At 43.9% G+C, this 72,089-nt stretch overlaps 3 protein-coding genes across 3 annotated transcripts; all 3 read right to left on the bottom strand.

The window, feature by feature from the left end:
- Positions 1–5,340: 5,340 nt before the first annotated feature.
- dr1 (down-regulator of transcription 1) lies at positions 5,341–8,554 on the bottom strand. Its single transcript, XM_084308814.1, has 3 exons — positions 7,761–8,554; positions 7,256–7,419; positions 5,341–6,674 (listed from the first exon to the last, which is right to left on the bottom strand). Exons 1-3 carry the CDS (start codon positions 7,978–7,980, stop codon positions 6,528–6,530), a joined length of 531 nt encoding a protein of 176 aa, XP_084164940.1. The 5' UTR covers positions 7,981–8,554; the 3' UTR covers positions 5,341–6,527.
- A 2,073-nt stretch (positions 8,555–10,627) lies between these two features.
- scinla (scinderin like a) lies at positions 10,628–45,106 on the bottom strand. Its single transcript, XM_084309031.1, has 17 exons — positions 44,948–45,106; positions 41,650–41,841; positions 40,594–40,748; positions 37,373–37,534; positions 28,056–28,205; positions 27,774–27,863; positions 26,916–27,048; positions 24,538–24,626; positions 22,255–22,470; positions 20,946–21,079; positions 20,539–20,629; positions 19,930–20,100; positions 17,795–17,969; positions 14,188–14,300; positions 12,488–12,565; positions 12,305–12,365; positions 10,628–11,850 (listed from the first exon to the last, which is right to left on the bottom strand). Exons 2-17 carry the CDS (start codon positions 41,828–41,830, stop codon positions 11,690–11,692), a joined length of 2,160 nt encoding a protein of 719 aa, XP_084165157.1. The 5' UTR covers positions 41,831–41,841; positions 44,948–45,106; the 3' UTR covers positions 10,628–11,689.
- Positions 45,107–60,510: 15,404 nt separating this feature from the next.
- Positions 60,511–69,046, bottom strand: LOC311223610 (uncharacterized protein; the record flags this gene model as incomplete). The annotated part of the gene is made up of 3 exons (XM_084308385.1): positions 60,511–60,640; positions 68,007–68,220; positions 68,866–69,046. The coding sequence occupies 3 exons, from the start codon at positions 69,044–69,046 to the stop codon at positions 60,511–60,513; spliced, it is 525 nt and encodes a 174-aa protein (XP_084164511.1).
- Between the last annotated feature and the right edge of the window lie 3,043 nt (positions 69,047–72,089).

Consider the following 72,089-nt stretch of genomic DNA (forward strand, 5'->3'; position numbering starts at 1 on the left):
TCACCTCATTAGCAGGGCAATCGCGCTGTGGGTGGAACTGAGAACTGCCACATTTATGACACTGGACACTTCTCCCCCTTGAGTAATGGGCACTGTGTGATTTGGCTGGGTAGCTGTTAGCCTGTTGGGGGCTGTTCTTAGCATAATTCTGGCTACTGCTCTTAAACACCCTGCCCACCGATTTAATGTCACTTGCCTCTGTCCTGGCATCCCCTCGCAGAGAGGATTGCTGTCGTTTCACCTCTTCACTCTGCCTCGCCATGTTTATTGCCCTCTCCAGGGTCAAGTCCGGGTCCAGCTGCATGCGTTCTGACAGCCGCCTATCCATCAGACCGACGACAAGCCTGTCACGTATAAGTCCATCATGTAACACTCCGTATGTACAATACTCCGCCAGCGCATACAATGCCGTCACAAAGGAGTCGACCGTTTCACATTCTCCCTGTTTGCGCATATTAATTTTGGCGCGTTCGTAGATCACATTTTTCTTGACCACGAAGAAACCCTGTAATCCATCCCGCACTCCTTGGTATGTACGTCGTAGAGCAACAGTCAGATTTCATCCGTGTAAAATATCGTCCGCCTCATCGCCCATACAATATATTAGCGTGTTGACTTGATTCTCTTCAGAGCTAGCATTTAGGTTACTTGCCAGACGGAATCTTTCGAACCTGCGTATCCACTTGGCCCACTCTTGCGGCTTTGAAAAGTCGAAGGACTCGGGAGGCTGGATGCTAAACGTAGCACTTGAAACCGCTGCCGCTCCTAGGGCTACAGGTGCTCCAGCGTTATCGGCCACGTTCATCTTTTTTTTCTCTTTGTCCTCAACAAGTCTCAAATGGCACTTATCGTCCGACCGAACTCATACACAACTCTTGCAGGACTTCTGACACCATGTCGTGTTACTTCACACTGTAACAAATACGTGAGTCCTCTGCTTTGGTTGTTAGTATCTTTATTAGCTTATCCATAGCTACATTACACAGGTGTCCATTCCTTGTCCCTGTCGTACTCTGCCTGACCCAGAGTATGGTGGCCTGTACACTGTCTCGTATAGCGCACACACATTGACATAACACCACAACCTGGACATCCCGTGCTGATACTGGAGTGCAAGGAGTGCTCCTGCTCTCACCCCCCGACACAGCCCTGTGTCTACATTCTCCCGTACTGCACAAGGAGTGCACCTGTCCTACCCCCAAGAACATTCTCCTGTACTGCACAAGGAGTGCACCTGTACTAACCCCAAGAACATTTCTATACCTGTCTGTCGCACATTCAATCTGTCAAACTGTCTGCTTGGGAGAACTACATTAAAATACCCTAAAACGCTCCATTCTCTCTCCTCCTGTGTTTGCTATTGGGCTCCGCCAAATCCCCTTCTCACAGGGGGGATCTCCCTTAGATGTCGTGATAGTAGTGTTGCTAGAGTATAAAACAGGCAAAACGGTTGGTAAGTATGTACATATACGTGTAATGAAACACAAATATGGACATGCAATAGCAACTGGGATACATAAGAACATTTTGAAAGATTGAAAATAGAATAGAGCTGATGACGGATCCATTTGAGGTATGGGGGTGACGTAAAGAGGATCACATCCTCTCGGCCATCACCACGGGACGTCCACCACTCCGGTCATCACCACGAGACATCCACTCACAGGGAGACAGGGACAGGCGTTAGACAGTTTGCGTGTTTGTGATGGGCGGACATAGCAATAGATACATGTAGTAAGCATATATGTGAATAGAATAGATACATGTAGTAAGCATATAATGAATAGAATCAGAGTATATAAGAGAATCACGAAATCAAGTAATAAATAGAACTAAGAACAACTGCATTGGATGGGAAACGAGACGATGGCTCAGGAGGGGCAGGAGAAACCACTCAGAATAGGTCAAGGCAGAGCAGGTATGGTCAGACAAGGCGGTATGAAGCTGATCCATGATCTCAGTGGTGCACATAACCAATGTGGGGGTAGAACAGTCACTGCAATCTTGGCCATCACCCCGAGACATCCACCACCTTGGGCGGAGTTGGAGCAATAAATACATGTTGTAAGCATATATTATATGCATACATGGTGACAATAGAATCAAAGTAAATAAGAGAATTGTGAAATTAAGTAATAGATAGAACTAAGAACTACTGCAAATGTATACAGGATGAGATACAAGACGATGGCTCAGGGCCATATGCCCCGGGGGTCAGGAGAAACCACTCAGAAAGGCAGAACAGGTAAGGTTCGACGCTGCAGGTCAGACAGAAGGAGGTATGAAGCTGTTCCATGGGACCGGTGGTGCTCATGTCCAGTATGAGGTAGAAGGTCACTGGAATGTCTATATAGATAAATGATCAATTACAGGGTGTATATTGGAATCAGATCACGTTACTGAGTGTGAATAATCCGTATAGTATAGTTATAATGAAAACCTAAATAGCTTTAAATTAAAGTGGTTCCTGAGATTAGATTAGATTAGACTCAAATGTATTGTCATTATACAAGCAGGGGTGCAGTCGTAATATGGGCGGAGGCCAAACGGTATCCTATTATTATGCAAAGTCTAGGCACTTATCACCTAGACTTTGCATAATAATAGGATGCGCGCACTTCGAAGCCCAAACGCCGTTTGACCGCGGTTGCCCAGCACTGCACCACTGTATACAAGCACAGTACAACGAAAAGAGGTTTGGCATCCAACCAGAGTGCAAATGTAACAGTAAAGTGCAATAGTAATATGTACAATGTACAGGTGATTCAATCAGATGCATGTACAGAGTTGCAGTATTAATATGTACAGTGATACACAGGTATACAGACACTATGGTAGTAGTCATACTGGCCAGCAGCATAACTAGTAAGAGTAGGTAAGGGATATGTACGGATATAGATATAGTATCTACAGATATTTTAAAAGGATATGCAGGTATGTACAGACAGATGTGGATAGATATAATTATATACGGTAAGAATAAATATATATATGGTATTATTATTATATATTATATTATATTATATAATAATAATTATTATTGCACATGCTATCCTAGTCGAGTTATATGGGTTATATGCAGGTGTATAAGTAGGTATTTAGAAGGATTATATGCAGGTACTGTATATTTAGACGGATATGGATATATATAAGAAATATCACTGAGCAATATCACTGCTCACCAATCGCAAGATAAGAATACAAACATCGTTTCCGCAGTTTGGCCCGGGAGAGTGGGGTCTTGTCTTGTATGTTGTGGGGTCGTTGTGCTTGGTGACATGGGAGGTAGCGGGTTTGGCTCGGTGGGGGGGAGTACCTTCCCTCTCTCCTCTACTGAGCCTGGCCCAATTAAATTCAATGGACCTGTGTCGCTGAGTGCTCGGCCCCGCGTGGGACGGACCTGGGATGTGGGGGAGCCCTATTTCTGGGGGTGGATCGTGGGAGTGGGGTGGTTCCTCTTATGGGGGTCTGGGAGGCTGAACGCAGCCATATTCAAGGGGCCCATTTTAGTGCATTGTTGTGTTATGGATGTCATTGTAAGTATTGTCTAAGTGTTGTTTGTCTATAAATGTTAATAAAAATTTAAGTACAAAAAAAAAAAAAAACACTCAATACAATGAATCTCACCTATAGTTAAAGTGGGATGATGAATAAACTAGATGGATGTCCTTTATTTCCAACATTCACTGTATCATTAACCGGCAGGCGCAGGTAATATTTATGCGCCACATGTCCAAGCTCCATAAAGGGTACTATAGGGCATAGTCACAGACGCAGCCTTCATTTCCAAACGTCTGCAAAGATCATCGGCTGGTTACAGAACAACAGCCCTTGTCGATTTTTCATCACCGCCAATAGGATCCTAAATCCCGAGTCCTAACCTGATTACCGATCCCATCCATCAGCTTTTTACAGTATAGACTTGGACCATTAGTGTGGGATCAATGGACAGATATGATTGAATAAGCGAAACCATTTTTCTCCATTAGAGATGTTTCTATGTTCCAAAAATGCAGAAGATCAATACAAATGTTGTTTTGCTTTCTGACATGTTGGACACAATGAACTATATAATAGTACACATGGCTCGTGGATTTAGTATTAGGGAATTATCCATTATTGATAGCCTGGTATCGGCCCTAAAATTATGATACAAAAAAATTATATATATATATATTCAGTGTATACATGTAAATGGATCCATGCAAAATAACTTGGGTAAAAAGGGTAGGTGTAATAAGCTAAGGCTTCAGCCTACCTACATCCATGATCTACGTTACGTTCAGTGGTGGAAAGTAAGTATTTTTACTTGTACTTTATGTGAGTATTTACATTTTAGGGAACGTTATACTTTTACTCTACATTTCAAAGGAAATATTGTAGCTTTTACTCCACTACATTTATCTGAAAAATATTGAATGCTCCCAAGCACTGGAATACACAAACGTCATGTAGAATGCATACTTTTACTTTAGATACTTACATTTTTATTTATTTATTTTACATTTATTTTGTATTTCATGTGGGTTTTTTGTTCTCGATTTATTGTGATGTTTCTTCTTGACTTGTTTAAAGACTTGTCCGGCCCATGGGGACATTAACTTGTGATTTCGGGCTTTACAAATAAATTTGATTTAAGTAAAGTAAATTCAATAACAAATATTATTTGTTTATCTGGGTATTTCTACTTTTACTTAAGTAAAGGCACTGTGTACTTCTTCCACCTCTGGTTACATTTGTGTGTGATGATTATGATCAAAACATCTACCTAACTTACCAATTAACCCTACAACCAATATTGACAGCACTTCGTATACATGTAGTATAAATCAATTTCTTCATGCTTATGTTCACATTGTGAAAGATATTTGATCATGAAAATGCACAATATGCATGAGCATGTGACGGCCCACTCAGTGATCTAGTAAAGGTTGCTGAAAGGTTCAATGCACCCAGAGCATGTTACATAACATCAAGCATCCAAAAACATAATGTAACCCAAGTCACGGTTGCAGGCTGTTCAAACTAAATATCTTTATTTATTTTGCAGTGGGGTGGTCCGTTTCTAATAGTTATTATCTCACTGTGTATCATCTGTTCCTAACCTATAGCCATATAAAAATGGTTCTTAATTTGATGCCTTTATATCATATGTGGGAAATTTTACAGTAGTCATTTGGTTGTACAAACAAGTTCAAATTACAAATTTCCACTGCAATTGTTTTCCAGAAACTGAGGCTGCTGCTACTAAGGGTAAATATTAACCTATTCCTACCATCATCAGTAAACCACAAAATGTGAAATACAATAACGAAATAATTCCAAAAGGACACAAAGATCAAGTATTTGTCTCTATAAAACATGTTTCCTTTATTGCTTAAAGAATACAACTTTGCAGGAGGCAAGTGAATGTGTATCACAACCAGTTTACTGTCTTTACCACACATTCACAATGCAAATGTTTGATACTGCACCAGAGAGAGGGGTCAGGACTGGAGAGAAACAAATGTAGCCAGGATATCAAAGCATTGTACAAAAGTGAAGGTTAATCCCTAATGTCGTGTACGTTAACTCGGATGCAGTAAAGCAGCCCAAGCGTCACATGATAGCACCTACACCTTTAGAAACTCACATACTCTGGGGGGGGGGGGGGGGGGGGGGTGTTAGTACATCCTCTATCTTTGGTTCTATGAGTCAAAAATATTCAGAATTCTGAAAGGTTTTAAGCCATGGTGTAGCAATACTGTAGTTGAAAAATGAGGAAAGTCAAATACATCATAAACAATATGACTGAGCAAAAAAACAAAAAAATGAAGTAATTTAAATGTTCTATTTAACAAAACAAATTCAAATACATATTCACAATCCCCCTCGAAAGGATCCTCTGTTAAACAAATATATCAAGAGGGGGATAAAGAAACCATTTCTGTAAAAATTACTGTATTAAAAAAAAAAAAGAAAAAAAGAAAAAAGGACCACATAACGGAGGAATCAGTTGCTCCAAAAAGGCTCCGGAGCTTTTCTCCTAAACTACCAAAAATCATCTAGTACAACGGACAACAGAAATGAAGCTTAAAAGCAGTACCTGAAGAACTGAACACTTTCTGCACTGTAGCAAACATTACCAATTCATGACCTGTTCGCCTCGTCTTCAGTGTATCCACAAATTCATCTCTAAATCTACAAATCACTCACAACGTAATTCCAAGACAAATTTAACATAAGCAATTGGAAAAAGGAAAGATGAGATGAATAAAACAAAATTAAAAAAAAATCATGACAGCATCTTAATCCAAAAGATTTGTTTTCAGGTACTGCTTTCCAAAAAAATAACTTGAGCCTATATAGAAATCTTTGTTGAAACTGTCCAGGCAAAATGTGCACCGTTGACGCAGAGCTGATGGAGAACAGGTGTCCAAACACATTATATCCCGGGGCCTCTGCCCATGACATCTGGGAAGAGTCGCCCTACTAGACACTGTCCGAGGAAGATATATAACAGCCAGGTTCAAAAGATATCCTGAGAATCACATGTCGTCCTCCTCGTCTTCGTCCTGGGAGGAGCCGCCTTGCTGCGCGGCGCTGGCGGACGCTGCTGCCAGCTGTGCCTGCTGGGCCGCCTGCTGCATCTGCAACCATTCCTGTTGAGCCAGCTCCGCTTGCTGCTGGCGCGCCTGCAAAACAACACACGTTCAGACACGTGGCAGACGCAGATGTATCGGATAAATAAAGTAGGGGCGTCCCTTCGATCTACTTTATTTTTGCCTCCGATCCTAGACATTTAACATTGAGTATCTGCCGATACAGAGTCCCGATCTGATATTTCTATATACAATAATAAGATAATTGATACCCTTGGGGAAATTTGTGTATCCTAGTAGTAGTCCTAGATCTAATACACAGCTGCACGGTACACACTTCAAGTCAATCTTAAAGTTAGTAAAAACCAATCCGATGCAGGTCAAATATGTTTGCCGATTGAATAGCTCTGCATCAAGAAAAAAAAAACCTAGGCTTGATATAGCCAATAGTGATCAATTAAAATATGAAGTGATCAGCTCCGATACCAATCTTTCAGATACGAATGGGACGTCCCTAACATAAAAGAGTAGATTCTGCTATTGTTCTGTCTATCAATGAGCCAAAACGTAACCAGGAGCATTACACACTTATTATTAAGATGGGATAATAGTATAATAAAAAAAATAAAACATGTTTAAAACTACAATGTAATGTACATTGTTTCACATCATACCTTGGCAAACAATTCCTGTTGCTGTCTGAGGAGCTCCTCCTCTGGAATACCAAGGTTCTCAAGGCGAGAGCTTGCCTTCCTCCTTTTCAGTGCTACAGTTTTACACTCCTGCAGAACATCTTTCACCTCTGTGATGTAGGATGCAAAACCAAGGCTTTCAAGTGCTGGAAAGAAAAAACAAACAAGACAGGAAACAATAATGACGCACTTCAGTCAAACGTGGCAAGAAAAGCGACACAACAGTACTGTATATTTGTAGATCTGGTATGTCATAAATGTCTAGATGTAGCAGTAATGTCTATCTGTATGTCATATATGTTATGATGAATTGAAAATGGGGGACGCTGATGTAAACAAGACGAAAGTATTTCTCTGGTCTGCATTCCCTTAACAATTGTGTGTATTGAGCTGTACTGTACCCATTCTGCAATCTGTTAATACAAATTTCAATCACACACCCCCTGCAATCAATCAATGCATTATAGCAGCAGATGGAAGAACTGACCGTTGATGACGTGTTCAGGAGATATGGTCTTTTTTTCCGACTTGTTGCATATTTCGTTGGCCTCTGAAGAAATTAGATGTATGAACTCTGTGCAGCAGTTCACCACAAGCTCCCTCGCGTCGTTAGCCACGCGTACATTAGGAAGGGTCTCTTTTATCATTTTGTTGATAGCTGCCCTGGGAATGGTCAGATCATCATCGTTTCCAGAAGAAGAAGCCATCGTCGATAACAACAAACGGCAACACGGGAGTGAAAAAAAAAAAAAACGTTTGGTAAAATAGGGAGGGGGGCTCTCTTTCTGTGTAACGTTAGCTAACGTTAGTTTGGCTAAACCTAATTCAAAAGTTAGCTAGCTGTCTTTAACTAGCTAACGTTAGCTGTTTTGAGTCGTTCAAAAGCAACGTCGAGACGTCTCTTCGAACAGCTGCTGAGACGCGGAATGTGGGAGGAAACGGTCCAGGTAACGTTAAAAGCACAAGGATGACAGTGAAAGGCAAATACTGTACAACATGTAGCTACGCTAGCTAGCTAGTGGCTGTGGTCCTCCCTGTCGCAAGCAAACCACAACACCGAAGACGAATGGAAGCGGCTTTTAAGAACATAGCTTGGCTGCTAACAACGAAGCGTCGCAGGCATCTGTTTTATGAACAGAGATGCCATTTCGGTCAATCATCAGAATACTGCAAACTATTACTCCTAGTATCGAGAAAAAAAAGAGCGAAACATCGCCGCACAAACCTGACTAATTCATTTCTAACGTTGTCGTTGTCGTTGTTCTATTCTGGCAACACAGGCTGAAATTGGGCCGGACGCGCGTCAGATAAAAAGCGGATGTTGCTCCTATTCTGGTGTCTTCTTGTGAGAATTGTGTTACTTTTGTTGGGTGCTGCCATCTACCGTCCACTCGGAGAATTAAAAAAAAAGAAGGATGTCACTCTCGCCTTCTCTATTCCATTCTAGACTCAAGCAGGATGTCCCTCTCGCCTTCTCTATTCCATTCTAGACTCAAATCAATACACTCCACTATCCTATGGACAATTTAAAAACATGATCACAAACCTCCCTAGCTCAGTATGTAACTGTTTTTAATTCAATTGTATTCTTGTTTTTTCTCTTTCCACCTGTTTTGTCCTATTTATGTAATAAAAAAAATCCTTTTTATATGTACTTGAATTGTTGAACTTGTAATCTCGACGACATTGCTAATGAGGGTAAAACCTCAATGTTAATTTTGAGAATAAATAAAGGTTTCAATCAAACTCGAGAACTATTAGGAATATCTGACCACTAAGTGTGTCCCTAACCACCAAAGCCTGCACGGACTATGGGTTGATTGAAAACTTTATTACCAGATTGCAGAATGGGTACAGACACAGTACAGTACAGCTCAATACACACAATTGTTAAGGGGATGCAGACCAGAGAAAGACTTTCGTCTTGTTTACATCAGGGTCCCCCATTTTCAATTCATCATAACATACAGATAGACAGTACGGTATGACTTAAGATAAGATATTCCTTTATTGATCCCCTTGGTATCATGCCAGTTAGGGTACATTGTGTATACTGTTTACTTTTACTCTTGCTCATAGTATATTATTCAGATTCAAATTCCTTATTGCCTATATTTATTAAAACTTATAATATAACCGATGGGGCCTACAGACCCTTATCTGTACCTTTGTTTACACTGTTTATTTTTCTCATATCTTTATATTCAGAGTGAATTATATTGTTTACACTGTTTATTTTCTCTTATATTTATTGCCTATATTTTTTACTACTATTCTGCCCATACCTGTACCTCCCCTCCCCCATGCTGCTATGATGCCTGAATTTACCCATGGCCATGGGGATCAATAAAGCAATATCTTGGATCTGAATATAAAAATAGAGGGTCTGTATGCCCTCGGTTGCATTATACGTTACAATAAATATAGGCAATAAAGCATTTAAATCTGAATATACTGTAAAAGTAAACATGTACACAAGATACCTGAATTAGCATATGTTAAATGGTGCATTTATATAGTGCTTTTATCCAATCGCTTTACAATTTTTGTTCCTCACATTCACCCATTCACTCACCGATGGGGACCATGCAAGGTGCCAACTTGCTCATCGGGAGCAATTATGGGTCAAGTGTCTTGCTCAAGGACACTTCTGCCCAGGAGGAGCGGGAATCGAACAGAGAATCTTCTGATTACCAGACAACTGCTCTACCTCCTGAGCCACAGTCACCCTATAATATATATACTGTAGCATGATATACAGTACATCATACTGTACGTTGTAGTCTGTGCAGGTTTTGGTGGTTGAGTCAGACACTTAGTGGTCTTCATAGAGGGTATTGCTGATGATGCAAAGAAGCTCATGGAAGCCCCTTTAATCTTCTATCATAGCAAGTGTAGACACAGAAACCGCTAATTAGAAGGTCTACCCCACTTACCCATGAGCCTCTTCTTCTCATCCTTGGCAACGCAGGCCGTCAAGGCTATGCCAATGCCAGAGGACCAGCCTGTGTGATGAGTACCACCTTCTGGTTCACTGTGACTCATGAATAGAGATTTTCTCAACGAGTCCAGCGGAAGAGAACGAAATGAAACATAAGGAGGAGCAATTTGGAAAACTTCTCTCCCACTAATCCAGAGGTGTCCGGAGTCAGCAAAATACTATGAGCACTTGGATGATTTACTACCAAGCATGACCTAGTGTACTGCTGATATACACTGAGGGATTACGCTGATAATATATAATGCTTACTCTTGCAATGATTTGTGAGATTTGGAAAAAATATGGTCAGTAAATCTACAGCACAATCTTGTCGTCTGAGTGAAAGGACTAAAATGAGACAAAGTAAAAACAACTTTCAAAAAAGCAAGGTGTTTTATTAAAATCATGGAGAATCTCTCAAAATGAATTCTTAGTTCACAATCTGTGGTAATTTAGAAATGTATCAGTGTGACAGACAGGATTTATTGTATTTATTTTTTACACTAGCTCTTGTGATAATACAGTAGTGTTTAGCTAATGTATCATATTTTCTTTGTTTGCACTGGATCTTTGGCACTGCCTTTACCAGTTGCTGGGGGTCGCTAGCTATATTTGCTAAACATAGCTAAGCAGTAAGTGTGTCCGACATATTGTATGATTATTACTGGATATTTATTGATTGATTGATTGAAAACTTTATTAACAGATTGCAGAATGGGTACAATACAGTACAGCTCAATACAAACAACTGCTAAGAGGATGAAGACCAGAAAAAGACTTTCGTCTTGCTTACATAATCATCATCATTAGGTGGCTTCTTTGTTCCGAAGGTTGCCTATCACTCTCCAACCCATTCTGTCCCCACTTCTTCTCTCCAACTCCGTGACTCCGCCTCTCACTCCGCTCCAATCACAGACATCGTCTACCCAGCCTCTTCTTGGTCTTCCACTTCCTCTCTTTCCATCCACCTTCCCCATCACCACCTTCTTGAACATCTCCCCGCTGGATCCTCTCAGAACATGCCCGCACAACTCCATCTTTCTCTTTTTCAACCTCTCCAGCAGCTGTCCTCCTTGCATATCCGCTCTTCTCAGTACCTCCTCATTCTTGATCTTATCCTTCCATGTTATCTTCAGCATCTTCCTCAGCGTCCACATTTCATAAGGGTCCTCCATTTTCAATTCATTAAGACATTTAGAGACATACAAATATACGTTACTATGTAAGAATATATATATACCTCTCATTGTACCTCTAATTCCAACTTCAGATAACAAGCACTGTGTGTTTGCAGATATACAGAATTGCCTTGTGTTTCTAAATCAAGGATTACGCACAAAAGAGAGTGGGTGTGCGCATGCAAACGACAAACGTTGTGGAAAGCAACAGCAGTGATGGGAGGATCAAGAAGAGGGCGGAGTTTGACACAGGTCCATTCAGTTGCTGTCTCGGATGGCGGCCAGGGGGTCTGTCTCCCACATCTTGGGGTCCCAGGCGTGGAACCAACCGGTGAAGGTGGGCGGCTCGGACCCTTGCTTGATAGTTGCGATGGGAACGCCACGACGGCCGGCCGGGTCGGAATCCACATAGTCTTTGGCTGGAAGGAAAGAAAAAGAAAACCTAAAATGTTAACACCTTTTGATTGTCATTATGGATATATTATGAGCTGTACACTGTGTCACTCTTTAACCAGGTTATCTGCCGGATTCAACAGGTTACATTTAAGACCTTTTTAATGCCACTTAGAGCAATTTTGAATACCAATTTCATGACTATACTAGCAAAAAACAACAACACATAGTGACACTGAACTGGCGGCTGCACTTGCACTGTGCCAATTTAAATTCTCGTGCGTTCGATACAAGCTCTCACCAGACGCACCAAGCTCCCGGTAGCCCCGCAAAAAACCGACAACTTGAATACAAAAGCATTTCATATATTTACTATTATTTAATCTCCAGACAGACTTTTTAATACCTTTTTAGGCCTTAAATTGAGAATTATGAATTTAATACTTTCTAATACACCCCGCAGATACCCTGTTAACGTACCAATCTTGGCTGCTCCAGTTTTCTCCACGTCATTGGAGTCATTGCCTATCCAGAGGAAGATCTGGTGGGAACAGGGGTTGAGGAGGAAGTGAGACGGCCACAGGGGATTCAGGGATGAGGACACAAGAAAAGACTTGGGGAGAGATCGGATCATTTTCTCAAAATTGATGGCCAAGAGCTTACCTGATCGTTGGCATCCAGGATCATGATGTCATCAGTTGCCATGTCCACCTGTGTGAACTCCCCGGGCACCTCTTCCACCTGAAGGAGATAAACATTGCATCGTTCCCAGCAGTTTCCAATGAAAACAGATCTGGTTTCACACAGCGATAGTAAAAGTACATAATAGAGGCCTTGCACAGAATGTTTATGTAGCTCTCTTTCTTCCAGCATGGCTGCCTGTTACATAGCAACCATTATTTTGTGCAAGAAACAACGGTTGTTATGTGCAAAACAACGGTTGCTATTTGTTGATTTATGAGAAATATATCAACAAAACATAATGATTTGGTGTCTTATTACTGGATATTGTACATAATTCACAGTAGAATAGTACTATCATGCTTTTCCAGTGTTTTACCTACTCTATAAATTAGACATTTTCTTTTGAAAATGGTTACCAATCGTTACAGACAACCATCCTGGAAGAAAGAGAACTACACAAACATTCCATGTAGTACATAAATACTACAAACACTAAATTAACTGAAATGAATGTAAACGCTGTGGTGGAAAGTAAAGTAATTACGATTACTCTAGTAATGTCTTTTTTAGTTTTTCTTTTTTTTTCATTCCTACTTTTACTTGCTTGAGTACCGTACATTCTGTTTTCAGCCATAAGAGTAGTGAATACTGAGATATTCTGGACTTAACCTCCTCCTCCAATCACTTTGTTGATGTGATTAAAAAGAGACCATCCTGGCTTGATATTGTACATCACAAAGAGCATTCAAAATCAGTTAATCTTTTTTAGCACAAAGTCCTAATAGTTTACTTTTACTTAAGTAATTTTCTAGACAGGTATTCTTATTCTAGCTTCAAGGGGCACTTCGCCAAAATGTAGTAGTAGGATGTGTGTGAGATTATCTGCAAAAAAAAATCAGCATTGTTTTTTGGTGAAGTGCCCCTTTAAGTAAAAATGCACTGAAGTAATTGTACTTCAGTAATACTTGAATAACACAGTCTATTTCAGTATTCTTTCCATCTTTGTGTCAAAGTGGAGATACTTTGATCTTTTAAATTCTTGATGAATTGAAAATGGAGGACCCTTATGTAAACAAGACGAAAGTCTTTTTCTGGTCTTCATCCTCTTAGCAGTTGTTTGTATTGAGCTGTACTGTACTGTATTGTGTTTGTTTGTACAGTGTCTCCTCCCCCCCCCCCTCAATGTACAGTGTTACTTGTTTATACAGTGTGCCCCCCGGCCCCCCCCCCCCCCCCCAACCACCTCCAATGTAAATTACCCAGTATGGTTGTCAATATCCCAATGTACCCAACCCCCCCCACCCAACCTCCTCCAATGTACAGTTTCTACGTCAAATGTATATACTCCCTTTTCTTGACTCCTTCTGTATCACAAACAGTACTGTATTTGCAAATCTGGTATGTCATAAATGTATAGATGTAGCAGTACTGACTATCTGTATGTCATGTATGTCATATATGTCTATATGAATTGAAAATGGGGGACCCTGATGGAAACAAGACAAACGTCTTTCTCAGGTCTGCATCCCCTTAACAATTGTATGTATTGAGCCGTACTGTATTGTACCCATTCTGCAATCTGTTAAATAAAGTTTTCATTCATTCATTCATACCCATTCTGCAATCTGTTAATAACGTTTTCAATCAATCAATCAATCAATCAATCAATCAATACTCACGGTCAGATTGCCGGTCTTGTTAGAGCAGCCAAACAGCCGTGGAGGTTTCACCGTCTGCAGACTCTTGGACGTCTGGTAGTCCTTCTTACCGCCCAGCACTGACCAGAAACCAGCTGAGAACAGAGCGGTAGAACAGGTCTAGTACAGAACATGATTCACAGAACATGAACATTCATACCTGTAGTATCGCTATTCAAGCATTTACACAGATGGGGACCAACGTTTTAAAAGACAAACTGCAAACATCACAAAACAAGCAGGATTTTATTCTTGAGCCCTCTCACTACAAGAGACTGAGATTAACCCTCTCACTATGAGAGTCTTAGATTAACCCTCTCACTACGAGAGTCTGATATTAATCCTCTCACTACAAGTCTGAGATTAACCCTCTCACTACGAGTCTTAGATGAACCCTCTCACTACGAGAGTCTGAGATGAACCCTCTCACTATGAGAGTCTTAGATGAACCCTCTCACTACAAGAGTCTTAGATTAACCCTCTCACTACGAGAGTCTTAGATTAACCCTCTCACTACAAGTCTTAGATTAACCCTCTCACTACAAGAGACTGAGATTAACCCTCTCACTACAAGAGACTGAGATTAACCCTCTCACTATGAGTCTTAGATTAACCCCCTCACTACAAGAGACTGAGATTAACCCTCTCACTACGAGAGTCTTAGATTAACCCTCTCACTACAAGAGACTGAGATTAACCCTCTCACTACGAGAGTCTTAGATTAACCCTCTCACTACAAGAGTCTTAGATTAACCCTCTCACTACAAGAGACTGAGATTAACCCTCTCACTACGAGAGTCTTAGATTAACCCTCTCACTACAAGAGTCTTAGATTAACCCTCTCACTACAAGAGTCTTAGATTAACCCTCTCACTATGAGAGTCTGAGATTAACCCTCTCACTACGAGTCTTAGATTAACCCTCTCACTACAAGAGACTGAGATTAACCCTCTCACTATGAGTCTGAGATTAACCCTCTCACTACAAGAGTCTTAGATTAACCCTCTCACTACAAGAGTCTTAGATTAACCCTCTCACTACGAGAGTCTGAGATTAACCCTCTCACTACAAGAGTCTGAGATTAACCCTCTCACTACGAGAGTCTTAGATTAACCCTCTCACTACAAGAGTCTTAGATTAACCCTCTCACTACAAGAGTTTTAGATTAACCCTCTCACTACAAGAGACTGAGATTAACCCTCTCACTACAAGAGACTGAGATGAACCCTCTCACTATGAGAGTCTGAGATTAACCCTCTCACTACAAGAGTCTTAGATTAACCCTCTCACTACGAGAGTCTGAGATTAACCCTCTCACTACAAGAGACTGAGATTAACCCTCTCACTACGAGAGACTGAGATTAACCCTCTCACTACGAGAGTCTGAGATTAACCCTCTCACTACAAGAGTCTGAGATTAACCCTCTCACTACAAGAGTCTTAGATTAACCCTCTCACTACAAATCTTAGATTAACCCTCTCACTACAAGTTTTAGATTAACCCTCTCACTACAAGAGTCTGAGATTAACCCTCTCACTACAAGAGTCTTAGATTAACCCTCTCACTACGAGTCTGAGATTAACCCTCTCACTACGAGAGTCTGAGATTAACCCTCTCACTACAAGAGACTGAGATTAACCCTCTCACTATGAGAGTCTGAGATTAACCCTCTCACTATGAGAGACTGAGATTAACCCTCTCACTACAATAGACTGAGATTAACCCTCTCACTACAAGAGACTGAGATTAACCCTCTCACTACGAGAGTCTTAGATTAACCCTCTCACTACGAGAGACTGAGATTAACCCTCTCACTACGAGAGTCTTAGATTAACCCTCTCACTACAAGAGACTGAGATTAACCCTCTCACTACGAGACTGAGATTAACCCTCTCACTATGAGAGTCTTAGATTAACCCTCTCACTACAAGAGACTGAGATTAACCCTCTCACTATGAGAGTCTTAGATTAACCCTCTCACTACAAGAGTCTGAGATTAACCCTCTCACTATGAGTCTGAGATTAACCCTCTCACTACGAGTCTGAGATTAACCCTCTCACTACGAGAGACTGAGATTAACCCTCTCACTACGAGAGTCTGAGATTAACCCTCTCACTACAAGAGACTGAGATTAACCCTCTCACTATGAGAGTCTGAGATTAACCCTCTCACTATGAGAGTCTGAGATTAACCCTCTCACTATGAGTCTGAGATTAACCCTCTCACTACAAGAGACTGAGATTAACCCTCTCACTACAAGAGACTGAGATTAACCCTCTCACTATGAGTCTTAGATTAACCCTCTCACTACAAGAGTCTTAGATTAACCCTCTCACTATGAGTCTGAGATTAACCCTCTCACTACAAGAGTCTTAGATTAACCCTCTCACTATGAGTCTGAGATTAACCCTCTCACTATGAGAGTCTTAGATTAACCCTCTCACTATGAGAGTCTTAGATTAACCCTCTCACTACGAGAGTCTGAGATTAACCCTCTCACTACAAGAGACTGAGATTAACCCTCTCACTACGGCCAGGTTGTGTGTAAAATGCGTGTGTGTTTCCCCGCGCGCCGGTCAGGTTGTGTGTAAAATGCGTGTGTTTCCCCGCGCGCCGGTCAGGTTGTGTGTAAAATGCGTGTGTGTTTCCCCGCGCGCCGGTCAGGTTGTGTGTAAAATGCGTGTGTGTTTCCCCGCGCGCCCGTCAGGTTGTGTGTAAAATGCGTGTGTGTTTCCCCGCTCGCCTGTCAGGTTGTGTGTAAAATGCGTGTGTTCCCCGCGCGCCGGTCAGGTTGTGTGTAAAATGCGTGTGTGTTTCCCTGCGTGGTCAGGTTGTGTGTAAAATGCATGTGTGTTTCCCCGCGCGCCGGTCAGGTTGTGTGTAATATGCGTGTGTGTTTCCCCGCGCGGTCAGGTTGTGTGTAAAATGCGTGTGTGTTTCCCCACGCGGTCAGGTTGTGTGTAAAATACGTGTGTGTTTGTTTCCCCGACAGAAGCTCCTGACCCTCTCTATCTCTCTCTCTCCCTCTCTATCTCTCTCTCCCTCTCTATCTCTCTCTCTCTCCCTCTCTCTGTCTCCCTCTCTATCTCTCTCTCTCCCTCTCTCTCGCTCGCTTGTTCTCTGCCTCTCTCTGTCGGCACCCACACGTTTGAGGAAGTGAAGGTATTTCCACTTTTTGTTGTTGCTGTTGAGCGAATGGTTGCGCTACAACCATAGTTAGTTATGCAGATCAGTGCCTTATTCACGTCAGCAAAACAGTCAAATCAGAATGGCTTAGTTGAGTGAGGGAAGATCTCGTGAACTCGAGACTAGACTGATGAGTCAAAATGATAATTAGAGACACAGACCACATTGATATAATCCCCCATTGCTAGGAAACAATGCTAAACACTGGAAAAGGCCATTTATAAGACACAGGACCTTTAATTTATACTAATAGGTGGGGGTGAGCGTGAAACCTATGATCAAACTGTCCTTCACGTTCACTCTTCCATGTGTTAATGTCTAGTGAATGCAATCATGGTGAAATTAAACAATTCTTCAATTTCATGGGGAGACCACATTGTTGCTCTGTTCACAGCACTCACCAGGCTCCTTGCCCTCGTCCACCTCGGTGACATTTCCTCCCAGCAGCTTGGTGACATACGTGGCTGCAGCCGTCTCCTCCTCAGTGGAGCCGACTCCTCTCCACACAAACAGGGACTCAGGGAACTTCAGCACAAACACGTCGTTAGTGTTGAGGAAGCCAGCAGAGGACTCCACCTACACCAGAGAGAGAGAGAGAGGGAGAGAGAGAGTTTAACTTGAGAGTCACATGTCATATTTAAAGGATCACGCCAACCTTTTGGGAAATTAGCTTACTTGCCATCTACCCTGGAATTAGACAAGCAGATACATACCATTTTCTTCTCTGTGCATGCATTAGGCTTAGGGAACAGTCGCACCGTTAGCCTAGTGTCATTCACTGGAAGTAGGTGTGCCAGTGTAGCCTAGTTCCCAACAGTCACAAAATACACTCCAAATACAACTCCAAAACTTTTCTGTAAACATGTTGTGACCTGTGTATTTACCACGTGGAGAAATAATTTAAAAAAATTTACATTTTCGTTTTCTAAGCAGATATATACTCAGTGATTTAATCACCTCAAAAGCCCAGTTTTTCAAAAAACAACAGGGCTTTTGAGGTGATGAAATCACTGCACCCAGGCAGCAGTGGTTCGGCAAAAATAATTAGTATATTAGTATATAATAATAATAATAATAATAATAATTAATAATAATAATAATGGATTCAATTTGTACCGCGCTCTACATTTGTGAGAATCTCAGAGTGCTACAGGAGATATAGACCAAAGTTAAATGAATAAAACAATTTAAAATTAATAAAAACAATTAAAAAGACTACCAACCAGTGAAATGGAAGAACCTAAGAGTAAAATAAAATAAAAATAATAGTAAAATGAATAGAAGTAAAAATAAAGGTAAAAGAAAATTCAGGCAAAAGCCTTGTTAAAAAGAAATGTTTTTAGGCCCCTTTTAAAAATCTCTACGGATTGTGGTGCTCTCAGGTGGATGGGGAGAGCATTCCAAAGTCTGGGTGCGGCAGAGCAGAAGGCGCGATCGCCCATGGAGTGCAGCTTAGTCCTGGGGGCTTTGAGGAGGTAGGCTGTGCCGGAGCGGAGGGAACGTGAGGAGGACTGGGGTGAGGAGTTCCTTGAGATAGGCAGGGGCACCACCGTGTACGCACTGGTGAGTGAGGAGGGACACCTTGTACTCAATTCTGTGTTCCACGGGGAGCCAGTGAAGGGATCTGAGGGTGGGGGTGATGTGATCATATTTGCGCACCCTCATCAGGATCCTAGCAGCGACATTCTGGATGGTTTGCAGTTTTTTAATGCTTTTACTAGGGATCCCGATGAGGAGTGCATTGCAATAGTCCAGCCTGGAGGAAACAAAAGCGTGGACGAGTTTCTCGGAATCTGCCAGGGTGAGTGAGGGGCGGAGTTTAGTGATGTTTCGGAGGTGAAAGAAAGAGGTCTTGCAGAGGTGTTTGATGTGTGTATCATATGTGAGGTGGGGGTCCATTTTCACGCCCAAGTTGGTGACAAGGGTGGAAAGGGGAATGTCCTGACCGGAGAAGGAGATGGTGGTGATGGTGGTTGACCGGACCTGGTGTGGGGTACCGATCAGCATGGCTTGTGTTTTGGAACTGTTTTGGACTTCAGGCTGTAAGACAGCAGGTGGAGCAGGTGAGGAAGAGGAGCCAGGGAGGAGAGAGCGGATGCCCTCAACCTTGGATGTGAAAAATGACATGAAGTCATTACATCGCTTCTCAGTGGTCTCTCTGTGTGCCTGGGTTTGGGGTTTGAGCAGGTGGTGTATGGTGGAAAAACAAAAAAGTTTAAAAATATATATATATATTTCTCCACGTGGTAAATACACAGGTCACAACATGTTTACAGGAAAGTTTTGGAGTTGTATTTGGAGTGTATTCCGTAACTGTTGGGAAATAGGCTACACTGGCACACCTACTTCCAGTCAATGACGCTAAGCTAGGCTAACGGTGCGGCTGTTCCCTAAGCCTAATGCATGCACAGAGAAGAAAATGGTATGTATCTGCTTGTCTAACTCCAGGGTAGATAAGCTAATTTCCCAAAAAGTTGGCGTGTTCCTTTAAGGATTTCTAATATTTTCATGTGCGTACTGTATATTCAGTACTGACCTCAACAGCCCGTGTGGCTTTGGTGGAGCTCCGGCGGATGTGGAAGAGCCTTGTGGTGCCAGCCGTGGTCTGGCCCCCTTCACGGGACGTCCCGCCCAGGTACACGATCATGGGCTGCTTTTTAAACAGGCTCACAAGGTGAGCCGGCTCTTGTCCCTGGGTGACACGCACCTGCAAGGACCATGGCAGTGGACAAAGCATTTTAGCATTTGCAGCTAACGATGACAATAGTACTGTTATGTTTAACAATAAGAACAGGAACAATGACAATACGACCGCTATGTTCTATCAATGAAAACAGGAACAATGACAATACAACCACTATGTTATATCAATGAAACCAGGAACAATGGCAATACGACCACTATGTTCTATCAATGAAAACAGGAACAATGACAATACTACTGCTAGGTTTAATCAATGAAAACAGGAACAATGACAAATATGACTGCTATGTTTAACAATGAAAACAGGAACAATGACAATACTACCGCTATGTTCAATCAATCAAGACAGGAACGACGACAATAGTTCCTCTAGATGCTTGAAAGGCATGAGTGATTTGCTGAGAGAATGACTGCTATCATGTGTTGTTGTTGTTTTTCTTACCTGGACAGGTGATCCTGACATGGAGTCGTCCAGCCTCATGGTGAGGATGGCAGAGGCGGCCAGTTCATCCTGGGTGCACTTGAGCCCTTGCCTACAGACACGCGAAATGGAAACACAGTACAACACTATATGATACGACTTTATTATCTACACAGGGAATGGAAATGTGTCTTTGGCCACAACACACATAACAATACAATACAAAAAAATGTAAGAGACATTTACAAATATTTTAAGAAAGCAATAAAGAAAGACAATCTTGCTAACAAAAAATGCAACACACTGTACCAAGGTAAGACCGAGTCATTGTTTTGCAAGTCCCGAGTCATGTCCAGAGTCAAGTCCCATGTCCAGACTGGTAATGACTGGGGGGGGTCTCCCTTGTGTGGCCCAATGGGGGAACTCACCAGGTGTAGATGATGTGCCGCTCTCTGCCTCCTGGCCGGTAGCTGTACAGCACCAGGTAACAGTCACCTCCATAGAACTGTCCGTGACTGGAGGGTTCCACGGAGACCTTGTCACCACCATCCACACGCCACACCTACAGACATCGACACCAGGGTTGTTTCAGAGGGGACACGTGTCAAATATACCTGTAATCAACTCAACTCATATACCTGTAATCAACTCAACTCATATACCTGTAATCAACTCAACTCATATACCTGTAATCAACTCAACTCAACTCATATACCTGTAATCAACTCAACTCAACTCATATACCTGTAATCAACTCAACTCAACTCATATACCTGTAATCAACTCAACTCAACTCATATACCTGTAATCAACTCAACTCATATACCTGTAATCAACTCAACTCAACTCATATACCTGTAATCAACTCAACTCAACTCATATACCTGTAATCAACTCAACTCATATACCTGTAATCAACTCAACTCATATACCTGTAATCAACTCAACTCATATACCTGTAATCAACTCAACTCATATACCTGTAATCAACTCAACTCATATACCTGTAATCAACTCAACTCAAATACCTGTAATCAACTCAACTCATATACTCAATTCAACTCAACTCATATACTCAACTCATATACTCAACTCAACTCGTTCTCAACTCAACTTGGCTAATTTATTCTGTCCCATAGAAATGGAGGTAAATATTGGACCTACATTTCAACACTAAAGTGATGTTTGTTGGACTCATAGATCCAGAGGAAAACAGTTAGACTTGTCCTGCAATCACACAACGATCACACCTATGTGAAGGTTCCCGACCCATTTAGGGGACAGGAACTGTTCCATTTGCATCCACACAGCTTGGAATGCGTCATGTTCCTTATATTCATGGGAGTACCAATGCAGTATCTCCCTACATGGTCTATACAAAAGAAAAGAAAATAAAACACCAGTGGATGTGGTGAAGTTCTGTAACAGGAACACATAACTAACATCTTCAGATGAGGAACAAGTAATATAAAAAATACAAAAATAAAATGTTTATATGTGATATGTGTACCCGTATTTGTAGTCAACTTAAATCACTCAGAGTATGAATTTTACACAACACTGAACGGTAAACAGTCTCGTCTGTCTTTAACTAGGAATGTACACAGTAGTCCAATTTACCCTCTTTAGATAACAGGGTTTGAAAACCTTACACATCTGAAAATGTACTGAAAATGTACTGGAAATGGGGGAAAATCTGTCTTTATCCAAAGGCTTCAATTATGCTGGTGAACACACCTGGACATCCCCAGAGCCATCATCCACCATACCATGGTGGACAGCCATGGTGCTGTTGTCGTGGAGGGTGGAGGCGTCGAAGGGGACCTGCTCCACCTTGGCTATTCTGCCAAACATGCAGGCCGGTCCTGGAGTGATGGTCTCATCCTTGTCCCTCCAGTCGGAGAAGAACTGCTTGAACAAGGGGGTCTCAGCGAACGCTGGCATCACTTGGATCTGTTCATTGCCAGCAAACAGACAAAAAGGGCATCAGACTACGGGGCTTTTAAACATCATGTACTCATCAGGTTTTTGGAATCAATTCACTTTCAATTCAATCATTAAAAACGGGAAAACATAATTTTGGGGCTAACACCACAGTTTGCTGTAGTCGTGAAAAGCTAATAAGGAGAGCAAACTTGTTTACAGATCTTATTACATTTAATTCATTCAAATTGTGTTTACTTGCTGATGATAGAATATTCATTTTCATTTACTTGTCAATAGGCTGGATAATACAATATTGCCATGCCAAAGGTTTTTCAATATTTGAATTTTAGGGCGCTGAAATCCTTCTGGTCTTTTCCTGCTTTTGGTTTGAGTGCTTTCACACGTCAAATGAACCGCTCCAGGGTCCACTTGGAAGCGAACCGAGACCACCTCAAACAGGCGGACCAGGGCCCTGTTTCTTGTACCTGGATAACTGAGTTAGCCGGATAACTTTAACTGGATAACTGAGTTAGCCGGACTTTCCGGTTCCCTGTACGTGGATTTTCCAAATCACCATGACAACAGATCCAAAAGTTTGAGCCTGGTCGAAAGCAGAGTTTAAGTTCAAGTTAGCCTGACCCATCGCCACGCCCCCGCAAAGAAGTGACAGCCCGTTTCCTGAAACTATTCCCACAGTCTACGATCTGCATTATACCATTCTGAATTACGTTTTTGTGCTCCATTCTTCCAGAGGGGGCTTTTGAAATGTAAAATAGACCCAAAATGCTGATACTAAATTCACTTTGTCCTAAATAATGCACGTTATATATACCGTGGCGACGGTGGCGCTCGCTCGTGCGATGTACACATTATGTGGTTATTTTAATTGTAACTGGGATTAAGATGTCTGATGAGATGCGCTGTTTGACGGATTTGAGAAATTGAATGAGCCGTTGACGTCACATTAATGAATGAGGATAAAGAGATAAACTTCATTCAAAACAAAGGATATTCTAAACACGGGTCTCTCGTTCATTAATGTATAAACAATGAATTTATCCCATCTGGCACAGTGGTGCAGCGGTAGTGCTCAAGCCTGCCAACCCAGCGACCGGGGTTCAAAACCCGGTGTTTCCAATATGATTTTTTTGAATATAATATTAATGATTATACGCCAAAGTAGCCTGGTTTTAAGTTAAAATATTATAAATCTACATGCATTGAGGATGTCATTCTTTATATAGCTCTCAACGTGCACCAAATTGAATTATTCCTATATTGCAAAAAGAAGGAGACGACTAGGGTCTCGAACCCCGGTCGTCTGTGTGAAAGTCAAAAGAACAACCCGTTAGACCACATTGGAGATAAGTTAAAGATTGACTATACATCAATCAATGGGTAAGAGAGCCGTATCGTAATTCTGTATAACAGTTAACTAATTATTTTCGCTAGCAAGATCTCATTTGATTATTCAATCCAGCAGGCAAGTTTAAAGAAATATAATCTGATTGATTGAGGTAATGAGGGACTTAAAATTAGCCTATAGATAACGCATTTAACTTGTCGGCGAGGCGATTGAGCCGTATTGCAATCTGTCAATAAAGTCTTAAATCAATTAATCAATCAATGCCGTTAGAGAATCAGGATCTCTGCCATCGATACGTGCTGGCTTTTCACCTAAAGCGGCCGCGCGCATTTAGCCTGAGTCGCAAGTCTGGCTTGAGTTAATGAGACTGAATCCACCTTCGTGGAACAGGAAAATCCCGGCTTCAAACATCGGGTTAACTGAAGCTGGATAATGACATCTTGATCGACTTAGTTGAACCACGTACAAGAAACAGGGCCCAGGGTGCAGTTGTTGGTGCAGACCTGAATTCGTGTTCACACAACCAGCCCAAACAAACCGCACCACAGGGATAAACACTCCAGGGTTCGATTCAACCAGACTAAACAAGAAAATTCACTTCCTGAATTCACTGAATTGAAAGCGAATTGATCCTAACCCTGATACTCATACTGGATAAGGAGACTGCATTTCAACAGTAAAGTGTGTTGTATTTACAGATTTAGAAGGCGTCCTCATCACTACAGTACCTGGGTTTTATCGGGGTAGTTCTTCTCTTCGAGGAACTCCACTGCAGCCTTGAAAGCGGCACTGCGCTCAGATGGATTTGCATCTGGTCCTGTAGTTTTAGGGTTTGGTACAGTCAGTGGTCAGAGACATCATCCTCTGATAGCTCAAATTAATTGTATCATATATTCCCCTCATGTCAAATGGAAGGGAACCACAGAACATTGACGACCAAGCTGCAGCTAATAATGGCTTGAGAAACAAGGTCATAAAGTGTCATAGATGCGAACCACTGAACCAAGGAAACTATAAAAGAAGGAAGGGTCACTACGTCAGACTACCAGTGTGTTCTATGTTCTGCTTGGTGCCAGACTTTGGTGCCAGTTCTATTGAAGTCAGTATTCAAATAAAAAAATGTTGGGCGGTCAGGTGGCGTAGCGGAGATTGTGCTCGTCACCAATGCAAGAGGCTGCGGTCTCGACTCCCGGAGAGTCAGCATTGCCTTGGCTTGGGCTGATCGCTATACTAACTCGTTTGGCTGAGTTAGGGGGAGGGAAGCCGTGGGTGGGTCCTGGGCGTTGTGGCCAGCGAACCCTTACAGTTCGGTCGGGGCGCCTGCACAACGGGGGTAGGATCTGGAGAAAGGTAGTGTGACCTTCCACACGTTACACTCTCCCGGTGAGAATCTGCGCTGCCAGGCTGGCTGCCGGCTGGCTGCACATGTGTCGGAGGAAAGCATGTGACAGTCTCCGGCCTCCCGGACCAACAGTAGGGGGGGGGGGGTGCGCAACAACCAGGAAGGGGGTTGGGAATTGGCATAACAGCTAAACAGTGGGATGGGAGAAAAATCGAAAAAAAGGAGGGGGGAAAAGATTTTAAAAAAAAGAAATTAAAAAAAAATGTCCAAGCTATCTGAGGAAATACGGTATACATCAACCAATATATCAAATGTTAGCTAGTTAACAATGCAACAAATTGCTGATGATTCTGACATCCGAGGTAATAACCTGTTTAAAGGGGAACTATTTTACTATTTCTTTCACTATTTGGGCACTTTTACACAATTCCTGTGAGTCTATGGAACACCTCTGTAATATATATATTTTTTTTATTCATTGTTTTGTATTTCTAATCAAGTCCTCAAAAACAGCATTTTTCTACCTCAAGATCTCGAGCCGTTTTGAGCCTGGGCTCCTAAACCACTGCGCAGCGGCGGCGTCGCCTGAACATTAACATGCAGCAGTGTCTCTCTGACATCACATATCGCGCACATTTTCAAATGACTCAGTTCAGTGAGGGTGAATATTGTGAGAGGAGAATTGGAAGAATGCGCCAATATGAGAATTTTGAGACATAGATCATATTAATATAAGTTCACATAGCTAGGAAACAATGCTAAACACTCAAAAAGGCCATTTATAAGATAGTTCCCCTTTAAATGACAGGTCATAAACAAGGAGTTGAAGGAGATGGCTGATGGCATTCAACTCAACTCACACTTGGCACCAATGTGCGTTCACATGCTACACATTGACGTAAATAATGACCCTTCCTTTTATAGTTTTCTTGCACTGAACATGTTCTCCACAAAGTGCAATGCACGTGAGCCACCACTAGGGGTATTGATTGATTGATTGAACATTTTATTAATAGATTGCAGAATGGGTAGAACAATACAGTACAGCTCAAGTCAATACACACAATTGTTAAGGGGATGCAGACCAGAGAAAGACTCTCGTCTTGTTTACATTGTCCCCCATTTTCAACTCATCATAATAACATATGACATACATGACATACAGATAGACAGTACTGTTACATCTAGACATTTATGACATACCAGATCTACAAATATACAGTAAAGTGGTAGAGTGGCTAACCAAGAGTGAGTGAGTAACTGAGTGACTAAATGGTAAATGGTGCATTTATATAGCGCTTTTATCCAAAGCGATTTACAATTTTGTTCCTTACATTCACCCGTTCACTCACCAACGGCAGAGGCCCATGCGAGGTGCCAACCTGCTCATCGGGAGCAGTTAGGGGTTAAGTGTCTTGCTCAAGGACACTTCGACGCAGGAGGAGTGGGAATCAAACCCGGAACTTTATGATTACCAGACGCCTGCTCTACCTCCTGAGCCACTGTCACCCCACTAGTGACAAGTGACAATATGTCTATGAGGTACTTTGCATCTAGAAATGTCTAATGCACAACAAAGGGCTGTGACCTGGAGGACCCTGATGTAAACAAGACGAAAGTCTTTTTCTGGTCTGCATCCTCTTAGCAGTTGTTTGTATTGAGCCGTACTGTATTGTACCCATTCTGCAATCCGTTAATAAAAGTTTCAATCAATCAATCAAACCTACGATTGCAGGGGGGAAATAATTGAGTCAAGGTACCGACCTTTCCAGACAAAGATCTTGTTGTTCACTCCATTGTCCAGGATATAGCATTCTTTGTGAGACAGCATTTTTTGTGTGAAAGGGTTTTTTTCAGCCACCACAGTCGTCTTCATGGAGCCAGCAGCATCGGAGATCTACAGAACATACAGACTTAAGATCAGTCATGATGAAATGCTTGGCTACCGTACTGTGCATCCAGGGCCGGCCTTGGTGCGTGTGGTGCGCTATACATTCTAGACCTATCCCCTCCGATATATACAGCCCTAATCACTCATTACCAGTTAACATCATACCAATGTGCTATCTTGAGGTAGAATATATGGACCTTTTTAGCTGTGACCAGCAGCTCTATAGGTCACTCTGTCACACCAAAATGTCCCGGCCACAGGTTTCGCCCTAGGAGGCTGAAGTTTGGCATGGAGGTCGTGTGTGTGTGTGTGTGTGTGTGTGTGTGTGTGTGTGTGTGTGTGTGTGTGTGTGTGTGTGTGTGTGTGTGTGTGTGTGTGTGTGCGTGTGCGTGTGTGTGTGTGTGTGTTCATGTCAATTGGCTAAAAGGGGGTGTGGCAACGGGAGTGGCCTATCGCTAAAAGGTTGCAGCTATTGTGAATTGTTTTTTATGCTTCACTCTGTTCTATTTAAATTCTAAAATAAATATTTTACTTTCCCCACAAATTCTTAGTTTTTGGCCTTCAGATTTATTAATGAATAGATTCAAGATTCACTAGTATATATATACCATATTTACAAGAGCCCAGGCCAGTATACAGCAGTAGAATAATACAATCCTAGCATATTTTACACAGTATGCACACTGCATCTTGTTTGATAATGCTGCGTTTACTATGAAACACATACTCACCATGTAGAGAGATGCATTGTTCTTGTTGGCCATGTCAATGGCGTCATCATCAGCCCCTTCTGAAGGGATGTCTGGTTTGGCTCCGAGAACCTATGAACAAACACAGTCATTATCACCCTCCTACATAGCAGCCCCTCTTTTGACTCTGAAATGAGTCACATAAACAGACGACTGACTGAAGACGGTGGGGGCTGTGCTTCCGGTCACTCTCTGTTGTCTCAAAACACCAGCCGTAACATAACTTTTATGGGTTTGCTTGCGCTGCAGAAAAAGATGACTTACATCGATGACATCGTCTGGCTCAGACCCCTCCTCAACTATTTGGAACTTGGCACGGCCGCCCCTCTCATGGTCACGAATACCAATGGCGATCTTGGCTGCCTTCACAGCCTCAAAGCGGTTGCATTCCTCCCCTTGCCAGGCGTAGATGTCCTAAGATTTGAAAGAGAACAAGATGAAGATGATGAAATATAACCACTTTAAATCGTGTAAAACATGGAGACTATATTCATCTCTTTTTCATATTAATTAAAATCTCTGTTAAATGACTTCCGGTATGGTGAGCAGGGTGTAATACGTGTTTTCCCTCTCTCCCTCATGTTTTTTTTAATTCTATGGTTCAAGACTCCAAACCTTCATAGTTCTTGTTTATATGCAAGTATCGATACAGCTAACTAAATATTTATCTTCGCAAAGATGACATCCAAGACTCCAAAACCAAAACGGGGCGATGTTCAGAAAGAAGAGGCTGACGACGCTTTTAGCAAGGCCTGGCTAGCCACCCTGCTTGAAAACCACAAAGAGGCTATGACCACAGAGTTCAGAAAAGCCATTACCACTCTGGAAAATAAACTCGACCAAATGAAATCGGACGTGGCCGACAACGGACAACGGGTCAAGTCCCTGGAGGAAAATGCGGAATCTGTAAGCGAAAAAATTGCGTCGCTGGAGGCTACATGTGCCGATCTGAGGGCTAGCCATGCTATGCTAAAGGCTAAAGCGGAGGACCTCGAGGCTCGGGGGCGGCGTAATAACCTTCGAATCATTGGACTACCAGAACAGATTGAGGGCCCGAGACCAACATCCTTCTTCGCCACCCTTTTATCCCAGGTTTTAGGGGCAGAAACCCTCCCTACCCCTCCAGAATTGAACCGTGCACACAGGTCGCTAGCAGCTAAGGCGAAGCAGGGTGAAAAGCCTAGGCTTGTTATCATCAGGTTCCATAATTATCAAACCAAAGAACGGGTGATCCGGGAGGACAGAAAGAGAAGGGCAGAGATGCAGTACGATGGTCAACAAATTGCTTTCTACGAGGATTATACCCCGGCTGTGTTGGAACAGCGAGCACCGTACCGCGATGTGATGGCACTACTTTACAAACGGGGGCTGAGGCCTAGTCTTCATTACCCGGCCAAACTGATGATTACGGAGGAGAGCGGGGACAGATTACGCTTCATGTCTGTTGGTGATGCCGAAACGTACCTCAAGGCCAAGCTAGCCTAGCGTGGACGGCTACCTAACGAGTACCTAGGGGTAAGCTAACCTGACGCCGGCAGCAATGAACAATGAATGTAGAATGCGAGACTGAAATTACAGACATCGGTTGGGCTAAACTGGTCGACCGCGTTAGACCTGACACTTATACTTCATGGGGAGATGCTATTGACATTAAGCGGACTGGCTTCTGAAACAGAACTTTATGCTTCCCAAATAGCTGACGCGGATTCTATTTACACTTATTTCTAATTCCTTTTTTTTTCTTTTTTTTTCTTATTCTTTAATAGCTCTTCTTTTACATGTGTCTCTCTCTCATTCAAACTGTAGACGTTCCCTCTGTTTAGAGGCTGCAAGATAAATAGACTGGACCGGTTTGACAGGATAATGAAGGTTCTATGTGTATGCTCCAGGAGTACTCAATGCGCGGATTGGAATGTACAGAGACTGGGCCTGAATTTACTAGACCATTTACCTAGGTCTAACGGACACCTCGGGGCCAGCTGAAACCAACACCAACAGCAATAGACATGATTACGACATATTAAATGTGCTGCTGAACTTGTAGACCTTGGTTGGATTATATTGCCCAGTCACTATAGAGTGGCCACCTATGCCTCAGAAGGGTAATATTGTTATTTCAATCGGAGTGACTCCTTCAAAAGGAACCCTATGCCAATCAGGTTGCTATAGCCATGACCTTGTGAATAATTGCATGTCGTTTTCTTCTGCTCCCTATTTCGTAATTTTTGTTGTTGCGCCCTTTTTTATTTTTTATATATATATATATAATTTTTTTTTTTTTCTTAACTTAATTTGCCCTTTCTTTTTGTATGGATTTATATACATGACTCTCTAGGCAGGGTGAGCATATTCAGGGTGCACATGCTCCTCTTACTATCTGAGGGTCTCAATACAAACAAACCGGATAGCATCTATTGGGTAGTGGGGGTTTTGTATACATGTTTCAGGAAGCACTCAAGGTACTGACTGAACCAACTCAATTTGCACACGCTTCTTTTTACTGTCTGAAGGTACAGGTCTCTAACACTGCCGAATGTAGCTAACCACATTACCTTTCTATACATATTTTAGGTACATTTTGAGGTCCCTGAATCGTGTAACCCCTGTAACTGCATATACCTCTTGATTATTATTATTTTACTCTTTAAATATATGTATATTTATTTTATATATACAAAAGGAGAAAGGGAAAAAAAAGAAGAAAGTGGCGCCTCTTTTTCAACTCTGTTAAGGTTTTGCAATTTTTATATCCCTAGTTGGCATGGTAGCAGGGGCTAAAGACATTCTCTTCGAGCTGTTATAGGTTGGAAGCGGGCTTTGCCCAGGTCCACTGAATTATAGGTTGACCTATACACACTTTCTATGGGTCACACTCCTTAGTGGGAGTCATTGGTAGCGCTTTTTCATCCATGCTCTAATGGATGAGCCCCGAGTTGTGTTGCAAATATCTTTCATTTTTATTCTAATTTTAACTTTTGAATTTATTCATCCCTTTTTTCTTTTTTCTTTTTTTGGCTGTTCGAATGTTCTTTTAACACAAATTTAAAAGTTTATCCATAACCATATTGGAGGCTGTTCGAAATGAACGGGAGAGAGGGGAAAAGAGGAGTGAGGATGAAGTCTCCACCGGAAGGAGCGTATCCTGAGAGGTACAAAGGCTGTTACTGTTCCCTTAGGGACCAAGGGATGTACCACCGGGTGAGTATGTTTGTGTATGGTTGTGTGGGTGCATGTGTGTGCGTCAACCCCCCCCCCTTTCTTTATCCCCCTCTACCTTTCTCCTCTCTTCCAATGTTTCATCTTTTCAACTCAGGTATGTATATACTTAACAGAACATGGCAGTGACGGGCAGGAACATCCGTTTCGTCTCATGGAATGTCAAAGGGATGAATAACTCTATCAAGGCTAACAAGGTACTTAACTACCTACGGCATCTCAAGGGTGACCTTTGTTTTTTACAAGAGACACACATCTGCACCTCAGATATCCCCCGTATTAACACTTTGAGTGCCACTCACGAGATTTCTCGTTTTTTTTTATAGGTGGTTGCTAGCCACTCACGAGATTTCTCAGATTTTTTTTTATTTTTTTTGTAGCGATCTGAAAAATTATTGCATCACCCGAGCCTACCCGAGTATAGCCGAGCGGCGCCGGCGATCACTGTGGAAAAAAGCGCCCCCTGTCGTCTCCCAGATGACATAAGTGATTTTGGAATGGACTCAATGAAAATGAATGGGGAAAAAAATCCGGTACTCCACATTTTCCAGTTCACTGATCCAGCCGGGGTTACCACAATTCATTCTGGAACCTCAGATCCCCGCTGATCATGGAGATCTACAGTATCGCGTTGGATCCATACACGTATCGATTTTTTCGAATGGTGATCAGGAATTGGAATATACCAGTTGGATACCATCTGATGTCAGGTAAGGACTCTATGTTATCAGTGTTAGGATAATCAGAGTAAGTTTGATGAAGTTATAAGCTGTTTTGTGAAATGTCTTCTTTCGGTTTCACTGTAAAACTCCGTGAGGAAATCAACGGAGCGATTATCCGTGCGCGGCCGTAATGTGCTTGCGTGCACGTATAATATTGATCATCTAGCGTTTATTTGAAAACGATTCATAAAAAGGCCGACGAATATCAACGTTGTGGAATATTCCACTAAAAGACGATTTTCATAGAATGCTCCAGAATTAGCTGTTTTTATATCAAAACGGGGGCTTTTCTAACTGCTCTGAAACGGAAACGACGCGATAAAAAAACAATCTGCCTTGACAGCACTGACTGGAAAATAGTCTTTGATAATGCGATGGGCAGATTAGACACATAGCCATAATTTAAAACATAGATTAGGCGATATTAACGTTAACATTGGCGCCGATGGTGGCATTCAGCCGGTAAAACGGAAAACCAGGCGTGGCGCTCAAAGTGTTAAGAGAGCATGGATGGGACACATTTTTCATTCTAAATTCTCTGCAAAAGCCAGGGGAGCTGCAATTATTATACATAGGGATGTACCCTTCGAGCCTTCCACCATTTTAACTGACCCTGACGGACGATATGTTATAGTGTCGTGTCGGGCAGGCTGCAGAACATTCCGGTGGTTTTGGCCTCAATATATGCACCAAATTGGGACAATGATAAATTTGTATCCAATTTATTTTCCTCGATACCTAACCTTAATGATCATCACATAATTATCGGAGGAGACTTTAATCAGGTCCAAAACATAGAACTTGACAGGTCTTCGGATAGACATACTACCATCTCCAAAGCGGCAAACATCGTAAAAATTTCACATGGAACAGCTTGGCCTTATAGACCCTTGGAGAGCAAAATGTCCTACCGATAAACTTTTCTCCTTCTTCTCCCATGTCCACCACACATATTCGAGGATAGACTTCTTTTTACTAGATGAAAAACTACTACATAATGTAGTCTCTACTAAGTACCATAGTATAGTCATTTCCGATCATGCCCCGACATCCGTTGAAATTAACTTCCCCCAGGGTAGAACCACCCTCTAAATTTTGGAGATTCAACTCCCACTTATTATCTGAACCTGAATTTAAGGATTTTATTCATGCACAAATAAAAATCTTCTTTGAGATAAACGACACACCTGAAGTTAGCAGTGACATACTCTGGGAGGCCTTTAAGGCATATCTCCGTGGACAGGCCATCTCCTTTACCTCTCATTTTGGGAAGCAGGAACAATCCAAATTAACGGGTATATCAGATGAGATTAAACGATTAGACATCCAGTACTCGTCTAAACCCACCCCTGCTCTATATAAAAAACGACTCCAGCTTCAATCACAATATGAATTGCTTTCAACTAGTAAGATCGAGAGACTACTCCTGCACACCAAGCAACGTTTTTTCGAACAGGGGGACAAGGCCGGAAAATTACTTGCGTACCAAGCACGAGTGGCGAGTGCCTCTAGACTGATTCCCAGGATAAAATCCCAATTAGGTGTCACTACAACAGACCCTACGGAAATTTCTGAAATTTTCTCTGACTATTATTCCAAACTTTACACGTCGGAGTCTTCCCAGCAGGACTGGGATCGCCCAAACCCCCTCAAGTCTCTCAAGTACCCTCAAGCGAATAAAGCGTTAGCTGAAGAGTTAGGCACGCCTATAACCATCTCTGAAGTGACTGAGGCAATCAAATCATTACAAAGTGGTAAATCACCCGGGCCAGATGGCTATACTACAGAATTTTATAAAACTTACTCCGGGTTGGTTGCTCCTTTCCTACTGAGAGTATATAACGACTCCCTTCTAAAGGGCCAAATGCCACCCACGCTATCAGAGACGTCATTGTCCCTGCTGCTCAAAAAAGGTAAAGACCCTCTCCTTTGTAGCAGTTACAAACCAATCTCCCTCCTTAATGTGGATTGTAAAATATTGGCTAAGGTCCTTTCATGCCGTCTTCAGAAGGTGGTCCCATTCCTGATAGACCCGGATCAGACGGGTTTCATCATGGATAGGCAATCCTTCTTTAACACCAGAAGGCTGTTAAATATCCTTTTCACAACCACGACTGGCGCACCAGAAATGGTACTCTCCCTAGATGCTGAGAAAGCGTTTGACAGAGTGGAATGGAGATACCTGTTCCATACACTTGAGAAATTCGGTTTGGGCCCGGGTTTTATTTCATGGATAAAACTCCTATACTCGTCCCCGGTGGCCTCGGTTAATGTGAATGGTACCAAGTCGGGCCAGTTTGCGCTTTATCGTGGCACCCGTCAAGCTCTACACGCTCGCCGCAGAACCTTTAGCCATATGGCTTCGCAGTGAGGACAGATTTGAGGGGATTGAGAAGTTCGGCCTGGTTCATAAACTCTCATTGTATGCCGATGATCTCCTACTTTATGTCTCCAATCCGTCATCGTCCATCCCTGATATCCTGGATATTCTAGAACAGCATAGGGAGCTCTCTGGGTACAAACTTAATATCCAGAAAAGTGAATATTTACCTGTTAATGCATCTGCGGAACGGCTTCCTCAATCGCTTTTCCCCTTTAAAAGGGCCACGGAAGGATTCACATATCTAGGGATTTTTATGGCCAAATCACAGACGGAGCTCTTCGCAAAAAATGTCCGTCCTCTGCTGGATCGCTTTAAGTTAGATCTGACGAGATGGTCCTCTCTCCCCCTATCACTTCTGGGAAGGGTTAACCTGATAAAGATGGTGGTCTTACCCCGATTTTTATACGCTTTTCAGCATATACCAAATTTATTAATAAAGCCTTTTTCACTTCGATTGATCAACTTATAGGTTCATTCCTGTGGGGTAACAAAAGAGCACGTATTAAGAGGACGATCATGCAACTTCCCAAATCAGAAGGGGGTTTGGCTTTGCCTAATCTTCGCTATTACTACTGGGCATGTAATATAAACAAACTCCTTTACTGGAGGACCAGGAGGGAGGAAGAAGACCAACCCCAATGGGCTCGGATGGAAGTCTCCTCTTCAAAGTACTCACTCTGGTCTGTGGCAACATCCCAACTACCCATTTCAATTAAACAGGTGGCTCGGAACCAAATCGTAATGGATACTTTGAAAATCTGGAACCAGTTTAGGAAACAATTTGGCCTACACGCTCCGTCGGGGCTAGCTCCAATCTCTCACAATCACCTATTCCTACCGTCCTGTTCTAATCCTGTATTCAGAAGCTGGGCGAACAAAGGTTTGCTAACCATTAATGACCTCTACTCTGGAGGTGTGTTCTCCTCGTTTGCAGAATTATCAAAAAAATTTGGTCTTCCAAACTACCACCTTTTCCGTTTTTTTCAGATCAGACATTTTGTTCAGAACCAATTCCCACAATTCCCTGGCCGTCCTCCAGATTCTAGGACTGACCCTCTCCTATCGCTTGGTACCGGGCGGAAAGGGCTCGTCTCAATTATATATGATAAAATATTTTGGATGAACCCAACTTGCCTAGACTCCCTGAAAGCCAAATGGGACGAAGATCTGGGAATTATCATTACAGATGAACAATGGGATCATATATTAGACCTTGTACACACCTCCTCTATATGTGCAAGACACAGTTTGCTGCAGTGTAGGATCCTGCATAGGGTTCATTACACCAATGCGAGGTTAGCAAAGATATACCCGGATAGAACGGATGCGTGTAATAGATGTAAACAATCTCCAGCCGATTATATGCACATGTTTTGGACGTGCCCCAAACTCACAGAGTTTTGGACTGCAATATTTGATACACTGAGTAGGGTCCTGGGTGTGTCACTGCCTTTTTCGGTATCCCGAATACCCCTTCGATCGCATCTAGGGCTGCAAAACGAGTTGTGGCGTTCACTACCCTCCTCGCTAGAAGACTTATTCTCTTTAAGTGGATACACCCTTCCCCACCCACTCACAGCAGATGGATACATGAGATACTACATTGCATTAGGCTTGAGCGAATCAGATTCTCCCTAAAGGGCTCCCTTGAAACATTCCATGTGACCTGGCAACCATTTCTGCAACACATCGATACCCTGACTATCAATGAAGAGACTTAGAAAGGATAGAGCTTTACACCTCTAACTGCACTTCCATGTCTTTTATTATTATTTTATTCCTATTTTCTAATCCCCCCCCCCCCTTCCCTGTCCTGGTATGTATGCAGTGGTGCAGTCCTAATATGGGAACTGGTAACACGCCACGCCACGTGCACGCGCGGGTACGTGCATGCGCACATAACTGATTTATACACACACACACACGCACGCACACACACACGCACACACACACACAAGCGCATATACGCAAGTGCAATCTTTCTATCATACAAGCTCTTCTTGCTCTCTATTTGTGTGAATGTGCGCGTGGAAAGCTGGCGCGCAGCACAGACGCTTGATTCAATATCATAAGCAGGTAGACCCCCATCACGAATACACATCCGTGCGCGATCGCGCGTACTTCTGCCTCAGTGATCTGGTAACACGGCGTGTAACCGGGTGTGACCGCGACTGCACCACTGTATGTATGGGTGTGAATGAGACCCCGGGGGGGTGGGTGGGTAACTGGGGGAGGGAGAGAGGAACGAGGGACACAGCTGCAGAAGATCAAACTACTCAAGAATTACCACAACACTATAAGTAGGGGTGGGGGAAAGAGTGAAATAATTATTTAGTGTTTTTTGTGTTTTTAATTCTTTCTTTATCTCTTTTTATCTAAATATTTGTGCACAATGCAGATGGGTCTGATTGATATTGTTGTTGTTTTTTGTTTTTCTTTCCCAGCAGCATCTATGCTGTGTGTTTGTATATTTTGCAGATGTGTTTGTCAACAACCTCGGTGTGGGGGGGATGGGGTGGGAATGAGGGAGGGGAAGGGGAAATGAGAGGGAAAAAAAGAAAAAAGATGGAAAATGTACGATATCGACAACTGTAAATGTTCAAAAAAAATTCCTGTAATAAAGAAATTTAAAAAAATATATCTCTGTTAAATGTATTGAAATTATTACACAATAAGAAAAAAAATAGCAAGTAAGGGATAATGTAGAGAGAGTACCAGTCATTATTGCAGGATAATTCAAGTCTAGCATTGCCCTGAAGGGGTGCATTATTCTGCTTAATACACAGACCATCTATCCATTAATATATTGATTTAAAATAGTGCAGCAGAACTGCAACTGTTGCCATAGCAGCATAAATAAATCCTTGGCAGTGGTCCGTTATTCTCCAAAGTCTTTCTCTGGTCTGCATCCCCTTAACAATTGTGTATATTGAGCTGTACTGTACTGTACCCATTCTGCAATCTGTTAATTAAAGTTTTCAACCAATCACTCAATCAATCCACAACATCAGTCATTCTTCAGAAATAACAGACGGCAGAATTATTGATCAATAAGAATCAAGTATTCAACAAAGTCGTATAATAACACCAGTTAATTATTATGAACAAATCTTTGGTTACACTCAAATTATTTTTACTTTCATAACTTTAATACACATATTTATTTTTGTTTAGGTTAGTAATGATCTACCTTAACCATCAGACTCTTTATCTTGAGTGTGTTGTTGTTTGTTAGTCCTTGAGCTCCTGTCCCAGCTCACCTGTCCCAGGTCGATGATGAAGCAGTCCTTCTTGTTGAAGCTGTCCCAGGACAGAGGCACCTCTGTGGCCCTGGGGGCTCGACGGCCCGTCACGTGGAGCAGACGCTTGACGTCCATGTCGTTGGTCACCACCTGCTTGAAGCCCGAGGCCACCCCACCACTCTGGGGGGGAAAGGAAATATCAATCCTCCTCGTATGAAATATGAGGGCAGTTATATTAAACTGCAACTTCAGGTTATGTCAATTTAATTTGAGATGAGTATGGTCGAGGTGAATTCGGCATTAACCCTTTCACTACCACACTACCAAAGGGTTAATCCTTTCACTGTGACAATACAGAAGGTCAACCCTTTCACTGCCACATGACAAAGGGTTAACCCTTTCACAACCACACTACAGAATGTTAACCCTTTCACTACCACACTACAGACGGTTAGTGAAAGGTTAACCTTCTGTAGTGTGGTTGTGAAAGGGTTAAAGAATTCAGGTCAGAGATTGCACCTTCTACAAGATGGTGCATTTGGTGAACAGATATCTTGCTCTGCTTCCTGTGTTTCCCTGTGTGTTTTGGGATCAGTCCTCCTTCAGCCCATGTTTGTCATTTCAAACTCTCACATAGAATAGAATCTCTCAGTGAAGAACCTAAGACCTAAAGGCTACGACTTCCGCAACATAACATTGTTAAGATTTCTATAATTCAGTCCCTTATTGATGTGTGACAGATTCAAACCTGTGCAACTGATGTCTTTCCACTGGTGTCAATAATAAAAAATAATCAATAATAATAATAATAATAATACATTTTATTTATAAAGCGCTTTTCAGGAACCCAAAGACGCTGACAATGAGCAAAACAAATGAACAAAGAAACAAAGAACCACAGGGAATAAGCAACAGTATGGAGACAATTAAAGGACATACAACCACGGGTAACAAGTAACAGATACAGAGTCCAGTAGGGGAACAGTCAGGGAAGTAAGGAAACCGAGGGGAGGGGGGGGGGGGGGGGGGGGCAGGAGATGGAGAGAAAGTAGGGAAGGGGAAAGGGAGGTGGTAGGTTGGAGGAGGGTGGTTATGGGTAGGGAAGGTTGTATGCTTGGGAGAACAGGTAGGTTTTGAGTCGGGATTTAAAGGTGGAGAGTGAGGGAGAGTCACGGACAGTCTGAGGGAGGTGTGTTAGTGAGGAGGCGGGCGGCTGAGTTCTGGACCATCTGCAGTTTATGGAGGGAGCGGGTGGTGATGCCAGTGAGGAAGGAGTTACAATTAGGGATGTCCGATATTATTGGCCTACCGATATTATCGGCCGATATCGGCATTAAAATGTGATATCGGAAAATATCGGTATCCGTTTTCAATTTTTTTATTTATTTTTTTACATTTCTATAACCTTTATTTACCCAGGCAAGCAAATAAGAACAAATTCAGATTTTATTTATTATCAAAAGTATGCATAATGTTGTGTTAATTCCACAACAAGAGATATGTAATGTTAATTACCTGAAATTATTCGATTTTTTGGGGGGGGAAACCCTGCATATATCGGTATCGGTTGATATCGGTATCGGAAATTAAGAGTTGGACAATATCGGTATATCGGTAAAAAAGCCAATATCGAGCATCCCTAGTTACAATAGTCCAGGCGGGAGGAGATGAAGGCGTGTATGAGGGATTCCGCAGCAGGGGGGGAGAGGCAGTGACGGATTTTGGCAATGTTGCAGAGGTGAAAATATGATGTTTTTACAATGGAGCGGACATGGGGGTCAAATGAGAGGGTGGGGTCGAGGATGACACCGAGGTTGCGGACTAGGGAGGAAGGGATGATGGTGGAGTCATTGATGGTGAGTGTGATGGGTCGGGATCTGGTGAGGGTGGTTTTGGTGCCGATGATGAAAAGTTCTGTCTTGTCACTGTTTAATTTGAGGAGGTTGTGGGTCATCTAGGTTTGGAGTTCAGTAATGCAGGATTCGATGTGACTGAGGGGAGGGCTGTGGGGGGATTGTGTACTGATGTAAATTTGGGTGTCATCAGCGTAGCAATGGAAGTTGAGGTGGTATTTACGTATGATGTGACCGAGGGGGAGAATGTAGCAAATGAAGAGCTCCCAATCAGGGTTCCCATTTCCCACCCTGGCTCTGATCTGAAATTCCATGACTTTTCCATGACTACTGTGTGTCAAGAGCACTTCAAAGAACTAAACATTTACATTTCTTCACATTTAAGTGTTTTTCCAGGTAGAATTGTTTAATGCCACTAAACAGCTTGGTACCGCAATGTTTTGTTTTGGTCTGATGTGTGTGGGTTGGAGTTTGACTGGGGATAGACTGGATTATTGATGTTGGCCACACCTCACGCTCTGCCAAGACAGGTCTGGAGACTCACTAACGGGAATGGAACGACGAGCGATTTGCTCTGCACGGCACGAATGTAGGCGGAGAGGAATTTGCTTGAGTTACAAAAAGATTTCAACTTGAAGCAAGAAAGTTGTCTGGCATGGTGACGCAACCATGGGCATATCTTCATAATGAGGGTGAAACAGACTGAATGCTCTGTAGCCTATAGATACTGGATAGGAAACAATCTCGCTTTTGGAAATAATACAACTTTTTTTGTGTATTATTGTTATTGTCTTCACACCAGTTTAGCTAGTTTTGGTCAAGTCCAGCGGTCAAACTGACGCAAGTAAAGCGAGACAATATTTCTCTTTGTGGTGTAACTGAGAGTACTATTCAAGTTTCTATTATTTTCTTTTAAGGAAGAAAAAAAATGCCTCTTCTTTGTACTACTACTTTGTACTACTACCTTCAGTTTGTGGGGTAGCTTTGTGGAATGGAGTACAGGTGGAAAACGAAACAGAGCAATAACATTGCACAGTTCAAAAATAGATACCAAATGGTTGTCTTGTTTTTTAACCTTCTTTTTTCTCTCTCTAAGTAATAGGATAGTTTTATTTTAAATGTTATGATATTGTAAGAAAGGGGCAGGACTAGATAATCGTTGCTTCCTTCTGCCTCTTCTCCAACTCATCCTTGTTTGTTTTTCTATGGATGAAGACGGACTCAATATTGATTGCCTCTTAGTACTCCTCTTGGCTATTTGCTATGTTGGTGACACTAGAATTTGAGCTTCTGTACTGTTGCACTCATTGTAAGCATCTGCTAAATGCCTGAAATGTAAACGATGAAATAGGGAATCATATGGTTTTTATGCTAAATATCTTTCACCTTGTACGTGATGCCAGGCTTGAAGTAGCCCAAAAAGCCGACAGACTCGTTGCCTTGGACCTCTCTGAACTGTATGGGGCGACCTTGTAGGCAGTCGTCCAGTTGAACCAGGAAGATGGAAGCAGCAACCTTCTCGTCGCGAGAGCACTCAGCTCCTGTATATAAGCAATAATGATAAAAACAGGTATTGAATAATTGTTCATTGCAAAGATTCCCATTTTAACAGTTATTTTAAGCATATATTGAGTCTTTAAAATCTTATTTTATCTTATTAAGTATTATTCTTTTTTTTTATTAAATTAAATTATTATTTTCTGTCCCCTTTTCCCTGTTACCCTTCGAGAGAGAGAGAAAAAAAAATATATATATATCTAACCCTAACTAACCTTACTGTCATGCACTTGTCCTAATAAACTAACCTACACTGTAACACGCAACACTTTGATGAACATTGTTACTCAGCTGATTTGTACCCTTCCTGATGACTTGTCGTACAGAACTTGTAAGTCGCTTTGGATAAAAGCGTCAGCTAAATGACTAAATGTAAATGTAAATGAGAGGCCCTTTTATCCTCCCTTGTCCTTTTTTTTGTTTTTCTTTATTCCCTGAAACAAGGTTGTTTGTCAAGTCAAAAGATCTCAACCCGGGCGCCCCAGTGGCAAACCACATAGCGCGCTCAGCCGCGACACGGCCGACCCGGGTTCGACTCCCGAACCCGTCGTTATTTGCCGAATGTCTTCCCCCCACTCTGTCTCCCATTCCTCCTCTGTCTCTCCCTACTGGACTGCCCAGTAGTAATAAAGCGATAAAACGCCAAAAAAAAAATCTAAAAAAAAGAAAAAAAAAGATCTCAACCCATTGGCAGATGTTTTCACCTGGTTTGGGGAAAATAAGAATTTAAGACTCAATACAAGATTAAATAGTTTAGACAGGGATTCCAGTGCAAGAATGTATGCATCACGTAGTCATTATCATACGAAGAGACGAGCGTGTCATATTTTCAGGCGGTTTCATGCGGTTTCATGCGGTATATTATTAGTGCATCTCGTCCTTTACCCAGCCACATGTGAGCGTGGTAGGACGGGCCGCCGAAGGTGTTGAGCAGAATGTAGGCGTCCCCGGTGTAGAAGATTCCATGAAGTTCTTGGGGAATCTCTTTCAGAGCCATCTTCTCCACGCGCCACACCATCAGGCCGGGCTTCTTCCCTGCGTTCTCAAAGTCTTTGGGGCATGCCATGATTCTGAAGGCTGGGAGAGAGAACTGTCCTTTAGGCTATATATACATAAATGGTAAATGGCTGCATTTATATAGTGCTTTTATCCAAATCGTTTTACAATTTGTTCCTCACATTTTACCCATTCACTCACACATTCACACACCAGAGGCAACCATATGCAAGGTGCCAACCTGCTCATCGGGAGCAGTTATGGGTTTTAAGTGTCTTGCTCAAGGACACTTCGACACTCTGACCAGGAGGAGGGGGAATCGAACCCGGGAACCTCTTGATTACCAGACAACTGCTCTACCTCCCGAGCCACTGTCGCCCACATCACCTGAACGCACTACAACGTATGACGTATATCATGCCAGTTAGGGTACCTTGTGTATACTGCACCTTGTGTATACTGTTTACTTTTACTCATAGTATACATTCAGATAAAAATTATTTATTATTTATTGTAATGTATAATATAACCAATACAGACCTACAGAAATATGCACCCTTGTTTACACTGTTTATTTCTTCCTCATATTATTATATTCAGATCTCATTTTATTGCTTATATTTATGTCTTTCTACTATTACCCTGCACCGTGCTGCTATAATGCTTGAATTTCCCCAAGGGGATCAATAAAGAAATATATTATCAGACATGTCCTGTGTCACTGCAGTATAAACTAACTTTGACACGTAATAAAGACACTTACTCTAAATAAATAAGATAACCTTGACACATAGTACTATAATAACCATTTCATAAATGTCCCTTTTGATTATGAACTCTTCCAGTCAAGTGTGTATAATCCAGAGGGGGCTTAAACCCCTGTGCCCCTGCCCCGCCATACTAGAAAGTGTCCTCTTAGATCAGGGGTGGGCAATTCATTTGTACAAGGGGCCACATGAGAAACCTGAACTGTGTTGGAGGGCCGAACCAATGATAACTTGAACTTAATTCTGCTCAATATTCATTATCTCCCATTGTAAAAATGTACCGCGGGCCGGACACGGACGCCCAAAGGGCCGGAAGTGGCCCGTGGGCCGTAATTGCCCAGGTCTGTCTTAGATAGTGTTGATTGGTGTATTTATTCTGTAAAAGCAAAGAGCCTCAACTGTAGGGCCTACAGTGTAGGCTACAGAAAGTGGAGCCGCTCTGATTCTGCCAGCAGAGGGCGCTTGAAGTACAGTAAGTTAAAGATATATCTATATAAACAGTAGCAAAACAAAACTGGTAAGTACATATGGAATACATTGCAATTTCCTTCTGAACATAATATATTTTTGTTCACAATATTCTCCCGTCCCCCACGCTGGTTAGGTTAGCTATTGCTCTAAGTGAATACTTATAAAAATAATGTTTTCGGGATGACAGTGGATGGCCACACAATCCTAGATATTTAGGGATGTTGTGACTGTGATCACTCAAAACTAATTATACTTCTACCCAGTTGCCCAAGTCACTCCCATTCATGATGTTGTCTAGAAGCAGGTGATGTAGTATAGCCTACTGATGTAGGCAGTAAACATGCAATTAGAGGCAGAACTCCTCTGCCTTCCTAACTTACTCAGCTGCTTTCACTATCAACAGGTGCTTCTGGTTCTGCATGGAATTCACTGCATCAACAGTATTTTAAGCTACTGATTTATTTATTTACTGGCATATTGCTCATCATTAGAGTCACCAACTGTCCTATATTAGCCGGGATGTCCTGTATATTTGGGCTAAACTGTTTTGTTCAATATGGGACCTTGTCCTGTATATTGACTACCAAATCTTCTGTGATAAGAAGAGGAGAGGAGAGGAGAGGAGAGGAGAGGAAGGGAGAGGAGAGGAGAGGAAGGGAGAGGAGAGAAGAGGAAGGGAGAGGAGATGAGGAGAGCAGAGGAGATGAGAGGAGGGGAGGAGAGGAGAAGAGGAGAGGAGAAGAGGAGATGAGAGAAGAGAAGGGGAAGGGAGAGGAGAGGAGAAGAGGAGGAGAGGATAGAAGAGAAAAGGAGCAGAGGAGAGAAAAGGAGAGGAAGGGAGAGGAGAGGAGAGGAGAGGAGAGGAGGGGAGGGGATGGGAGGGGAGAGGAGAGGAGGAGAGGAGAGGAGAGGAGAGGAGAGGAGAGGAGAGGAGAGGAGAGGAGAGGAGAGAAAAGGAGAGGAGAGGAGAGTTCTGTTGTTTCAGAACCATGGACAGTAGTACATATTAAGATGTACAGAAAAGTAACTTAATGGACTTTTTTCTGAACCCAGATATGATTATTTTGTGTTATTTATTTCATGTCTGACTGGTAGGCATGCTATTAAAGTGAGAAGCATGAACTTAAACTCAACTCAGAGTACTTGCCATCATGTGACTGTATTATCCTTATAATACAGTGTTACGTTTCATATTTTGTCACAAAGTAGTATGATCACATTATTGTCTGAGCAGCTTTAGCTAACCAAATTATATTGATCCTGAGGGTAGCTTCGTTCCAGTAGTTGAACTCCTTCCAGTGTTAAGTAATTGGTAGCTTGAAAACTAGCTTTCAGAGTAGCTTCCACAACACTGGCTCTGGTTAATACATGTATTCTTTGATTTTTAAACAGTAGCCATACGTTGTTATTATGGTTAAATAAATAAATTTTATTTTAGGAAAAAATTACCCCCTTCGGTCATTTTGAACAGCCCCCTCAGTCACTTCATCCGGGCTGCCTGCACCACACCCACACGAGATAAAGCTGGGAACGAGGTTAACACTTCCTGGCAGTGGCACACCACCATTCTCCCTTATTTGGTAGTTGGCTGGCAACCGTATTACCGTGTAAACTAGGTTACCAACTCCCGTGACGCTGTCCAAGTCTCAACAACATACTGCAGGTGCAGGTTATAAATGTCTACCAACTATTGTTACTTATCTGCCAGAGTTGTACCCTTCCTGCTGACCTGTTGTACAGAACTTGTAACTCGCTTTGGATAAAAACGTTCAGCTAAATTACTATAAATGTAAACTCGAAAAGAACATTTGACTGTATAGGCTTAAACACAAAAGCTAAATCGACAGTTAAAATAACCTTAATAATAGCTCAACTATTCAGCCTTTAACTCCCCAAAAGACAGCATGCGCGCATATGATTATTAACATTATAATTATGTTCCCGTCTACCTGATGACGATGGAGGACAGATGCGGGTTCCGTGTCACTGCTGCAGAGGTGGACCGTGGACGCTGTCGACAGGAGGGCTTTAAGCTCCATGTGCTGAGTAGGCGTGTCCACCCGCACCCCGGTCCGCACCGCACCCACATCGCGTCAACAACACGCACGCACCCCGGTCCGCACCCACCCCGAGTCAACACGCACGCAGTATTGAGGGAGGAACCGGACGACACAAAGGAGATGCCTAAAGGTATGGATTAGTCGAACGGGAAAAGCAACAGTCCCCCGTTCGAAAGTCAACTCATCTCTTCAAAAGACTAGTAGTGAATGAATGAATGAATGAATGAATGAATGAATGAATGAATGAATGAATGAATGAATGAATGAATGAATGAATGAATGAAAACTTTATTTAACAGATGGGCAGAATGGGTACAATACAGTACGGCTCGAGTCAATACACACAATTGTTTTTTTTTATCCACTTTTTCTCCCATTTTTCTATATTTTCTCCCATCCCAATTTCGTATCATCCAATTCAACCCTCCCCTGTCACGAACGCTGTTTCTTGCCTCCCACAAGCCGGCTGCAATGTGGACTAAGTCATACATAGCACAAGTCCCCTCCGGTACTTGAGGTAACAGCAGTTGCATCTTTTCACCTGCGCAGCTCGATCTCTCAGTGTCGAGGAGTAACGCGTGGGAGGCTCACGCCATAGATATATCTATGGCTCACGCTGCCCCCGACACTTCCTGATTCTACTGCGCAGGCGCACCAACCGACTTGTAGGAGTCGCTTGTTCACAACGTTCGATCCCCACCCTTCAGTTTTCCCTCCCCGTAATACGGCCAATGTGTATTACTGCGGACGACCAGCTAAACTGAAAACAATGTGGAGAGCTGGATTCGAACACGCGAATCCTAGCGTCTCCACACTGGTGGCGAGTGCCTTGCCCACTACACCACCTAGCCGCCCAATACACACAATTGTTAAGGGGATGCAGACCAGAGAAAGACGTGTATTGTAGTGACTGTACATAATTCACACGGAACTCGTTGGGAATGGTAGTTCCCCCCGGACGATTTATAGGGTGGCACTTCCGGCCACCGGCATTCTTATTTTACTGTCGATACGACTACGTCGATTTGTTGTTACGCTGATGAATAAAGAAATTGAGTTTAGCTTCGAGACACCGCCTCCGACTCCTTCTTCTCAGCGCTACACTGGTGACCCTGACATTAGTCTCGAGGAAGTTTCCGAGACGGAGAATACGGCGAACATGGCAAACAACGCTGGTTTTCTCAGACTGCCTGAGTTTTGGGAGCAGTCGGCGGCCGCGTGGTTCGCCCAGGCGGAGGCGCAGTTCGCCCTACGGGGAATCGTGGAGGACGCCGCTCGATACTTCCACGTCGTCTCGAGTCTGAACAACACTACGGCGGCGAGGACGGTAGGCTTCATTACCGCTCCGCCGGCCCGGGATAGATATGAGGCGTTTAAGACGCACCTGCTCAGGATTTTTGAGTTGTCGCCGTCTGAGCGGGCCCGACGTTTGTTGGATATACGTGGCTTGGGAGACAGCAAGCCGTCGGCGCATATGGAAATGATGCTGAATCTACTGGGCGCCGAGCAGCCGAACTTTTTATTTAAAGAGCTGTTCCTCAGACACATGCCGCCACGGGTACAGACGGCGCTGGCCAATACAAACATTGTGGATCCCCGTGCTCTGGCGGAGGAGGCAGATCGGTTCTACCTGGCCACGCAGCACTTAGCCCCAGAGGTGCTGGCCCCGACACGGGCGCACATGCCCAGAGGGGGAGGGGCGAAGATGGAGAGGGGCGCCGCGGCCGACGGCAATAATGACACAGGCCTGTGTTATTTCCATGCACGCTTCGGCGCGAAAGCAACGAAGTGCCGCCCGCCTTGTACTTTTGTCAGGGCGGGAAACGCCAACACCTGCGCCCAGTAGCGGCCGTGAGCGCAGGTACGTCGAACAGGCTACTCTTCATTAAGGACACACTCTCTGGTCGAGAATTCCTCTGCGACACCGGGGCACAGAGGAGCGTCCTACCGGCGACGGTGGTAGACACCGCCGGCGGGGGGGGGGGTCCGCGACTGACGACCGCCAACGGTAACCCGATCCGCACCTACGGCACGAGGACCGTGGAGTTGTGTTTCGGGGGACAGCGGTTCACGTGGGAGTTTGTCACGGCCGACGTCTCGTTCCCACTACTCGGGGCGGATTTCCTCTGCGCACATGGGCTCCTCGTGGACGTGAGGCACGGCCGCCTGGTAGACGCCCAGACGTACGCTTCCTTGACTTGTGTGCGCAATGAAGTGGTATACAGCGGGCTGGCCAGCTCGCTCGCAGAAGGTGACGTGTACCAACGCCTACTGCGGGAGTTTCCCGGCTTGACACAGCCTACGTTCTCGGCCGCGACCACCAAACACGGGGTCGAGCATCACATAGAGACTCAAGGAGCTCCCGTGTACGCTAGGGCCCGCCGGCTCAACCCTGACAGACTAGCAGTCGCTAGGTCAGAGTTCGCCAACATGGAGAAGTTGGGGATTGTCCGACGCTCGGACAGCCCCTGGGCCTCGCCGCTGCACATCGTGCCCAAACCGGACGGGGGATGGAGACCGTGCGGGGACTACAGACGCCTCAACGACGCTACCACGCCAGACCGCTACCCGGTCCCCCACATCCAGGACTTCTCGGGGCACCTGGCGGGTAAGCTGTTCTTTTCGAAGGTAGACCTGGTACGCGGTTACCACCAAGTGCCGGTACACCCCTTGGACGTCCCGAAGACGGCGGTGGTAACACCCTTCGGTCTATTTGAGTTCCTACGGATGCCGTTCGGACTGAAGAACGCGGCACAGTCTTTCCAGAGGCTAATGGACTCGACGCTCAGAGACATGCCGTTTATTTTTGTCTACCTGGACGACATCCTCGTCGCCAGCTCCTCGCCCGAAGAGCACCTTGAGCACCTACGATGCCTCTTTACGAGGCTGGGCCAAAACGGCCTAATCATCAACCCGGCTAAGTGTCAGTTCGGGTTGACCTCCATACGGTTCCTCGGACACCTCATCGACAGGAGGGGGGCCGCCCCCCTCCCGTCGAAAGTGGAGGCCGTTTCCGCTTTCCCACGACCCCCGACGGCCCGGGCGCTCAGGGAATTTCTCGGGATGGTGACGTTTTATCACCGGTTCATCCCCCGGGCGGCCCACACCATGCGGCCGCTTTACGAGGCGCTGAAGGGCAAGTCCCCCAACCAGCCGGTCGACTGGACGGCCGAGAGGACGACAGCCTTCGCGGCCACCAAGGCGGCCCTGGCGGGTGCAGCCATGTTGGCTCACCCGTCACCGGGGGCCCCGGTCGCCATTACCACCGACGCGTCAGACTACGCGGTGGGCGCAGTGCATGAGCAATACGTTGACGGCGCCTGGCAACCGCTGGCGTTTTTCAGCCGTCAACTGACCCCCAGGGAGCGCAAGTACAGCGCATTTGACAGAGAGCTCCTAGGTCTCTGGTTGGCGGTGCGCCATTTTCGTTTCATGCTGGAGGGCCGGGAGTTTACGGCCTTCGTCGACCACAAACCCCTCACGTTCTCCATGTCCAAGGTGGCTGAACCGTGGTCCGCGCGACAACAGCGCCAACTCTCGTACATTTCCGAGTACACGACAGACATACGGCATATCGCCGGGAAAGCCAACGTGGTCGCAGACTGCCTATCCAGGGTCGTCATCGGAGCTGTGCAACTGGGCCTCGACTACGTCGCCATGGGCTCGGAACAGGCCTCCGACCACGACATCCAGGCCCTCAGGACAGCGGATACCAGTCTGCGCCTCAGAGACGTCGCGATTGGCGGCTCGGGCGCGTCCCTGCTCTGTGACCTCTCCACCGGGCAACCCCGGCCGCTGGTCCCTATAGGCTGGCGCAGGCGGGCTTTCGAGGCTGTGCACGACCTGTCTCACCCCGGTAGGAAGCCTTCGAGCAGGTTGGTGTCACAGAAGTTTGTGTGGCGGGGGCTCAAGAAAGACGTGAGGGCCTGGGTCGACGCGTGTGTGTCCTGCCAACGGGCTAAAGTGCACCGACATACCAAGGCCCCGCTTGTGACATTCGTGGTTCCCGAGAGGAGGTTCGACCACGTCAATGTTGACCTCGTGGGCCCGCTTCCTTCCTCTCACGGGTTTACCTACCTGTTCACTATGGTGGACAGGACCACCCGATGGCCGGAAGCCATTCCCCTCGCCTCGACGTCTTCTTCCGACGTGGCCCGCGCCTTTATCAGCACGTGGATCGCACGTTTCGGGACCCCGTCTGACCTCTCCTCCGACCGGGGCTCGCAGTTCACCTCAGAGCTCTGGAACGCGGTCGCCAGCGGCCTGGGGGTTAAGCTGCACCGTACAACCGCGTACCACCCGCAGGCCAACGGGCTATGCGAACGTTTCCACCGGTCCATGAAGGCGGCGCTGCGCGCAGGCCTGACGGACGGCAACTGGGTGGATAAGCTGCCGTGGGTCATGCTCGGACTTAGGAGCGCCCCCAAGGAGGACCTGCAGGCCTCGTCCGCGGAACTGTTATACGGCCAGACATTGCGCGTCCCGGGGGATTTCATTCCGGACGCGACAACCCCTTGGTCCGCGGCCAGCCAGCGTTCCACCCTGCGAGAAGCGGCTCAGACCTTCGCCCCGATTCCCACGTCGCAGCATGGTACCCCCGTTTCCCGGGTGCCGCGCAGCCTGCACACGGCGGAGTATGTTTTTGTTCGCCACGATGCGCACCGGGGGCCCCTACGCCCCCCTTACGATGGCCCGTTTAGGGTCCTGCGACACGGTAACAAGGACCTCATGGTCGACATGGGCGGTAGGACGGAGACCGTGTCGATAGACAGGATCAAGCCCGCTCACATAGACGTTTCACAGCCTTTGGAGTTGGCCCTTCCCCCCCGCAGGGGTCGTCCGCCGTTGCCCCGGGTGCCACCGCCCACAGAGCCACCGGCGGCCTCACCGATGCCAGCGCCCCCGGGTGTCGGTGAGGGTACGGGCGCTTGCGACGCTTTCCCCTCTCCGCCCCCGGTTTTCCACGCTCGCCGAGGCCGTTTCGTGCCCCCGGGTGTCGTGGACGGCGCGGGCGCTTATGCCACTCCGCCCTCCCCGCCCCCGGCTTTCCGCACACGCAGGGGCCGGGCAATTGTTCCCCCACGCCGGGGGGATTTTGACTATGGGTGAATTCTGGGGGGGCTTGTGTAGTGACTGTACATAATTCACACGGAACTCGTTGGGAATGGTAGTTCCCCCCGGACGATTTATAGGGTGGCACTTCCGGCCACCGGCATTCTTATTTTACTGTCGATACGACTACGTCGATTTGTTGTTACGCTGATGAATAAAGAAATTGAGTTTAGCTTCGAGACACCGCCTCCGACTCCTTCTTCTCAGCGCTACAGTATCTTGTTTACATCAGGGTCCCCCATTTTCAATTCATAGTTACATTTATGACATACACATGACACATCATACATGACATCATGACATTTATGGCATAGGCAGGGACATACATGACATACAGGTTTGATTGATTGATTGATTGATTGATTGATTGATTGATTGATTGATTGATTGAAAATGAACAGATAGCAGAATGGGTACAATACAGTACAGCTCAATACACACAATTGTTAAGGGGATGCAGACCAGAGAAATACTTTCGTCTTGTTTACATCAGGGTCCCCCATAGCCCCTTTTGTGACAGCGATGTGCAAGCCAGGGGCTTTTGAATACGCACTTATAGCCCTAGTAGCCAGGTTAATTTTGACCACCAAGCACTGCTTAAAAGCTCGGGGTGGGTCCGAAATATATCAGATATACATTTCAAAGGTACCCAGCATTCAATTAGGGTGTCACACACACACACGGCTGGGTTTGAAAGCTCGGCGTTGCTAATAAACATTTTAAATCATTTTTATAAACGGGTCAACACTGCATTATTTCCGGCGTTGGGTGCATGATGTGCATGCGCTGTGATCACAGCGCAGGCGCACCAGGCAGCCAAATACGGAAATACAGCAGTTTTGAGCAGTGTTGACCAGTTTATAAAAATGATTTAAAATGTTTATTAGCAACGCAGAGCTTTCAAACCCCGCCGAGTCCCAAGAAGAGGGTCTCGTGTATTATTGGGTTAGGACATTTACTGTACATTGAAGGGGGTTGGGTTAGGACATTTACAGGGGCCAGTTTCGAATTGCAGTCTCCCGTAGGTGCTCTTTGAGAGTGGTTTTGAAAGTGGGTAGTGATTCACATTCATGTACTCTGTCGTCTACTCTAAGGTAGGTGGAAAGAGTAGCGGAGTAGACGATTTCCTTTTTAATCTAGTAGCTCCAGCAGAATAGGCTACTCAGAGCCTCCATTTGTCATGCAAATGTCTTCTAATTATTAGTTTCCATTCAGAAGGGGGCATCTTTTCAGTCTTCTTTTTTAGAGAACCATTACAAAATATCAAAAATGTATATTATAAAAAAGCTGCTAGTACAAACACCACACATTATTATACTCAATACTCTTGCACCCATAAAATGAAAAGTGTAGCAATGCAAACACAGATGGAGACAGACATCATATGCAAAGGACAGTGGTATGCAGCAATTCTGTTGTATCAAACCTTTCCACAGCCAAACTAAACGCAATCAACAATCAGCAAGCAAAAATAGTCGTCATTTCAACATCTTGGTTACATATAGATATAGACCCGATTTAGTCTGGCTATGTGTAACCCACTTCTAGCCAAAATTATCTTGAAATTGTTTAGTTTTTGCCAACACTGCAGCTTGTGAGATGTACAGTATGATATTCCATCATGTAAGCAAAGTCAACAGTGATTACAAGGTGTTCGGTTTCATTTATTTCACATGGTCTGTGCGTAGCTGCTATTCAGCTCCCAGTCGACCAGCTATGTGTAGCCCGCTTCAGTCAAAACTGTTTCCTTGTAGTCTTTGCCTGCGTAGCGTATGTGAGATGGACAATATCCCATCATGTTTGCAATGTCAATAGTAACTACTGTACAAGGTGTGAGTATAATTTAATTGACATGGACTGGCTACGTGTAGTCTGCTTTTAGTTCATCTGGCAACATCGAGGCAATCCTCCAGCTATGCTGAGAGCTATACAGAAGAGAAGAGACGATAAGATGAGATGAGATATATACGATAAGACTTTATTTGTTCCCTTGGGAAGATTTGTCTTGGACATGTTGCTGCTCCTCACATTAACCCATTGAAACCGGGAAACACATTTGTGTGTATACAGGCTATATAATGCATTATTAGCAGGCGTTTTAGGTCTGAATAAGCATCAAAAGACATCTCGCTTCACCTCACTGCATTTTTACAATTTTATACATTTAACAAACAGACGTCATAACAACCATCTGCCGCAGGCCAGTTAGAATATAAAAAGTGTTTTTCCAGTTCAATATCGACAGACTAGGGACAATTTGTATCTGTTATATCAACTTGAACATCTTGCAGATGCTCGTGAGTATTGTGCTGGAGCTCCTCAATTGATTGATTTGATTTTTTTTGTATAGCTGGCTGGGGGCTAAACAGAAAACAAGAATGTGACCTATCTCTCTTCCACTGCAGGGCGTGCCCCTGCACATAATGTGACTTGCACATTCAACATTTAACCAACTGAGATCAGAAGAAGAATTAAGGTACGCATGCAAGATATAGTCTACATCTATCAAATTATCATTATGGGAGTGATCAGAGACAGTTGTCAAAATGGAAACCCTTGGTAAAACACGTCTGTGTGTTTAAAAGACTAGTCAGTAATGAAATGCTGTGGAGGACAGTGATCGCTCTACATACCCTACTACACTATGTGTGGCTGCCCACTGCTCTACAGACCCTTTTGTCTCTCATCTTCAACCCTCCCCAGCCCCCCAAACCATGTGTGTCCCCCGCGTGTATACTTTCCGCAACAGAGTTCGGTTTCCGGGTTCCTCTGATTGGCCGCGACCCCCACGTGACCCGCCCCCCTATCCACCGCTGCCGCGCGCGGCAGAGCGAGCGGCCGGACTGTTTTTCGCTTTCAATTTGACGCTCGCTTCCTGAGACTTACGCTTTGCTCGCTGCTGTTTAATAATATTGTCGCTTTTCACATCGCGTGCTCTTGTGCAGTCATCTAGTTAAAGACAGTAGAGGTTGGCGTCAGTGTAAGTTAGTGTTGTGTTCATTCATAGTTAAAGACAGTAGAGGTTGAGTATGTTTTTTTTTTTAACAACTGTTTTTTATTTTCCATTTTTTTACATGAAACAAGATAAACAATACAGTAACAGTAATAATCAACGATGAATCACAGGACAATAACAGAAATAATAATAACAATAATGACAGTCCAGTAATTAAATCAGAATGAAACAAACAACACACTGCAGCACCCACTCTCCACACTTTAGATCACCTAAACACACTTTATATTTATTGGTAAAGGATTTGCACTACAACTCGTACACCTTACTGTAAATTGTACCTAAATTGTACCTCATCCCATTTCTGCTTTGCACTATATAGTATTGTATATTAGTACATTGCATAGTATATTGTATATTGTATGGTAACTCAGTTACTTCTATTCTGCATCGAACATTGTACATATGTCTATACTGAACACTGTGACCTCTATTTTTACTTCTATTGTACATGCTATACTATTTTATTTCATACTTATCTTGTCTAGCACAGTCTCTGGAGCGTAACAGTAAGCAGCATTTTGTATAAAAGTATTCTGTACTTCTGTATGACAACAATGTATGCCTTTCAAATGTTAAATGATAAATGATTAAATGATACACACTGAAATCTACGCTCTCTCATCTTGCTTTCCACAACTCCTATATTTCCTGAGTAACGCGCCCAACACTGCTTAATGGTTGTTTAAATATTTTACATGTTTTGATGTGGTGCATAAGCAGCACATTAAGATGAGTTACCAACAGCGCGTTTCTTGACAGCAGAGTGGCGCGTTTCGCGACTTGACGCGAGCGCTCTGCGCTGCAACACAGCGGCGAGCGGCAGCGGCAGCGATAAGGGGGGCGGGTCACGTGGGGGTCGCGGCCAATCAGAGGAACCCGGAAACCGAACTCCGTTGCGGAAAGTATACACGCGTCCCCCCCTCCTCCTCCTCCTAACTCACCCCCCCCCCCCCCTTCCTTGACCCCCGTTCCGATTGTCTCTCTCACCTGGACACACCCACCTTCGATGACGACGATGACTATATAAATCAGCGTTTCCTCTGTCTCGAGGAGCCCATTATGGGACCCCCCATGGCCAGGGGTCTCGCCGGGTCACTCTAGCCAATTCTCCTGTATTGTAAGCTAATAAACCTTGTTAACTACGTCTACTTTTGTCTCAGTACATCCTTACTCATATCACATATTATATTCACCCACACCTTACTACACTACGTGTGGCTGCCCACTGCTCTACAAGTTTGAATGGGTCAAATGCAGACTAATGAATTTCCCCAAGGGCATGGTTCAACTTAATTTATCTTGACATTTCAGTGGTCATTCAGTCTCTGGGACTGCTACGTGACTGTCACGGTCAACACATTTGTCATATCCTCTGGCAGTGCATTCCAATTTGTTTTCCAGCTCGTCAAACATCCTCCTCCTCCTCTCATTATGAAAAGGCAGGATTCCAAACCACAATTTTAATCTAGTGGATTCTCCTACGCGACCTTTTGCACTCCTATGGGAGAGGGATGTTATTGGGCGTGACATGGAGGGTGAAGTTAGAGAGATATAGCAATTGTGAGTGAATAATGATATCTGCGGTACTGGTGGTTTTCATGGAGACGGTATTGGTGGCTGTTTTGGTGGCATCATTCCAATTCACAGCACTAGATAATAAGACTATTGTTATGGAAGAGTTCATTCCCTATTCTCCTCCTCACCACAAACAACACTTCCTGTGTGTAATTACTCTTAGTGAGCTAAACTGTGGTGTCCCTTCCTGTTCGACTCTGTAGCCGCACACCCTACCATCTCTCTCTCTCTCTCTCTCTCTCTCTCTCTCTCTCTCTCTCTCTCTCTCTCTCTCTCTCTCTCTCTCTCTCTCTCAAATTTTAAAAAGGGCACATGTATCAAAAATCAGCTGACAGACGGGCAAACGTGAGGCGAGATTCTCGGTTTGCGCTAGATTTCTATTGGCTAATGGGCCCGTCATTCCAAGAGGGAGAGCGATGTGTCGCGCAACATAACGGAAAACCATGCACCTCAGACAGAGCAGGCATTAAAATATTTATTTTTATTTATAATATTATTAATTGTTAACTTAAAATTATTCTTGATGAGGCCCATGGGCATTGCCCTTTACAACAAAAAAATAAAAATAATAATATTACTTAATTTCTTTTTAGAAAAGGGCACTTTGGTCATCAAGGGGCACATGGGCAAGTGCTTGGGCACCCAAAGCGCCCCCCCCCCCCCCCCCCCCCCCTCTGCACGTGCCTCGTAGATTGGACATAAAGCCTCTCTCTCTCCCCCTCTCCGTTAGAGAGCAGGCGCCCAGAGAACAAAACCTGATTATCTGTTGCCGTATGGAGGAATGTATTGGGTAGGGGGCGCCAGATTTGCAAACAAGTTGGATCTTCTGCAGGGTTATTGGCAGTGAGGGCAAGGCAGATATCTGGATTTATTACCCCAGACTTTGTTCTCATATTCTGTTATGCTCCAGCCTGCCGAACAAAGTCTTAAGTTATCTGGTTTGTGTGGCATATAGCCTACTTACACAATATGGTTGTAGAATATGTCCCAATGTCTGGAAGCTCCGTTCAGCTGGTTGGTGCACCGTAGAGATGCAGTGATTCAGATTCTTGGAGTTCACGATTTGATAAAAAAATCGATTCTCGATTCAATACATGCATAGATTTTTATTCTAGGTTGCTCTTTTGAGTTCCTTTTCCCTTTTGACTGGGGCCGACAGTTGAATAGGTGTCAAAGAAAAAAAAATAGATCAACCTGTAGGAGATATTTTTTTCTCCCCACCCCTACTGTCAATGTAGCGGAGTGTGAGTTTGCCATGGCGACGGTCACTTACCTTGGTAAGGTGGTGAGCCAGGGGCAGATGGGTACTGTAGCCTACAGGCCAAAGTAGATTCATTCAATCTTTTTTTTTGTATCTCGAAAGATCATTGAGAGCAAGCTCTCATGTACAGTGATGTTGATAATATACAGCACACAATAAATGTAAACATTTTATGGAACTTTAAGGTACATTGCAGGATGTTCCACATGTCTCGGGCACAGAAGCTAAAAGCAGATTTCCCAAGTTCAGTTCAGTGTGAATTCTGGAGTGTAAAGCCAATCATTGGAGCGAGTATGATAAGGTCCGGGTCCAGTCTAATAATGATGTGATATAAGGAGCAAGATCTCCAGCAGTGGCTTCATATAGAAACGGATGCACTGATATGAACGTTTTGGCCGATACGATAACCAATAAACACTTTGGCTGCCGGAAAACGCCTAAACACGTCATTCCCGGCCATGCTCAAGTTGCCGAAGACGCTTTACAGCGTCTTTAATATCAATATTTCAAAAATCTGGGATCGGATTCATATTTCCCCTCCGCTGGCCTGAGATCCACCAGGAGGACCCACTGAGCTCTCTGGCGGTTCAGGAGCGCCATCTGGTGGCCGATCGGCGCAATCGCTTAACAGGAAGTGCCGTAGAGGTTGTGCTGGTCGGCCGTATTACTTCCGGGCACTCGCTAATAGGTCCCGGGACTCGATCTCGACACACTACATAGCGATCGATTGCCAATAACTCGATAAACAACATGATTTGGACGTATATACCATTATACAAGCTGGAGATGGACCGGGTAAATCGACATCCCATAATGGTACAATTTCTACTCTACGATGATCACCCAATGGCGCGCGGAGACTGGGGTGAGTTTTAGCGTGTAAAATTACCGTCTTCGATACTAACTGCTATTATCAACATTTGACCCACATTAGATGATTGGTATAACGCTGCCCACGGAATTATAAACGCCCCCTAGCCCATCCGGTCAACATCAGATGACGTGTAGTAACTTCTAGAAGTACGTCTAGTTGGAATTTTTTACATCGCGCTGATTGCCATAAAACTGTATTGCATCATCAATATAATGTATTTGGGGCTATAGATCACGTTCTGGAGAAAGCTGCAGAAAGAGATGAAAACATACTTATACATTAGACCATACTTTACTATGAATATGTGAATGAAAAAGTTTAACGTTGCTACACAATGAACAATACATATAGGACTTTGAATGGGCCCTAATAATGGCAATGTAGCAATAGAATTAAAAAAGTTATAGCCCTGCAAAGAAGGGGACTTTCTCTATAGACAAATAGAGCCGGCAACCTACGGTTGATAATGAATTTAACCCATGGCAGCCAAAGTGTTAACATTTCTGTTATGGGCGATATCTGTTGATAGGATCTGTATAAATAAAACAAATATCTATGATAATAAAATGTTGTACATACTATTTTTGTACATACTGAAACAATACTGTGCTGTGTCATCGTCACATGCAAGTAAGAAAACACATCAGTCGTTCACATCGGCCCAGTTTTGGTCATCGGACCGATGCAATCAATAAAAAAACATCACTACCACCAGCCGATATATGTTTACCGACATAGAGTATTATCTGCCCAAATACCAGCCGATACCGATATATATATATATCGTGCATCCCTAGAAAAAGATGCCAGTGAAAATATCATCTCTGCCAGAGAGGACCACCCAGCCTTACTGTACAGGATACAGTGGTGAGTACTATAACTACCATGCCATAACTCCATGCCATCCTGTCTGCACCTATCCTGAAAGTTTGTCATCAGTTGAAATGTTTGGTTTGGCACGAATCATGGTGGAATTCTACAGTGTGGATCTGGGCCTGAGCCTTGCCCCGTGTGGGCCGTACCCACTCTCTCTCCGGGAACCTGCCCTGGGCCCTTTGATTTAGTTACCTTTCTGCATTCTGCAACACCTCACCTCACACAGTTGTCACTGTAACCAACACCTGCGTTAAAGACAGTATTCATTTAATGACCGTGACACACCCCATAGTGTAATGGACTCTCTAAGTTACTTTAAAAAAGATATATTGTTTAGCTGGATCTTCCTTTTCAGAGGACACCTATTGGCATGACGTCAGTTCATTTGGCATGTCATGTGAAACACCGGGACTGTCCCAATTTTCCCCTCCCGTCCTCCCCTCCCTCCTTTTCCCATCTCCTCTGAGTTGCTTCCTAGTAGGAGACGAGTGGTAGTGAGGGAGGGATGGGAACAAATGACGTCTTCAGAGGAAGAACCAAATAAGTCGCTTTTGAAATATTTGATTGATCAAGTACTCAACCTCTATACTGTACCATCTTAAACCATGAATGTACACAAAACTCACCCATCGTTAGATAATTGGGTGAATCTGAAAATCTAAAACGGATTCATATGGTTCTTCATCTGAAGGGTTTAAATAATAAGGCATAGGAGGATGAAGAGGAAGCCACTGTCCGTCCTGAAGCTGCAGTCTCTTAAGGCCTACAGCAGGCACCGGCAGAGACGAGGGCTTGTCAAGACAAGTTGATTTGTGGAGCAGCCCGCCATCATGTCTCAACGGGCCCACGTTGCAATGAAACACAACACCCCTTGACTCTCAGTGAAGAGAAGGAAAAACGCCCACACAAAAATGAGAAGAAATTTCAGGAGGTCAATTTGAAGAGATATCCCTCCAACCAGAACCGGCAGCAGGGCGGGCAAAACATGTAGGCACAGAGGTGGGCCACTATTATGATTAATAGTACTGTATATGGAGTAGAGGTGTCCTTAAAAGGGATATTTCTCTTTAGTAGAACAAGTTTCAGCAGTCTTACCTCTATCTAAGTACAGTTTATTTATAAATCACATCGCATACACGGAGGCAATCCAAAGTGATGTACACAAAAAAAACAATAAAAAGGAGAAGGCACAGCAGAAAAAAATAATGATTATCTGGAATTAAAACATATATAAAAGGAACACAGAAAGGTACCGTATAAAAGAAAGTCCAGTAAAGTGCAAAAAAGCGTGCAGTGGTCTAGAAGCAGTTAAAAGCAGAAACAAACATAAGGCTTTGCAGAGTTGGGGCAGATCTAACACGAACAGAAGCAGACCAGTCCCGGATGACCTAAGAGGTTTAAACTAGAGGGTTCTTTTTTGGGGAGGCCTGAGAATATGAGTTGCTGTAAAAATAATAATTATTATTGTTATTTTTACTGTGACAAAAGCGCTAATGTTCCTAGTTAATTATTTCAACAAGACAAGCACATGACCATGGGTAACCACTCCCCAAACATTTGGTGCAATGCAAAGATACACAGCACACTCAAACTTACCGGACTTGCTTTTATGTTTCAAAGGGAAATCTGTAAAGGTAGATCAAATGCCAAAACAAACGTACATTTGGCTCAGAATTTGTGAAATCTGCACAGCAGCAGTTTCTTTATACGTCAGAAGTATGATACATGACTAGGTCAACCAAAATGTATGGAAGTGAATGAGGAGCCTGACACCTGGGAGGATTGGTGGTGATGACAGTGGACGACGGGTCCAGCATTGGTTGCTGGCTTAGGCTACCTATAGATGCACTTAGATAGAGGTGGGACTGCCGAAGCTTGACCTTATTAAACCCCAACAGAGCTGCTCAGTTGCCAACAATATGAAACCGGTTGTGCTTGGCAGCATGCAGGTATGACTGTAGAGTATGTGATTGTAGAGTATGTGATTGTCAGTTTGAGGCAGGGCGTCGCTGAAAAAGGCTCAGTGTCTCTATTCAAAGCCAGAATGATGCTACTCTTTGGGGAGTTTGCCAAATTACCAGTGGAAGATTCTGTTTAGAAGAGATAAAACAAACTCCTCACTCTTAGGAATCTTATTAGAGCAACCAATAGTTAACACTGGTTAGTAGGGTTAGAAGAATAAGTATTTCATTGTCACACACACATGCGAGATGGGTGACACACACACACATACACACAAATGTCTGCACTTTTCCCATCCCGTTGTCCTTTCCCCCAAGGGCAGCCGGGAGCAGACATAGGCTGCGGTGTGGGCTGCGCCCCCGGGGACCAATCCAAGTGCTCCTGTCTGTCGTCGTCAGGGAGGTGACAGCGTTAGCAATCTGTTCTGCATGTTTTTCCATTGGGTTTATCTCATTGGGAGGGTGATAGTATAAAACTGAGTTCTTTGGATTGATATGATGAGCCAGGAGACGAAGGTGAAGTCAATCGATGGTATTTATTGACACAGGAACACACAGAACCAGGAACAGTCCTGGAGACCACAGCCCTCCATGGGGGCTGTGAGGCTCCAGAATGATGACACATACAACCATGCTTTTATACTATGTGGATTCCAAATTTAGCGAGCCACTGGTTAAAAATGGATGATCAGACAGGCTTGGTCGTATATGGTCATATGTGGGGTTATATGTGAGCTGTTGCTGAATCTGATAATATGTCCATCTTTGCTCCTCTCACTCAGTGGCCTGTGGCCGGATACAGAGGTCACACAGGTCACACAGGTCAAGGTATTTTGGGTTCCTGGCTGGCGTCGTCACTCGACCCATTGGCACAGTGGGGGAGATTATGCTCTCACCAGAGGAGCTTAGATAGAAGAGCTTAGAAGATATTAGATATTAATGATTATATTAATGAAATATCTATCAAGGGGAAACCCTTGCGAGCACGGGGAGAACATGCAAACTCTACACAGAGAGGCCCGGGAGATACCCCACCTGGGTACCTGGCAACGCCTGGTTCCCAAGTGGGAATCGAACTAAAGGACCTTCTTGCTGTGAGGTGACAGTGTTAACCACTACACCACCGTGCCACCGGAATTTGAAAGCCTTTTTATTGAATCTGAATCCAGTATCAAATCTGTTTATCAAATCAAAATTCCGATTTTGGGGGTGGGTGGGGCAATTTCTTAGGTAAAGAATGTGTATTTCTTTTATGGCTCTCTGTGTGACAAGATAGTCTTTCAAGTCAACCATGGCAGCGGTAGCCTATAGGTTAGAGAAGTGGCTTTGTAATTGGAAAGGTCGCCAGTTCGATCCCCCGGACCGAAAGGAAAAATCTGGGCAGGGAAGGGACAACTCTCTCCTTTTCCCTCAATGCCAACCGCTGAAGTGCCCTTGAGCAAGGCACTTAATCCCCCAACTGCTCCAGTACGGAGTTGCTCAGTGGCCAACAGTGTCAGACTGCAGTTGTACTGGGCAGCTCCCAGGTGTGAGTGGAACTGTGTGACTGTGAGTGTGAAGCAGGGCGTGGCTGAAAAAGAGCATTCGTGCTCCGAGAACCTACCCTGGGTAAATAAAGGTTAAAAGAAATATTTGTCTAATGCAACTCTGCCTGGCCCTTCCTGTGAGGGGTCCCTGGCACCACCTGCAGGACAAATAGTGTCTCAACAGCCATATCTGTCTTTTAGTCTTGAGTAAATTAAGAAAAGGATGGATTCCAGATTCGATGTTGAAAACAGATAACAGGGATCACAGTTTCTCACTATAAAGTTTTGCACATTTTTCTTTTATCATTAAATCATCATTTAATCATAGAAAGTATAGAATTGAAACAGTGAGGAAAGGGGATGCCACATAACAAAGGTTATGAGCCAGATTCAAACCAACGACATCCCGCTTACATGCATGTGCTGTCTAGCTCGCTGAGCCACCTGGACGCCCCACACACTTCTGGTGAATGCACGCAGGTAATGTGTACATATGCACAGCAAATGGCAGCATGGAGATATGTAGGAATATGAGGAAAGAATGTTTAATACTCAACTCATCTATGAGATATTGTCTTTATAATACAGTGGGAACTGGAAGTGCCTGACTGACTACCTGTCACTGGATGTTCCATCGGTTCAATTTAGCCAATCAAGGGTTAATGGTGGAAGTGAATAGTAAATCAAATCTCTTTTCTTGCCTCTTTGACACAAATAATCATGTCTGAAGTTAACACTGCCTCGCTTTCAGACTTGAGTAGGAAATACTTGATAATACTTCCATATAAATATTCTTAAAAAAAAATGTAAGATTGGTAATACATGTACATGGACATTGATTGATTGATTGATTGATTGATTGATTGATTGATTGATTGATTGAAAACTTTATTAACATATTGCAGAATGGGTACAATACAGTACGGCTTGAATAATGGTCATATAAATAAAATTGCGGTTGGTGTTTAAGAGGCTTTACTCAAAAGCGAGAGACATGAGAGATAATCCCAGAGAAGAACTGTGAATAAGAAACATTACATTAGAAATATACAACTTTAACCCCCTATAATGGGCTTACAACAAAGACGTGTTCTCTGCGGCTGATTATTTTATTAATATCATTATGTCTGGGTTATTATGACATAGCAGATGAGATCTCCCCTCTTTTAGCTTTCATACACGACATGTGACTGTGCGAGACGAATGGCTCTTCTAATTTGAGCGTGATCACATCTTTATCACAGGGAGGAGATGAGGGGAGCGTGAGAGGGAGAAAATGCTTCAAAGTATTCAGCTGACTCACCACGGGGAACGGAATGGGAAGACAAAAGACCATTGATCCCAGTCGGGGGCACTGCACTGGAATATTCTCAGCAGCACTGAAACGCTTCACTGCTGCCATAGAAAACAGGTTTACAAATAGCCTATCCAGGAGGTGCAGAAAAGTCATAAAACCAAGGTTAAATTCCTCCAATCAGTTTGTAACACGGTGTCCTTCCTTAGGCTTTAGAGATGGATGTACCTTAAGAACATTATTAGTCATATAATGCAGTAGTTATTGGCCTTATTCACATCGCTGCCACGTTGGTCTACTTTGATGCAATGAGGGATACTGATGAGGAAGATTCTATTCACTTCAAGTTAAAACACCAAGAACCAACACAGTACAAACTCATGATGACTTGACTGATTGTTTTTCATGTTTTGCAATAATGGCAGTGAATTAGTCATCTGCTCATTGAAATGCATTCACAGTGATATATGAAAACAAAGGTGAGCAGGGATAGTTTTATAGACATGGATTTAAGTTCAGAATTTTGGACACATAGCTATTATTTCCTACTCAATGATGCTGTAGTTGTTGTTGTCACCATCATGTGCTTCATACTGGATACCCTGCTCATCCTTAGTTAGCCCCAAAACGAATGTAAATAATGGGGCCACTGTGAAAAGCACTTAAACATACTCAAAGGTGCATTAAAGGCAAACTGCTTTGCTTTGTGTGCACTCTGGAGTGGGTTTCAGGGCTTTCTGTACAGAATGAAGAGTGGCCCCCTTATACCAATACCACTTCATATGAGTTGTGGTATACAAGCTGGAACTGCATGGTATCCAGTGTGAAGCACAATATGGATTGTTTTTCTTTCTTATTTAAAGTTTTTATTTTTATTTTTCACAAACAAGACAATACAAACATGACAAGACCAAACAATATTAAAAAAAAATTATAATAATAATAATAAGGGGGTGAGGGGGCGTTGCAGAGTGTTACAAAGGTTCAGTCGTACACAAACATATTCAAGATAGTGATCTAATAAAGTTCCAGGGACCTTGAAGGCCATCTGGCCTATCACTCTCTGAAGCAGTTCGGTTTGCGTTCTTTCCAGTTCAATAAAATAATCCGTTTGGATGCTAGAAAGGCCAATGCTACAATATTTATACAATATGGATTGTGATGAGAAAGGATTCCACCACAACATGATAGGTAAGTAGGAAACAGGGCTAGGGGTCACAAATTCAGAATTCATCCTTTAAAGCTGCAGGAGGCAACTTCAGAGAAATGAGCAAGAGTGAGTTTACCTGCCCAGCGGAAATAGAGCAAGCACTGCATCACTTTTCAAGCCCATGCAGCACAGAAATGGTTTCCCACAGACTCCCAGAGGCACCGCAGTTAAGCTGAATCTTTAAAAATAAAACATTAAAGGGCGGCTAGGTGGTGTAGTGGTCTAAGGCACTCGCCACCAGTGTGGAGACGCTAGGATTCGCGTGTTCGAATCCAGCTCTCCACATTGTTTTTCAGTTTGGCTGGTCGTCCGCAGTAATACACATTGGCCGTATTACGGGGAGGGAAAAACTGAAGGGTGGGGATCGAACGTTGTGAACAAGCGACTCCTACAAGTCGGTTGGTGCGCCTGCGCAGTAGAATCAGGAAGTGTCGGGGGCAGCGTGAGCCTCCCACGCGTTACTCCTCGACACTGATAGATCGAGCTGCGCAGGTGAAAAGATGCGACTGCTGTTACCTCAAGTACCGGAGGGGACTTGTGCTATGTATGACTTAGTCCTCACTGCAGCCGGCTTGTGGGAGGCAAGAAACAGCGTTCGTGACAGGGGAGGGTTGAATTGGATGATACGAAATTGGGATGGGAGAAAAATATAGAAAATGGGAGAAAAAGTGGATCAAAAAAAAAAAAAATAAAACATTAAAAAACATGAACGCCTCTGGGAGTCTGTGGAAAACCTTTGTTGTGCATGCATGGGCTTGAAAAGTGATGCAGAGCTTGTTCTATTTCTGCTAGGCAGGTAAACTCACTCTTTCTATTTTTGAAGTTGCTTGCTACAGCTTTAAGCCTATAAGGATTTTTTGATCATATATATTTCCACTGAAGGCATTTGTTTTTAGTCTCGCAGACACACATGTAAATCACAATGAAGTTTTAGTGGTAATAGGTAATATAAGAAAGGAATGTGAGCAATAATTTGGATTCATGAAACAATATGAAAGGGATTATCTATTATGGGAAGCATATGGGACAATTCCCAAACAACACATATTACATATTTTCCTTTCATAAATGACTGAACGTAATGATGACTGATGCTGCTGCACTGAGGTCAATGATAACTCATGTAGGGAACATTGTGTTGTTGATTGTGTAACGTTCATGGTTGCCTCTAAATAATTACATTCTCCACCTTTTCTGACATCAGAAAAGGAATATTTCACAAGACCATAGGAATCTGGAACACACCTCTTTACACACGTTTCAGGACAAGTCACTACCTTTCCTACTGGTTTATAGTATGTATTTTGCAAACCAGATTTATCTTTGGCAATTTACAAGCTGAGTGCTGGAATTTCTTTTTGACAAAAGTAAATAATGAGTAAATAAAACAATATTAATCAACACTGAATGAAAAGTTAGAAAATTATTATTATTATTATTATTATAATTTTGGTAATAAGATAAGATAAGACCAACTGGCCCCAGTATTCACTGACATATTTAACCTGTCCTTAGAACAGGCTGTCATCCCCACCTGCCTGAAGAAGTCCACTATTATCCCTGTACCAAAAAAATCCAAGCCTGCTTGCCTCAACGACTACCGCCCTGTAGCTCTCACCTCCATAGCCATGAAGTGCTTTGAGAAGCTAGTAAAGGGCTACATCTGCTCCTCCCTCCCCATCAACATGGACCCCCTGCAATTTGCATACCGCCCCAACAGGTCCACGGAGGACGCCATAGCCCATGTGCTGCACACAGCAGCATCACACCTGGACAAGAGGCAGGGGAACTATGTGAGAATGCTATTCATCGACTACAGCTCGGCATTCAATACCATAGTCCCCTCCATACTCATAGCCAAGCTCAGGGACCTGGGCTTGAACTATGACCTCTGCCAGTGGGTCTTGGACTTCCTGACTGGCAGACCCCAGGTGGTGAGAGCAGGCAACTGCACCTCCTCATCCATCACCCTCAACATAGGGGCCCCCCAGGGCTGTGTTCTGAGTCCCCTCCTCTACTCCCTGTACACACACGACTGTGTGGCTCAGCGGAGTAGCAATACAATCATCAAATTTGCTGACGACACAGTGGTGGTGGGCCTGATCTCTGCCAACGACGAGAGGGCCTACCTGGAAGAGGTCAAGGTCCTGGCGGGATGGTGCCAGGAAAACAGCCTCTCCCTGAACGTCAGCAAAACAAAGGAGATGATTGTGGACTTCAGGAGGTCGGGGGTCAAGGACTACAGCCCCCTCAGCATCGACGGGGCACCGGTTGAGAGAGTCAACAGCTTTAAGTACCTCGGAGCCTACATATCCGAGGACTTGACATGGACCACACACATTGACAGTGTTGTGAAGAAGGCACGACAACGCCTCTACTTCCTCAGGCGCCTAAGGAAGTTCCAAGTCAGTCAGAAGATCCTTAAGAACTTCTACTCATGTACAATAGAGAGCATCTTGACCGGCAACATCACCTCCTGGTTTGGGAATAGCACTGCACAAGACCGAAGCAGACTACAAAGAGTGACACGTTCAGCCGAACGCACAATTGGAGGGGGGCTCCCCACCCTCCAGAACATTTACAACAAGCGTTGCAAGGGCAAGGCTAAGAGAATCATTAAAGACTCCAGTCACCCGAACAACTGCCTCTTTGAACTGCTGCGGTCAGGCAAGCGATACCGGAGTCTCAAGGCGAGCACAGAAAGACTCAGAAGAAGCTTCTATCCCCAGGCCATCAGGCTGCTAAACGAACAATGAACACTACACAACAACAACCACCAAACGCACATAGCACACACATCCACACGCACACACTCACTTTAAACAAACACACTGTAGCACCCACTCCACACACTTTATAGCACACACCCACTTTAAACAAACACACTGTAGCACCCACTCCCCACACTTTATATTTATTGATGAAGGATTGTACTACAACTTGTACACCTTACTGTAAATTGTACCTAAATTGTACCTCATCCCATTTCTGCTTTGCACTATATAGTACTGTACATTAGTACACTGCATAGTATTGTATATTATATGGTAACTCAGAACATTGTACATATGTCTATACCGAACACTGTGACCTCATTTTCTTCTTCTAAATTACATGCTATACTATGTTATTTGATACTATCTTGTCTAGCACAGTCTCTGGAGCGTAACAGTAAGAAGCATTTTGTATGAAAGTATTCTGTACTTCTGTATGACAACTATTAAAGAAACTTGAAACTTGAAACTTGAGATAAAACGGGTCTTTATTAATCCCAAGGGGGGGGGGATTTTGGTGTCATACATTGTTTTTTTTAACCTTTATTTAACCAGGCATGCAATTTAAGAAAACATTTAAACATTTTTACAGTGACGGCCTGGCGAGAGAACAAAAGGACCTCTCGAAGGGTAACAGGGAAAAGGAGACAAAAACAAATAGAAAATAATTTTGAAAATTAAAAAAATAATCCCAAAAAAGAACAATCCAGATAAGACTATTGGACACAGACGATATACATACATCACAGAGGTGTGGGAAATCATTAAAACACACACACCAAACAAACAACGAAATAAAAATACAAACAATACGGAAGAATAGAAGAATGCTGAAAACAACTACCTTTTAGCATTACTTGTCAATATCATGTCACATAATTTGGCAAATAGTCTTTTCACGTACATTTTTGTTGCCAGTCTTTGTGATTGCACAACTGATTTGATGAGCAGCAGGAGTGTGGAGAACAGTGAGGACCAACACAACAGCCACGTGTTTTAAGTCTTCTACCATTCAACCACTATTCATCATACAGTAGCTTGATTAAAGGAACACGTCAACTTACCGTCTTCTACAGAGTGCTTTCAGTAGAAAGCTATCCGGCTGCAAGCTAGTCTAGTTTAGCCCAAATGAATGGAAGCGGACCACTAGCCTAGCTTAAAAGTCCGGGAGAGGTAGGCTAGCTGGTCCGTATCAGCATCCATTCTTTTGCGTGAAGCTAGGCTAGCTTGCAGCCGGATAGCTTTCTACTGAACACACACAGAGAGGAAACTGGTATCTATCTAACAGTCTTCCTCTGACTCAGGAGAAGACGGTAAGTGCATTTTCCATAACGTTGGTGTGTTCCTTTTAAGGGGATGTGAGATGTTGTGTCAGACATCCGGACTGACGGGGCACAGAGGAGACATTCCCAACGATGGCGGGAGGTTTGGGGGGGGGGGGGGGGGGGGCACTGGCGGTGGCTCACCTGTGCCCCGCGGCCAGCTTCTCCATCACTGCTTTGCGCTCCTCCGCTTTCTGCTGCGAGCGGCGCAGCTTGTCACGTAGCTCCTGGAGGTGGTCCAGCGTGCCCACCAGCTCGCCCTGCACCGTCTTCATCTGGCTCTCCAGCAGCTGCGTGTGGTGCAGGGAGCTCCTCCTCTGCCGTCTGCTACAGCGCACCCTCTCCTCCAGGTCCTCCACTGCCATCGTCACAGGCCAGAGAGCATAACGTAAGAAACATGCGACGCACACCAAACCGAGAGCAAAGAGTAACACGGAAAATGTCTATTAAAAAACAACGAGGATAGATTGGGGTGCTTAACCCTTTCACTACCACACTACAGAAGGTTAACCGACCACACTACAGAAGGTTAACCTTTCACTGCCACACTACAGAAGGTTAACCTTTCACTGCCACACTACAGAAGGTTAACCTTTCACTACCACACTACAGAAGGTTAACCTTTCACTGCCACACTACAGAAGGTTAACCTTTCACTACCACACTACAGAAGGTTAACCTTTCACGACCACACTACAGAAGGTTAACCTTTCACTGCCACACTACAGAAGGTTAACCTTTCACTACCACACTACAGAAGGTTAACCTTTCACGACCACACTACAGAAGGTTGTGGTTGTGAAAGGGTTAACCCCTTGTTGCATGGCAGCGAAAGGGTTAACCTTCTGTATTGTCGCAGTGAAAGGCTTAACCCTTTGGTAGTGTGGTAGTGAAAGGGTTACATTTACAAATGTTAAATTATGAAGAAATATTATGTAAAAGTCTAGCAAGTCATAGTATAGAGCAGTAGACTAAACATGCACCATCTGATTCTGATACAGACCCATGTTGTCCTGGAAACCCTTGCTTTCCACACTGGCCTCCGTCTTCTTGTCCATCAGGGTCTTGGTGTGCAGGAGCATCTTCTCCATCTTGGCCAACTCGCCGGCCTTGGTGTCGCTGTCTCTGCGTATCTTGAGCAGGGCCTGCTCCCTCTTGGAAAGCTCGCCCCGAAAATGACTCATTGTCTTTTGTTCGAGAAACACTCAATACGGCGGTGCTAAAGTGAGATGCGGTTGAGCGGTTGTTGGTGATAGCTGCACAGCAAATCACCACCTCAGGTGGACTCAAGTAAATACAGCGATACAGTCGAAAGAGTGATAGTTGTTACGCCTCAGAATTGATCCTTTCTATAGTTTTACAGAATCACAGCCTTCTCAGCACCCTGTGATGGTTTGTGTTTGAATGCCCTGCGTAGCTGATCAACTATCTCTCTTGCTACTGGTCTAGAGTGTAAGGGCTGGTCCTCCTCTTCCAAATGAACTGTGATCCTAGTGATACTTGGCTCTTTATAGAGGCCTAACACCATCTCAGGGAATCATCTGAAAACAGCAGACTCTCAGTACACATCAATACAATCAAGCAAGTCACAAGACACTGCCTCCACACAGGCCTGGAGCGAGAGGACACTTTTACACTCAAAGCCAAGGTTCTAGTGGAGAGAAGGATGTGTTGTGATTAGGAACACAGTGGTAGCCTGCTTTGATTGATTGATTGATTGATTGATTGAAAACTTTATTAACAGATTGCAGAATGGGTACAATACAGTACAGCTCAATACACACAATTGTTAAGGGGATGCAGACCAGAGAAAGACTTTCGTCTTGTTTACATCAGGGTCCCCCATTTTCAATTCATCAGGACATATATGACATACATGACATACAGATAGTCAGTACTGCTACATCTATACATTTATGACATACCAGATTTGCAAATACAGTACTGTTTGTGATACAGAAGGAGTCAGGAAAAGGGAGTATATACATTTGACGTAGAAACTGTACATTGGAGGAGGTTGGGTGGGGGGGGGTTGGGTACACTGGGATATTGACAACCATACTGGGTAATCTACATTGGAGGTGGTTGGGGGGGGGGGGGGCACACTGTATAAACAAGCAAAACTGTACATTGAGGGGGGGGGGGGGAGACACTGTACAAACAAACAAAATTGTACATTGGACTATTGACAAAACCATACTAGGTAAATGACTGTACATTGGAGGGGGTTGGGTTAGGATATTTACAGGGGCCAGTGTTGAATTGCAGTCTCCCGTAGGTGTCCCTTGAGAGAGGTTTTGAAAGTGGGTAGTGATCCACATTCCTTTACAGCTTTGGGTAGGGCGTTCCACATTGATGTGGCATAATTGCGAAACGTGTTTAGTCCCTTATTTGAGCCGAATCTGGGTTTAACATGATTTGTGGAGCTCCCTCTGGTGTTGTGATCGTGGTATTCACTGACCTTTGGGAAGTATTTTGACATGTACATGGGTACCTTGGTCGTGTAGTGTATCTTGTAGACCAGGCCCATTGCAAGTTGCTGTACTCTGTCGTCTACTCTAAGCCATCCTAGGTTGTCAAAGTGGGCAGGGGTGAGGTGGGTTCTAGGAGTAAGGTCAAGCAGTAGTCTGACCAGTTTGTTTTGAGATGTTTGTAATTTTGTTTTTAGCGCCTTTGAGGTGCTTTGGTACCATGAGGTGCAAGCATAGTCGTAGTACCCCTGAATGAGTGCTCCTGCCAGAGTCTTCAGGGTATTCTTGTTTACCAGAGAGGAGATCCGGTACAAGAATCGAGTTCGTTGGTTGACTTTTTTTATTACATTGGATGCCATTTTGTCACAGGAGAGATTAGCCTCTAGGATGGAACCCAGGTCGGTAATTTCATCTTTCCTTGTGACAATATTGTCACCCACTGTAACTGAGAAGCCGTCGGTCTTGCTGAGTTTGTTATTTGAACCGAAGAGAATGGACTCTGTTTTGCCCATGTGTAATGATAGTTTGTTATCAGCGAGCCATATGCAGATTCTGCCTAGTTCCGAGCTGAGGGTTTTTTCAACCTGTAACTTGTTCTTGTCAGAGACCAGCAGGGCTGAGTCGTCCGCAAACAGGAACAAGTTGCAGTCACAAGCTGACGACATGTCATTTGCATAAATTAGGAATAAATTAGGGGTATGCTCATCCATACCCCTTAGAGTCTAACCAGAATATTCACTCAAATACACTGAAATATCAGGATCTGGGCATGCGTGTCTTATTATGAACTAGAATCGTTGGAGCACATTAGCGAGAGAGCGGCACGGTGGTGTAGTGGTTAACACTGTTGCCTCACAGCTAGAAGGTCCAGGGTTCGATTCCCGCTTGGGGACCAGGTTTCCGTGTTGCCAGGTACCCAGGTGGGGTATCTCCCAGGCCTTTCTGTGTGGAGTTTGCATGTTCTCCTCATGCTCGCAAGGGTTTCCCCCCCAATAAGATAAACCCAATGGAAAAACATGCACAACAGATCGCTAATGCTGTCGCCTCCCCTGACGAAGACAGACAGGAGCACTTGGATTGGTCCCCGGGGCGTGGCCCCACGCCGAAGCCCCTATCTGCTCCCGGCTGCCCTTGGGGGGGAAGGACAACGAGATGGGTCAAGCGCAGAGATTCTATTTCATTGGCGACCCAAAGAAAAATTGCATGTGTGTGTGCCGCCCATCACATGTGTGTGTGTCACTGCATGATGATTAAAGACTTAAAGTCTGATGATTAAAGTCCAGTTATTATTATTATTATTATTATTATTATTATTATTATTATTACGGTATTATGTCCGCAACATGATATAGTTGGTAATAAATATGTCCCCCCCAATGAATGAAGGACGTATGACATGTACACATACATATTATGTTGTCTCTTGTGGCCTTTTCACAATGTGTGTGAGTTGCTATTGCATGTCCATATTTGTGTTTCATTACTCGTATACTTACCAACTGTTTCGCCTGTTTTATAGCAACACTACTATCACCGACATCTAAGAAGGGAGATTCCCACTTGAACAGCCCTTTCCTATTGCTAGGTTTTTAGTGAGTTTTTCCTTACCTTCGCGTGGGGTATGTCTGGGAGTGTTGCATTTATTTATTTTACATTTTATTTTGGATTTCATGGTGTTTTTTGTTTTGTTCTTGATTTATTGTGATGTTTCTTCTTGACTTGTTTAAGACGTGTCCGGCCCATGGGGACATTAACG

The sequence above is a fragment of the Notolepis coatsorum genome, assembly GCF_963971535.1.
Source record: "Notolepis coatsorum genome assembly, chromosome: 2".
Lineage (NCBI taxonomy): Eukaryota > Metazoa > Chordata > Actinopteri > Aulopiformes > Paralepididae > Notolepis > Notolepis coatsorum.

Bases quoted from the DNA above. Each gene is read 5' to 3' on its own strand.
- dr1 (XM_084308814.1), bottom strand. From the start codon at position 7,980: ATGGCTTCTTCTTCTGGAAACGATGATGATCTGACCATTCCCAGGGCA. The intron at 7,420-7,760 runs GTCAGTTCTTCC...TTTTCTTTCCAG, and splicing joins TCCTGAACACGTCATCAACG to CACTTGAAAGCCTTGGTTTT. The intron at 6,675-7,255 runs GTATGATGTGAA...GTTGTTTTGCAG, and splicing joins AACAGGAATTGTTTGCCAAG to GCGCGCCAGCAGCAAGCGGA.
- scinla (XM_084309031.1), bottom strand. From the start codon at position 41,830: ATGGCATGCCCCAAAGACTTTGAGAACGCAGGGAAGAAGCCCGGCCTG. The intron at 28,206-37,372 runs GTGAGCTGGGAC...TTCAAATCTTAG, and splicing joins TCATCATCGACCTGGGACAG to GACATCTACGCCTGGCAAGG. The intron at 27,049-27,773 runs GTGAGTATGTGT...TATGTTCTGTAG, and splicing joins ACAATGCATCTCTCTACATG to ATCTCCGATGCTGCTGGCTC.